General features: G+C 38.3%; 1 protein-coding gene across 3 annotated transcripts; it reads left to right on the top strand.

Moving 5' to 3' along the window:
* The first annotated feature begins 5,610 nt into the window (after nucleotides 1-5,610).
* lmbrd1 (LMBR1 domain containing 1) lies at nucleotides 5,611-57,389 on the top strand. 3 transcript variants are annotated; one of them, XR_009923931.1, is made up of 17 exons: nucleotides 5,611-5,693; nucleotides 7,526-7,702; nucleotides 8,676-8,739; nucleotides 17,583-17,680; nucleotides 18,797-18,864; nucleotides 22,301-22,389; nucleotides 27,102-27,175; nucleotides 35,219-35,344; nucleotides 36,018-36,170; nucleotides 39,452-39,516; nucleotides 39,635-39,737; nucleotides 41,776-41,880; nucleotides 41,966-42,115; nucleotides 43,093-43,168; nucleotides 53,174-53,265; nucleotides 53,620-53,789; nucleotides 57,071-57,389. XR_009923931.1 is itself a non-coding variant. In XM_062401029.1 (16 exons), the coding sequence occupies exons 1-16, from the start codon at nucleotides 5,628-5,630 to the stop codon at nucleotides 53,728-53,730; spliced, it is 1,617 nt and encodes a 538-aa protein (XP_062257013.1). In that variant the 5' UTR covers nucleotides 5,611-5,627; the 3' UTR covers nucleotides 53,731-55,128. The 3 variants fall into 3 exon arrangements, 1 of the variants encoding a protein (XP_062257013.1); XR_009923930.1 differs by lacking the exon at nucleotides 57,071-57,389 and adding an exon at nucleotides 54,946-55,128; XM_062401029.1 differs by lacking the exon at nucleotides 57,071-57,389 and having other exon boundaries at nucleotides 53,620-55,128.
* Nucleotides 57,390-58,041: the final 652 nt, after the last annotated feature.

Raw genomic sequence — 58,041 nt, 5'->3', positions numbered from 1 at the left:
AAAATACAGATATGAGATATCTCTTTCAAGGCATTTCGGCTTTTATAGACAGTTCAGTGAAAAGTCAGATAACAGGGGACACAGGGGTGTGGCAGGCAACAGATGGTCATGCTGATCCTGACCCAAAGACATCACATTTACATGTTTGGCACCCTCGTGACACAACAAGAATAGAATTCCAAGACATAATGGCAGAAATGTATCTTTCATAGATGTTTTTACACTGGTGATTTTTGGTCAGTGCATTTAAGCATCTATGGTTTGTTTTGCTTTTCATGATCTAATTTGATCTAACCGGTGACAAAGACAAATTTGAGGATTTACATCCGTTCTGGATCGTATCAGCAGAATTAAACAGATGTTCTGTCTCTTTTATGTCTACGTGGGGTCTGTCCAGATCCATCTACAATGTTGTGACCCTTAAACATGGCTGCCACAATGAATTGTGGGACGGCATTTTCTCTTGTCCTTTGTGTTTCCTATGCTTAAGGAAATAAGTTAGGAAGCATTAATGGAAGCTCCTTTACTTTTCATTTTGCGAATTTGTACAGCTCTGTTATGACGGTTGTTGAAATACTTCTGGATCCTTTAATTCAGTAATGAAGGCTCCACAGTAAAATGGAATATTTGCACACATCTGATTTTAGGGGAAAGTATCATTTGAATCCACAACTTCACCACAAATATCTTTAATTGGAAGACAGGAAATTACTCAGGGTTAGATATAGGACTCTGGAATCCTACTACCATAGATAGATTTGTGGGTATTCAGTCTTCTAGGATAGGATACCAAGTGATCTATAGGGCACCATTTCTTATTTAACATGGTATTTGTTTAGCAGAAATTGATGGATAATGTGGGCCACCTCTGTTACTTAAACTGTAGATAGGTAAGATGAGTTGCTCTGGAAACAAATCTGTCAATTTCCCAGGGAACTTTCAGTTCTCTTGGAGTAAGGAGAGTGAAACAGAAAAAGCAGGAGAGATAGAACAATTATTACAGAGCCTGCAAAATGTATTATTCTTTACAACGAAAGTAGGTAACCAAGCACAAAACAGTCTGTGAACAAATGTGTTCTATCTATTAGTGTACAATTTATTATAGATTGGACAGGAAGCAGAAGAGAGTGAGGGGGAGAAATTAAGAGTGAAGTGAGGAGAGTGAAGAATTAAGTGGCACGATAAAGAGAAGGACGACAAGATGGTTGGAGAAAAAAAGTTAGGTGTCATTAGTTAAGTCAATCTTTCAACTATAGAGCTTATGAAGAATGACACAGGGAGAGTGAGGACGAGCAGGCGGAGGAGGAGGCTGTAATGGGTCCTTCCCAAAAAAGGAAATGCCATTTTAATAACAGCACATTAAGAGAATTTCCAATTATACTCCCAGGTCAGGACTGTGCATGGTTCACTGAACGCTTTTAAATCCCACTTTTTTCAATTGGCAACTTGGGAAGAACGGCGACGGCCGAAAAGCAGCAGACGGAGAAGCTCAAAGCCTCTCTGATTACTCGCTCCGGTGTGCCCTGCATGTGTCAGCATATTCTGCAGTAAGGTAGATTCTTCTCAAGTAGAACATGGTTTAACTGTGCAAGAAGGTGTCTTTGCACACGTTGTCTATGTTTGCATGGACACCAATATTCAGACTAGTTATTCAGAAGCACATTATTTTGATTATATTATTATAGTTGCTAATATAATATAACATGTATATATATACATTTATCTACTCCTCCATTATGGCTGAGGTTATTCTGTGCATTTTAAAACACTGAACCTAAAATGGTTTAATGACGATGCTACCGTGAACTATCTTGAGTGTTTTATTTCTAATTTTGCAAAAGCTACTACTCATTTTTATTCTTTACTTCTTCTTCTTTCTTGTTTACACCCAGGGAATGTGTCATTAACTGATATGTTGATGCTTTGAACTCCATTGGGAATTTATTTATATATATATGATTAGGAAATATACATTTGGGATACACCTTATTTGGGTTACGGCAATCAGAAAATGCTATTGAAATGGCAGTGTTCTATTCAGACTATTGGCTTATCAGGGTAAATAATAGTGTGAGATACAGGATAGCAGCACATCTGTGGAAACAAAACTGCTGCATTTTTTTGAATTGAAAGGAGAATCAGGAGAATCAGTGTTGGTGGTATTACAAAAAAAAGAACCTGGTTAAGATATTTCTGGTATGAAGGTTCAACATCTCTACTAACACCAGACATACTCTGCAGCAGGAGGTGATTGGTTCGCTTGCCCACTTCATTCAGAACACGGCCAGAACGGCTTTGGCAATGGTTGCTCTTGATGTTGCGGGTCTGATATTGAGATATTTTTACATTTACAGATTCGACAGAGTGAAGCGCTTCTGTGAGATGGTCGACTTTGAAGGGACAGTATATTGATCTGATTGAAAGTGTTCCTAATGACAGTATTAATGAAATGGACATAGTATCAAAAATAAAATGACTTCTCATTGACCGTAGCTGCAGCTCTTCAACTCCCTGGGTTTCAATGTGCCCTGTATTATCTCCATATGATTAATTTATTCAAAAGGTCTCTATGTCACAACACAGAAACAGTATGCAAACCATCACGTTTCCATGTGAAACTATAATGAGCAACATCGTATGGTTTAGCATCTCTGAGAAATCTGTTGAATGTGACACCATCATTTGGTGCATATGCCACAAACATGCAATGATAAACAAGATGATTGTATTTGATCCCCTCTCTCTCACACACAATGAGAAAACTGTATGTTCTTCAAATTCTTCGGTAAACAACGCAGAAACAATTTAAAGTCGAGTAACTCTGTTCTGGTCCCCCTAATCCACTACACGTGCAATCTCATAATGAACATAATGACACCACATCATTGTGGTGTTTGTCCACATGCTTCTGTGCATGTGTTTCTACACGCATGCAGCCCGGTGTTTGCACTGGATAAGTACAAACACAACCTCAATTGTTTCCCCTTGAATGCAAAAAGAGTGATCTCATTACACTCGTCACATCACTATTGTTGAAGGGGTTAAGAGGCCAAAACACCTGTTCATTTTAAAGGATCGTTTGTTCAATCGACATATGGCAAAGAACTATCGACTACGACCGCATACTGTGTGTTACTAATCTGTTTGCAGACATTACCACTGGTGTGTACATTTCATATGCCCGTACAAAACACAAAAGGCATTAAGAAGTCTCATTCATCACCTCTGAGTGCTCACCTGGGCACAAGAGGATCCAGTATCCAGACAGAAACAAAGGGAATTCAACAGATGTGCACTACACCATGTCAGTTCCGCCTCCTGTTATAGTTCTGGAAGGTATTGTTGAAATACTGACAAGCCTATTGAAATTGAATGAAAGGAAATCAGTTGGTTGCAACTCAGCTGGGATAGATGTAAGTTTCCCTTTGACATTCAGTGTTGAACCTACAAGTACAGGGGGGGTCATGAGTATTTTGATATAAAAAGTTAAATTGAAAATCATTGAAAGTGAGTTTGAAGTAATTTAAGTACAAAGTCGACGTTTTTGAGTTCATTTTTTTTCCATAAAAGTATTCATTATCAAACGTATCAACACATTATTAAGCTGCCTCCTGCAGATATTCACAGTTTTGAAAGATTAAATGTATTGAATAGACCAACCTCTGCCCTGCAAGTGAATAATGGATTGTGAACAAATTACTGCAGTAAACTTAAAGTGTTTGAGACACTACAGGCACAACAAATTTTATCATCATTCAATTTTTAAAAAGTATTCTGGTGTTACATGTTTTCTTTCAGAGCAGTTTTGTTTTGTAATCCTCTGAGCCGGAGATCTCCACTTCAGTATCATGTAATTAAACCAAACCTTTCTGGTTTCATATGCTGAAGGACTGATTTAAAGAACGTTGTATGCCTAAAATCATGGCAAAACATTTTCTGATTACACAATAAAACATAATAATTTCGGGTAATTGTTGTAGAGAAAGTAATTGCTGTAATGTTAGCAGCCTTTTCAATGGGGAAGCTGTTTTTTTCTTTTTATCTATTCGATTTATATTTGTTCATGCTCTTCACCTGTAATGTCCTTCCTTCAAATCATGGTTATAAATGAAGGTTGCTATTTGGTTCCAGCGAGTTGAATTCAAAGTGTCCAAATCAATAGTGAGCAAGCAATTAACTGGTACAAAAGGTCCTTACTCCAGTTAGTAATGGACTTACCCCCAGATGTAGTATGTTCATTTTCAAAACTGAAAAGAAACTTTGATTCACAATGTTACCATGTCCAGGCCTTGCAAGGGTAACCACTCAAGTAATAGTTTAAATTGGAAATCGAATTTTCGTCTCAATAACTCGGGACATGGAATAGCAAGACTGCACGCTGAGACCCGTGTTCAGACAATAGACTCCATGAAGGAACAGACTTCTTTCACACAATGCAATTAAGACTGTGAAAATCGAGGTAGAATGAAAAGTCAGCAGATTTGTTATGTTACCATACCATGGGGTCTGTATGCAAAATTAATTTTGATAAGAACTGAAGGGAAAGGTGAGTGCGCCTGGTGTATGAATGGAATCTCACAATGCCCATCGAGATTGGAAAAGTTTATACAGTCCTGTGGCTGCATGAGTTTAGATCCTCTGCTCATGTCACTTGAGAACCATTTTTTCAGAGGGATCTAAGCTGATGCATTTATACGTCAAATAAATACATAGTGTTTTTTAGGGATTGATGGCCCCTCTTGTCACTGAGTAGAAGAGAAAGAAGAAGAAACATCCCATCGGTTTTCCTCAAGTCGCTGCAGACTGACTACTGATTTCTGTTATATCATGAAACTCTCAATGGAAGTTACTCTATGTTAGTGATAATATGATATATAAGAGAAGGCATAGACATAAATATTTCTTTTACATTTTCCTGAGGCCCTTTGAAAAAGAGCAAACACTGGCTACATGAACAGAACTTATGAACTGAATATATGAACAGAACACGTGAACTGAACATATGAAACGAACACATGAACAGAACATGTGAACAGAACACGTGAACTGAACATATGAACTGAACATGTGAACAGAACATGTGAACTGAACATATGAACAGAACACATGAACATAATATGTAAGAACAGAACATATAAACTGAACACATGAACAGAAATATGAACAGAACATATAAACTGACCATATGAACAGAACATGTGAACAGAACACGTGAACAGAACATGTGAACAGAACATATGAACAGAACACGTGAACAGAACACGTGAACAGAACATGTGAACAGAACACATGAACAGAACATGTGAACAGAACTTATAAACATAACATATGAACAGAACATGTGAACAGAACACGTGAACAGAACATGTTAACAGAACATGTGAACAGAACACGTGAACAGAACACATGAACAGAACATGTGAACTGAACATACAAACTGAACACATGAACAGAACATATGAACTGAACATATTAACTGAACACATGAACATAATATGTAAGAACAGGACATATCAACTGAATACATGAACTGAACATATGAACTAAACATGGGGGGGCCTGCTGCTCGCCCTCCACCGCGATGACGTCAGCAGGAACACGTGGGTTTGTTATTGCAGGAAGTGAAGATGGTGGCCCAGTCGCTGCTCTCCGAGTCGGCGCTCGGATGGTCTATTTTCACCTTTATACTCCTGGTAAGCGAGTGTAAACCCGTGTGAACCAGCGTAGTAGCTTCGTGTAGCGGCTGGTTTGGTTTGAGTCATGTTTTGCGGGAGAAGAGGAGGATTAAGTCGGTGTGGTGTATTGCCGTCCATACTGGCTGTGGTGCGAGCTAACATTAGCTGTGACACGTCTAACAGCCTGTTGTCGTCGTGAAGGAATGGAAGAGTGGCGCATTTAATAACTCGACGAAGGAAATGGGGGGGGGGCGTGCATTTTCTTGTACCTAATGTAGGCCACATGACGTGAGCGTATCTGCTGAGAAGGCACGTAGCCAGCTGCGTGTACGGTGGTTTGAAATGCGATTTTCTCTATTCTCAGTCTTCCAAATGAGCAATGAAGTGCGTTTGAGTGAAACAACTGTAAATACACCTTGTCAGCCATCGTGACGTAGCCAGACTTTAACTTCAGCGGTGTTTAAATGGACGCCTGGAGGCCGGTCAGTTAAATAACCTGCTGCCCAATTTACCTGCACGTGATCCGAACTGGCAACTGCTTAGTGACATCAGAAGCCGCCCAGAGGAGACTCAAGCCAATAAGCTGCTCTGCCCCCCCCCCCCCCCCCCCCCCCCATTTTCACAACCCTCTCAGCTGATCTTATTTGGATGCACAGCTCGCGTCGTTACCTGGCAAAACAAGCAGCCGGAGGCTTAAGGCCGTGGGCCTTTTAATTGATCCTGTCTGTGAATGGCAGCCCTTGATCTGAAGGGACCGCTTTTAGCAGTGTCCTCTCTCCTCGCAGCTTGTGTGCCTGGAATATGACCTTGTCATTGTGCGGCCCCCTTGTTTGCCTCTCCGTCTTTAATGAGTTTCCTGACCATTACAATGACAATACCTCTCACCCTTACTTTTTTTCATCTCGTTATTTTTGAAATGTTAAACAGCAACAGAATACACGAGTAGATTCATGAATTTATTCAAATGTTTTCTCCTCGTATAGTTGTCCGTCTAACAGGTGCATTAATTCTTGCTTCGTATCAGAAGTCAACTTTGTATTATTTCCTGTCTGTGTTCACGTTGTGATGACCGAGGATAAACAGAGGAAGTGTGATATAATCAGATCAGCTGTTACATAGCACATGCAGGCTATTATCTGTGTATAAATAAGCCGTTGTTGTGTTAACTTTAGTTTGAGTACTGCTCTTTGGCAATCAGCAATACACACTAGGGCTGGGAAATAAAGCAATATCAATAATTCTCACTTTATGACTTTAATAAATTGTAATATAACAAAAGTGCAATTTATATTGGTTTATTGCATATCTCACATGTAAGAACATTGTGGAGGTATTAATCATTGATTTACCTCGGATTTGTCAAATCTTTTTCTTTTTATCAAGTTTTTATCCTTCGCTGCTCTTACAGAAGAGTTTGAAATCACAACCGTCACTCAGGAGCTGTTTTTAAACTTAAACAATAATTTGACATTCACTGTGTCAATTATCAATTTTGACTGATATGAAAAGTTTTGGCAATATTGCCCAGCCCTAACACATACACCTGCCTAGTGTAAGCACATGATATCATTAGTATTCATACAATATGAAGTTCAACAAAATGTAGCTCTACAAAACTGCTCAATGCTCGACAAATGTGGAATTTGTTGCTGACTTTAGTATCAGTTATTACTTATATTTGCACTGAATTTAGTACTATATATCTTTGTGAGATTACATCTATACAAACCAACACTGTGTCTTTTTTGCTCTATCCCATTTCTTTCTTTATACTCTTCACTTTTGTTGTTTTGTCATTTTGTATTATTCTCAATAAATTTTTTTACTTGATTACTTTTCTTCCTGTTTAGGTGATCCTGGCCTTCTGTTGGGTCTACATTCGCAAATTCCAAAGTCGTCAGGAAAGTGAAGTTGTGTCAACCATCACAGCAATATGTGCACTGGCCATCGCCTTGATAACATCTGCACTTCTACCAGTGGATATATTCCTTGTTTCGTTCATGAAGTATCCCAATGGCACCTACAAGGTTAGTATGGGTTGTGTTAACCGTCAGTTTGAGAAATAGTAATGACTTTTCCAGAGGGAGCCTTTTACTTTACTTGGTAATTTCCTCAGCCACTGTGGACAATGTCTTTGTCTAAACCAAAAGCACAATGCATTTGTTGGCTCTGTCTTATTTGCCAAGTCATTGCATTTGTATCTATCTATTTGAAGATTTAGCAAGGTGTGTAATGATGTCTTCATTAGAACAGCAGGTAATTTGGTGATTTCTCTGGGTTGTGAAATGCCTCGATAGCTTAAGGCAATGTGTTTTTTTTTTATCAGTTAATAATGGCAACCTGACATAGTTTGCACAAGTAAAGTCATCAAGAACACAATCCCTCACTTAATCAGTAATCTTAAACAGAAAGCTGAAAGAAGAATGGTATCTTCTCTTGGGAAAAGGACATTTGAGCTTTTATCAGTGCCCTTAGAATCATAACACTGCAGCAACTGAAATAAATAATGCAACACTTTTTCTTAAGATTTCTTTTCATTCTTGCAGGTTCACAGTTTTTGGTCTAAAATTAAAATATAGAAAATGCTTATGACACACACTTCTGCTACACAAAATAAAAGTAGAGTTAGACAAAGGTCTGACAGTTCTGAGTTACTCCCCCCATAGCCGGAAGGTTTGTGTCATCCTCTGTTTATGCCTGAATTCAGTTTGTGAACCCAGATAAACAAAATTGTCAGAGACGTCACACTTACAAGTTTGGCACGACCTACTCCTCCAGGCAACTGGGTTCATTCCTCATTGTATTGTTTTTGTTTCATGCCTGTTGTGACTGGTTATAATTTTATGGTAAACTGATAAATGATAGAATTATATATTTTTTTTTAATAAGCTTTAATGTAACTGATGTATTTTCTCACTGATTATTATACCTACGTTATTCCCTTAACTGTTTCCCTTAATATAAATTCTCACTATGGACTTCTCCTTTGCTAACATCTAGGATTGGGCAGCAAACAATGAGACAAGAGATCAAATTGAAGACACTGTGCTCTATGGATACTACAGTAAGTGCATTCTCTCAATACTTGCCTATGTTGGTGCACATGAAAAAAATTTATCTTGGTCACAAAACCAACAAATTAGTTTACAACTTTGGAGGAATTAATAGGTTTATCTATTGACCCTTTTGTTTGAATATTTGTATGTTTTTTACCTGTTTTGTGAGCAATCATGGTGTTGCTGCTTCATTCCCCTAGTATATAAACTCAATGTCCTCTTTCAATTTATTCTGGTGCCAGTGAAATCTTTGTGGATTTGCAGTCAGACTTTTGGATTCTCACGGTCTCACAGTATCGTTATCGCACACGTAAACCGTTCTGGAGCAGTTTCATTTAGGCTTTCCTTTACGATTGGGGGCAGTTCGCTGATTTTAGACCATGTTTTTTTCTCAACCATTTTAACTCCCAAATAATTTAAAGAGAAACATGGCTCTATGATGAATGAGACTGTTTGTACAAGGACAGTTTTATGAAATGGTTTTGACTTTTGAAATAAAAGAAAGGGTTATGTTAATACATAAAAGAACAGTGTATTCTAATGATAACACAGTACTGTGTTTGTATTGTGTCAATGTGCATTTATATTCACTGGTTGCATTTGTATTAATTGTTATATTAATCTTGCTGTATTGATATATTAATTTAGCATGTGATTGGCTGTTTTTACAAACTCTTCCTCCTTCAAAACAGTTAGGACAGGACAGTCAAATCCAATCCTTACAGAGCAAATCCTATTTACAAAACTGGTTAGTTATAACCTTCACCAGAGTAGCATTCACTAATTTCACTAGCTGTAATTGTCACAATTAGCTTGCATTCAATGAAATTTTAATATTTCACAGGAACTGACATTTTGTTTTTGGTATGTGGCTTAATGTGACATCATTTTGGCATCATTAGTGCATTTGTCGAGCATTCATTCAGACATCTTGGATTTATTCTGCCTGATTCTCTTGCTAGGAGGGAGGGCAGGCCCGGTCCCCATGGATGGCTCCATAAATCCAGCATTTGCGCCTGGTTGCAATTCATTGGGACAGTATCCAGGCTATTTGGCTGATAAATTCCTAACTCAAAGCTATTAGGGCCTGTGAAATTTCTTCATGATTGTCATATTAAAGGATAACACAAGTTTGTTGTCTTTGACGATGGCAAATTCAGACGTGCCAGAGACACTAGATCACACGTTTTCTAACAGATGCTGGCTTAAAGTGCCTGTCAGCAACACTGTTATGTACCGTCTGTTCCGAAATGCCAAATGCAAGGAAGGCAAGCTGTCTCTTTGCCCAGACAGCCCAATCAAAGACACCCTTTCCACTGCTATAATGACATCAGAGAAGTGCCTTTCACTGAACATGAGCACTGCACATGAATCCAGCAGTCAGGGACTATGTTGTGCCTGGACACACAAATATGATTTCATACACGTGATTGATTTCCATGTTAGTATCCATACTTTGGATTAGACATCTTCCTAAATGGAAACCTTGCTTTATGGAGACTTAAAAAAAATGAATAATTCAGTAGGCTTAGTCTTGAATGCTGGGCCGTGTCCTGTCAGTAATTTAATTCGGTTAATGACCAAACTGCCAGGAAACCATGTTTCTGGTGCACCAGTTATGCTCAAGAAATTTGTTCCACATCAAAAAAAGAGCTCTTATAGTCATACAGGTTTAGTAATTGATTTAAGAAGTATATCTCCGTATGCTGAGAAAGCTTGATTACATTTTAAGTCACAGACTCATTAGTTGTTTGCAGTGTGTGCTCAAGTTGCTGTGCCTCATGCAGCACTCCCTGTCTTAATCTTTATCTTATGATATAATTTTCACTACCAAATAAATGCTTTCACATTGCGTGTTTACTAGGCTTTATTATCTGAATAGGCTTCGTATCATGAGACTGCTTTCTAGCATCAAACTCTCACATCTACGTCTAAGGTAGAGAGAGGTTAAGATGAGGCATGAAGGAGGTTGCTTCTTGCCTAAAGCATGTGCATGTGATCACAGCTCTGGGAGTGTGTGATACTGAATGATCCACACACAAATTTGTTGTGCTTGTAACCTTTGGCCGATGATAAGGAGGGTTGATGGTTGTAAAATCTCTTAAAATACCAAAAAATCTGAGCCTCGCAGTTTTGATTGATATCTAGCTAATTTTGCTAATGCATTCCGCCCTCAGAGGTGCCAAATATTGACCCATAATTTATTTTTGTTATGTTACTTAGTTCATTGCATTTGTTATGATCAAAATTGAAGCGGTTATTCTGTAGTAGAATTAATCTGTTATATTCACATTTTGTCAAAATTTGTGGATTGTGGTAAAGGGTATTTTAAGTTGAATATTTGAATGGTACAGTAATCATTAGACATTGCTCTTCAACTGAATTCTATGTGACTATATTATCAACAGTGAATAGGTGACTGTCTTTGTTGATGGAAGTTGTAACCTAAATATGATAAAAATATGATCACTCACAGTCCATTTTATCACAGTGTTGTTGATGTTTAAATGTGGACCAAGTTTTTTTTTTTAAGGACCATCACTTTCCTATTTGCCAGTAGGTGGAGACCAAGTTCCATGTGTGCTCAATGCACAGCTGCCTCACAAATCTAACCTTTAATGCCGAATGCTGTTTTAAGGCCACATTTGATAGCACTGTCCATTTGTTTCCTCAAAAATGGAATAATTACAGGGCTGACAGAGATTTCCTATTTCCTCCAGTGCAACATTTTTTTCTCTGAGCTCAATTGATTTGCAGTCAGTGGGGAACACAGTAAATAGGCATGTGCATGTCCAGGGATTTTTAAGAACTCAGCAGTATTCACTTGCTTTTGAAATCAATTACAATGGCCTCACACGGCCGTCATTTGGTGAGTTCCTTTCATTTGCTGGTTTACAAAAATGCAAATGTCTCTCGTGTTCATTCAAACCTACAGTTGGCATCGTGAACGTGTCTACAGCAGCTTTGAATCCACTTTTCGGCTGTAAAATTTGTATTTAGAGGTTTTTACGAGCACAGTGTTGTCACAGTTGGGAAATTAAGGTGCAGTAATTATAAAATAGGATTCATTGATTTATTATTGGAGTTATGGATCCACACATTTATACAGAATCAGTGACGTGATATTTAAAGGTGATTATGCACCCTTTTGTTGATTTAATTGCAGGTGTTAAAGGAGTCTGTCGCTGGTGTGAAATCTCACTGTTGCGCATTGTATGTTGCGCATACATTAACAGTACTGCCTTAGTAGGTCAAGTAAATGCATTTCAGCAATGTCACAGCTCAGACAGATACAAGCAAGCGTTTCTGAGTTTTTCATGTTTTTGCATAGGATGAATTCTGAGTCTGAGAAAGATATGGAAATGACAGAATCCGAATGGACTGGAACTAATGCAAAACTTTCAATTTGAAAATACTCTGTCAAACTGTGCGAAACATTATATGTTGTCTGTAGAGGGAATAAATCCTGCAGATGTTCACCAACTCGACGAAGTCACATTGAATAAAAATGTACCTTCAACTTGACAAAGATGGATAAATATCGCAAACAGAAACACCCACTTCCTTTTAGAGCCCAAATAGCGTCTTGGGATCTTTGATGGGCCTCATGTCTGAAAGCCTAGCCATTCATCTCCAGCCTCTGTCCATTTATACAGTTCCTTGGACTGCTCAGCACTTCAAAGCAGTGGTGCATATGAGCCTTAAGCAGCAGGACAAAATACCCCGGGGCCCTTCAAATAAATGATTGGCTTTCTCCTTATGGTTTTTTTGATGCCATTTGCAGAAGAGAAGCATGAGCGGATGCAACCCTCGTGTAAGTACATTGAAAGTGCTCTCATTTTGTCTCTGATTCTTATCCACCTACATGAGCACACAGAAGTTTATTTGAAAGTGTGTAGTGCTTCTTTTAAGAGCATTCAGGATATGAGGGCATATTACAGTTCTATTTTGGAGGGCTACTTTTGTTCAGACAGGCCTTTTAATGATAAGAATATAGTGAAGCATGCTGAGTCATAAAATGTTCTTCATTTCAACCTATGTCTACCCTTTTAATATATAAAACAAGTAATGAGATATTTAGACAAAGGATAACACTTACTTACCCTCAGTTAGATTAACCTGTCTTATTACAATTTCGGTGAAGCCTCTATTCCTAAGGCTACTACAGAGACGCGCACATTAAAACAATGTGGCTCAACGGCAGTATAACAACACATTTGAGAAGGATTACAAAATGGAGATTTTACATTTGAAAACTAAACTATTAATTACTATCCAATGAACTACAGTAAATAAAAATTACCCTCAACATATCTGTGACGTTATTTAATCATTTTAGGTTGACTAATACTATTACTTGCTTAATGAGCTACTAATGGCTGATAATGGGGCTCTGGCTCTTTGGGTACATTATGTGATGTGACGTTTTGTCTCCGGAAGCTTAAGGTTTAAAATAAATGGGGGTGGTCAGGGTTAGGGTCTCACAAACTGTTCACCCAAAACGCATAAAGGTTGACACTGCACTTCCCTTGGACCTCAGAAGTAAACCTGCCAAGCTTGAAGCCCATCACTTGACAGACAGAAAGACAGAGAATTCTCTGTCCAGAGATGATATTGATGATATTGCATAAATGTCATTAGTCTATTATGCATGTCTGTCTTACTGAGTATGGATCCAATAAGACAACATGTTCATCATCTGCTTCAAATGCTGACAGATGTCTTTTTCAATATATCTTACGTTATCCCAGTTCTTTTGTTGCTTTCGATATAATTACTAATCAAAAGACCTCTGTGCTAATTAATATATTCATGATGCCATTGCATCATATTTACATTCTGAAACCGCGACAGCTTTGGAGACTCTCTTCTAAAATCACTCAAAACTCATACCTCTGTTTGTCTTATGACTTCAGTAACTCATGCAACTAACAAATAATACTAATAAGTGACCTAATAATATATAACTTTTTAAATGGTTGGTACTTGCAGATCACTCTATGGACTATGGGGTTTCCAAAAAGTTGCTATATTTGTCACTTGGTTTCTTATCCGGCCAGCTGGGAAACTTACAATAAAGCCAATTTAGGACACTCATCAACCTGACCAGTGGTATGTCTTCAGTAAGTAATGCTGCCAACCTATAATAACTGACTTGAAGGATCACTCACAGCAGTTAGCCTTGGAACTTCAGCTTTTCTCTCCATGTGTCTTTGTCTTGCATGTCGGCAAACATCTGTTTACTCTCACACCGAGCCGAAACAGAGCAACAGAGGCATCAAACTAGAGTCCTTCATGCTGTCAAATTCAAGTCTGATATTCGCTAGTGTTTTATCCCAGGTTTACTCCCCTCCAAGAATGGTTTCCTCCCTTGATGTTTACAGGAAATGAGAGTGCAAGCGCAAGTGTCATACCTTTCAGCGAGTGTCTGCACAGACAGATATTTTCATCAGTCTCTGGAGTCCTTTGTCAAAGACAGTGTTTCTCTGACAAATCTCCCCAGACGTTTAATTTTCACATTGTATACAGTATGTTCTGCGTGTCTACAAGGGACAAGTGTCTAGGTGCCAATGTCCCTTGGGAGGGCCTCAATGAGATGATGACAAGGGTCAAGTGTTTCTCATTGATGGGAGGTAAATAACTAGCACCTCTCTAAATGGTATTTGATACAAGAAGAAGTTTGTATTGCCAGGTCATAACACTTTGGGCTTTCATAGTCACTTCTACCAATACTCTAAAATACATTTCCTTAATTTCCATCAATTTGCTTCTCCCATCAGTAAAATTGAGTATATACTATAAACAGTATGAACACAAGAGATATGTTTAGGGTTAAGGCAGAACATTTCATTATTCACTCCTCTCCTCTCCTCCAGGGGGATAAATGTGCTAAACTTGTATCCCTGGTCAGGTATTCTTTCCAGTGGAAGATCTGTTTAGAGAGTAATGGATGATACATGCTAATGCAGTATGACCTATTCTCTCAGTATGTTTATATTCATGGTGTTATGATTAATTTTACCCATTGATTTAACCCACAACTATGTTCCAGCGGCTGCATACCGTGCATAGCTTCTATTTATTGGCTCCTGGCATCATCCTAAACTTAGTTTGTCTAGCTGTAAATGAGTGTAAATTGATACCTTAGTGCAGCAATGAGCCTGTGTTTATTGAAAGTAATGTGCTGTCACAATCACAGCTGGCAGAAAAAGCAAGCCACTACAACAGTGACATTCATTTGTCTGCAGCCGAGAGAGTTTTTTTGAAATATAGTCCATTTCACTGGGGGAGCATGTTTGTATACTTGCTTTAGGCCATGCATTCTTGACTGATAGGGAGGAGTTGTTTTCCACATGTGCACTGAAGCTGAAGTGTTGCACTAATGTTGTTGATTCAATGGTTATTTGTAGCCAGGGTTAAATTAATTTTTTTATTTACGTTCTTTACTCAACAATCATATTTACAGTTTATCATGCTATTGACTCACTGCTTAGGACTTATATCTAGTTTCTTATGTGTATCTTTTTTCTATGAATAGTTTAAACTCTTATTGTTTTTTCATTTTGTTTGAAGTGATTTTAAATCAAAGCAAAACTCATAAATCAAAAGTATGATAGAATTGTGAAACTACTTTTTAACACTATTCGACACTTGAAAGAGGTATTGAGTTCTACCGACCATATTGCTGAGCACATACTCCTGACACACTTTTTCTTTGGGATATTTTGGGGTCGTCTGGGCTGTCTTCACCAACATCCATTTGCTGCAGAAAGAAAGCCCCTGGCTTGAAATAGCATCGCTCCATTTATGTGTTTTTGCCTCACCGCCACTCTATGAATTCCTAATGTATTTAGTGTTGGTCTATTCTCTAAAAAAGCTGTGCACAGAGAAGATCCAAACAAACATCAAGCAGCCTAGATGAGAGCAGAGCAAGTTCTTTCACTAAGGATCGGTGTATAGGATCCATTTCACATATAAGGTCAACAGATCTTGTGAATCACGAAAATTTTCATTTCGTGATGCAAAGGGATTCGCCTTTCGTTAAGGGAAACATTAGAATGGAACCGATGACTACTGTGTAAAATTTGCCTTTTAATCCAACTTACATATTGTGTGGTTTTAGTGCACATAAGGCCCCATGATGATGTACATAAAAGTGAACCTATCATGGTTTAAAACCTGTCCTTTAAAACCACCTGCTTGATCCAAGTGTCTATTTCAGATTTCCTACCTGTAAAAGACCCCCTTGAACCTTTTATAGGAAGCATATCTCTAATACATGATCTAAAGTTACTTCCACCCACAAAACTGCAGCAGGCTTTTCTAACAAAAATTATTGCCTGGAAATGATTAGAAACACTGCTCCTTCAAATCATGACCCTGAGGCCAGATTTGAGTTATTTGGATCACTATGCTCAGGAAACAGGTACAGGAGAAGAATATGAGGAGAAAAAAGGGCAAAGATCTCAGAACAACTCAGAAAGGAACCAAAGGAGAACTTTCGCCAACGGAGACGATGTTGTCATCACTCCACTGTGCATTGTTCTACCACCACCAAACTTCTGTCTCATGATAAGTGTCCAAGCCTGAACAGCTCTATGTGTTAATATTTCCTCAGTCATTCTTTTTTTTTTTTTTCAGGCAAAACGCATGCAAGGCTTCCAAATGCATGTGCTCGAGCCTGCCCACTGCTGCTTTGCAGTCCTAGAACCTTTTGAAATTTTATTTTATAGTTGGTACTTTCCAGAGTTGAGCAATTCTGGTTGTATATGATTCCCTAAGAAATTGGAAAAAATGTGGAAAAAAACCTTGTTTGTTCATGTCTTTTTTTAATTTGATCATCCAATTCTTTTCTTTTTTCAACTAATGGGAATTGCAACAACAGCCAATTTTGTAGTTGCAATTTATTGGAAGCTGTATGTTTTTTTTTCCTTATAAAGTAGCAAGATATGGTTGCCTCAAAGTATTTTCTTAATACAGGTAAAATATTATTTAACATAATTAATAATGGTGAGGAATTATTTATTCATTTGCATAGTCAATTCCTGGTGCACCGTTATATGCCCAAAGGGTCAAACATGTGATGCCTATTGAACACAGCCCTAAAAAACAAACAACCATTGCTATGCATTTTGTTGATAGGTGATACCAATTAGAAACAATTCTGGTAAAAATTGTTATACATTGTAGTTTGAACGGAGGGAAATGATTAATTTTGGTGTATTTGTATTTACCAAGCCAGAGTGTAAGTCTCTTAGTTACTGTTTACTGTAGAATTAGTGTTTCTTGATAATTTATCTTTATGTCTTAGAAACATCTTGGATTTTTACAAAACAGAGTCTATAGATGTGACTCTGTTATCTTGAAATGTCATTACGAAATCCAACAACTCTGTGGCATATTTGATTTTCACAAGTTCCATTGTTTTAAATAAGTGAATGTTGTGCCTTAAAAAGAAAACTGCGTTAGTTTGTGCCCGTGGAAAGCATAAATAAAGCATATTCTTCACAGGAGTCAGCTTTGATGTCTTCTCCACATTGCCTTTAGCCTGTCAGAGGAAATTCAACATCATTTCAAGTGAATGAACTGAGAACATCCTGCAGTAATATCAAACTTGCATGAGAGGAATGTCTGATGACTCTGATTAACTGTACAGGAAATTAAAACCCAATGCAAATTTCAATCTAAAACATTATATTTTAATACACTAATAAAGATAAAACATTAAAGTTTCTGAATATATATCAGACAAACTTTAATGATGTATAGCAGGTGGCAACACAGCATGCTATTTGGCTTCCAATGATATTTGACTCATGCTTGTATTTCAACGTTTTTTCTGTCCTTGCAGCACTTTACTCCATCATACTGTTCTGTGTCTTCCTGTGGATCCCCTTTGTTTACTTCTACTACGAAGAAAGAGATGACGAAAATGTGAACAAATGCTCGGTGAGAACGCCCTTTTTTTCTACAAATAAATCCGTAGCCTGCATAAAAGCGGCACTGAGGAATTCACATTTCATTCAGGTGATTCATTGTGGCTGACCAATATGCTAATGCAAAAAATGTCCTGAAGTTATTTCAGTTGAATTTCCCAGGAAACGTAAGAAAATATGAATCCATTTGCTTGCACACACAGTTTTACACAACAAACAATGAAAGCAAATATCCAAGTCTCCAATCCCCCATTTCCATCCCGGGTTCTCCAGCCTGATGCATGATTATATATTTCTTTGGTTGATGTTATGATGTTTGTAATATTTGAATTATTTTGTTCCCTGGTTCTAAAGAAATTACATCTCATTCACCTACAGTTTTGTTGATAAAATAATAAATTACATACAATTCAATTTTGTTAAATACATATCATTATCCTTAATATTATTAAATGCCCTTTGGCCATTCAAATAAACCTGTTAATTTAATCTGGTAAATTATACTCACTAACTAAAAAATGGTGGGGTTCAAAACAATAAAAAAGGCATGGCAATTAGAAAATTGGAAAAAGCCCTAATCTTTCTTGAGAGGCTTTTCAGATACAGAAGGCTCTTCCATAGCGTTTGTGTTAATACAATATCTAATGCAAGGAAAGACTTCAAACATAAATTAATATATTATTGTATGGCTGTAAAAATAGTCACACTGTCAAACCACTGCATTCATAATTTAACATATAGGGTCCCAGATTGTCACTTGAAAAGTTGAAAAAAAATAATCTTTAGAAGTCTTTTTATTGATGGATGTACCAAACAGCAGCTATCTCCCGCTGCCTTTTCTCCCTTCTATGTGTCAATTTTGAGCTGACAGAGGCACTTTCTCTCACAGACAGGGAGGTCTTTTGTATTATTACTTTAAAAGCACCTTGAATAGAACTGGGAGTGACGTGTTATCTCTGCCAGGTCAAACTGCATCCACACTAACTCTCTATAGCTCTCACCCACCAGGGCCCTTTGCTTATTAGAGTTTGCCCCCCCCCCCCAATCCATCCCTCACTCACAATGAATAATAATCTCTCACTTCATGGCCGTGATTGACCAGTTACATTTTTTTTCTCTCTCATTGCAGCAAGTGAAAAACGCTCTGAAGTACACAGTTGGATTCGCCATTGTCTGTGTGGTTCTTCTTTTAATTGGGTAAGTTGGAGACATGTAAGGCATCTTCTGCTTCACTCCACGATATGAGGGCGGGAGGGGGGGTGCACATATCATTGTGTTCGGTTAATAAGCGGCAGACCACTTCAAACAGCTGCACTGCCATATTTGTGCCCATGTGAAGCCATTTATGGAAAAAAACTATATATCCTTCACTAGATATAGGTATAGTATCTTTTTTTTTCAATAAACTAGATAAAATAAACTGTATAAACTAGATTCCTTGCATTAGCTCTATAACATACACTAATTTAGGTTTTTTGTGACTTTCTATATTGTGTCTGCAAATTTATTCTGTTGCACATTATCATCCAAGTCACATTTATCCACAGGTTTTTTTATTGTTTTTGTGCAGGAGCACCTGCTCAATGTAATGTAATGATTTTCTTTTGTAACAGTGAAAGCAACATGCCTGGAGTTCAACCTATACAACTATACATTTAATGTGTTCTCTCAACCATTAAACTGGAGGAAGGCTCACCTGGTTGGGGAATAACAGTACATGACTTTCTTATAGCTTGAAGTTTGGAAGTTTGGACTTTTTATACACAGAAGCAATTTAGTTGTTTTTTCTTCATGGACTGGGACCCTTGCTGTTTTTGTTTTGGCACCTGTTACTTTGGTGCTTTGATTTTTAACAACACAAGAGCTTTTAATCAGGGCTGCTTTTCTGTTACCAAGAAACGTAATGGCTCTGCTTGGTGACCATTCACTCCGAAGTTCTGGACTCGACTTCACAAGGCTTTTGCTTGTTGCCTTTAAACGGACATGGTGTGTGTTAAACGTCCCCTGATCGGTCACTGCTAGCGTTTTTTCGTTTCCAAACGCATCTGCAAATAACTTTTCTTAACAACAAATTTTTAAACGTTTTCAGACATGTACTACAGACAGAAGTGTGGCGTCTATGGGAGAGTGCAGGAGTCATGTTTTTGTTTACAGCACATCTTCTTCATTGTCTTCGGCGTGTATGACAGCTATTATTCTTGCAAAGATCATTTTATGTTATGTTTTTTCACTTTAGCATCAATCACATGCTAGAAACATAAACAACATGGCCAATCGCCTGCGATGAAATCTCCAACCATGCTCTTGTGCTATTCTAACATAAGTTCATTCGGACCTTCTTCTGTTTTTTTTCTGGGGGGCTGGTAGGAAAAACTCTTGAGAAAGTTCAGCCAATCTAGATAATTCCAGGAGAGTGCAGTGCATGTCTTTAAGGGGTTGTAGTCTCATATTCTGCCCTTAAGAAGTATCTTTTATCTTATTCTGCAGAATATTAATTAATACTTTAAAAAAAGTCTGGATGGCAGCAGTAGGTTCCTTTAAAGAAAATGACCTAAATAACTGTGGTTTTAATTTGAGTTCCAGGTAAAGCAAGTTGAGCTCTCTGTTATTTTGCTAAGAAGATGACTTACAGAATTTCAAAATATTAGATTTTTTATTTCCTATATTTTATTTAGTCCGAGCTGTGATGTGGAACTTTCAGCTTGTTTTTGAAGCTCGGGTGCAGTTCTACCAACTGTGGCCAGGCTTCTGAGGACAAACAAACAAAGCTCAAGCCTTATTCGGGATGTTTCGACAAACGTGTGGATAGCTTAATATTTTATCATCACTTAAGTTAAGCTGGACAGAGCTGTATCCTAACAGCCGAGAAGATTTGGGTTGAGGTCACTTTGATGAGTCGCTTTTTTTCTTAAAATGAATAATTACACATACCATGACCGAAGGGAAGTACATGCACTTGAGAAAGATTAACTGCAACTGTGGACTCAAGGGGATATCAACATGATGCCGGGGCAGATGAGGTCCATTGAACCCTGAATTTGGTATTTTGCACTTAAGATGCTGAGCTAATGTCCTTCACGTCCCCCTGTATTTTTCTTTTACTTTTAATATGGAAAACCATTTTTTTTATCTTCCTAAAAGAATCACAGCATAAGCAGCATATTTCATTAGACTTGTAGAGCAAGATACTAAGAGGGTTACTGGCCTATTTCACTGTTGTCTGTGAAAAGGGATTAATGATCACTGGAAAAGGATTTCATGATCAGTGGATTTAAAATCTGCACTGAAATCGAGCATCAATACTGCTGACCCATATTTCCGTGCATAAAGATATAGTGGCGTCTGAAAGAGGCTCTTTCTGTAGAGCTGACAATAAATATGTTTTTTTATTTTTCACCACAACATTGAAGAGCTCTTAAGGTACAACCTTTATATCTATGTCTTACATTGTGCTGGTCTGGTTATTTGTTCCTTTCCAATGTAAACTGAAAAGGATAAGAGGGGGTATAGAGTTTAATAGACTGTCCATTGTGTTATGAGTAGCAATTAATCCAGTTTTCAAGGGTGCGTCCAAGGTGAATAAGCAAAAGGTCAATGAAATGGTTTGCAAGATCCTTTTTTAAATGATTGGTATAGGCTCTTCACAGTTTATAACTACAAGTCATGCTTTTTTTGTAATATTGTAATTTCTCAGTGTAATCTGACGCATTTTAAGGATAATTTAAAAGATTTTAAAAATTAATTATTAAAATGAATCTTAATTGAATCTAAATGACTCATTCAGCAGATGACCACATTTTAAGTATTCTTTGAATATTGGAAACCAAATTTTTCTTAACAAACTGTGTGTCATCTTGTTTGTGGAAGTTGGAGGTTAGTTTGATTTCACCTCCTGTCCAGTTCATCACAAACCCACTCGATGGGGTTTAAGTCTGGAGACTGTGTTGGTCTTCCATTGGTCCTTATCTTGCTGTAGGAGGAACCCCTGACCAACCAGTCGGTCTCCCTCTGTGACTTACCCTTCTCGCACCGCTCTGATACCAATACACTGAATACCGCCTGCAGTACAGTGTTGTCCTCATAATTCATCAGAGGGTAACACAGTTTTTTCCGATACTGCTTTTGCACAGACAGAGCGTTTGTAAGTCAACAAAAAGTTAGCGCACCTATAGGAATTGTTTGTTACTTCCAAAGGCTTAATTTATCATGTTGCTGCAGGAAAAGTGCAAGTTTCCAGACTTGGTTTAAGGCGTGATTCAAAGAAGAGGAAAAGCACAGGTCAACCTACACAGCATGTTGTTTCTCCAGTGGATAGCACACTGTGAAAACCTCCTTAAGCCATACAGGCCGTAAACAACTGAAGTACAGTTCTATAAGATCCATACCAAACAAAAACAGTATTCTGTCTGTAATTCTCTGACTCACTCACAGCAATGTACCTGCTTCTTAGGTCCATCTTTGATTAAATTATTAAATAGCTGGATTTATTTTTCTTTAATTTTCTTAATGTGCAGACTCTATGTGTGGCACATATAGAAAATGCACCATATTCTGAAACCATCAATTCCGGGACAAAGAATAAACTAAAGCATATAATACAGCAGCACTTTACTGTTCGTTTTGTCTCTTTCAGAGCTTTTGTTCCACTACAAGCCCCACCTAGCCAGAATTCCACTCAATGGGAGAAAGTGCAATACCTTTTTGAAGAGCTTGGGAGCACTCGTAAGTATAGTCTCTTCAGAAAATACTTCTGACTTTCTTTCTATAATTTTCTTTCTATTGTCTTAAATTGATGATGTAAGATCTAAAGGTTTGTTAAAGTAGATTAGGGAGTACATTTTAAACATATAGGTTTCCTTGATTTTTGAAACTGCATTTATGCATTTTCTTTCTGCATCCATTTTTCTAATAGGTCCTTGCTAAATATTTCAAAAACAGTAACTTTATAGCCTAAATGTAAGTGTAGCATGCAATTTTAAATCATATTTCTTGTTAAAGAGAGCATTGCCCCTGTTCTGCTGATGCAAATGCAAGATCGTTGCCAAATATGTTCTCCTAAGGGTCCTCTGACCCTTTGTCACTTGGGGATCAAAGAGGAATTTGAACCATCTGGCTCTCTTCACAATAGTGGACCCCTACATGCTTTCCCTAGGCTTCCTTCTTGGCACAGGAGGAAATTGCTCACTGCTAAGGAGGAAATGTTAGGATCATCCCTTTTCTAATCCCCATCTCTTCTCTCTCCAGATGGGAGGTTAATTGCATAAAGGAAAGGCACTTTTGCCATATAACCCTGCTGACTGCTTTTCAGTGACTCTTCATTAAGCCCACTACATCTTTAATGGGTCCATCATACCTTTGTTGCAACTAATGCAGTGCCCGTTCAAAATGGGTCTGTCGGCATGGGCTGATTGCTTGGCATCGTGTTAATCCAGTTTGTAGTTTTCTTGAAAACATCATCAAAACTCACATCATGCAAATTACCCATTGTAGAAACATACCAAATGTATGGAGGTACCAAAGCCCCCTCGGGCCGGTGGGGGGAAATAATAGAGTTACATGACAATGAGTAGACCTAGAGTTTAGAAATCTCTGTGCATGGTTATAAGCTGTGCTGTTTGATTCCTAATTTGTGGCTTCTGATTTGGAAATTGTTCCCTTAGATATAGGCACTCAAACAACTTGGTTAACAAATGAAAAGCACAGCCAATGCAACATTATATAATGAAAAGGGTGAAACGTTTGTTTTTTTTTATAACCGATATGTGTAAAAAATAGAGGGTCTTTTTTTTAAGGTATTTGAGGCTTCAGTTGACAGACTTATGGAGGGGGAGTTGGAGGAATGCTGTTGATCTAATCTCGATTGAACTTTCGACATTTTCCGCTGTCTCTCAATTTTACAATCGTGCTCTATCTGTATTGACGTGGTTTCCCTTAACTGTGGGATTATACGTCCAAAATATCTCCTTAAACACAAACTGTTATCTAACCCCGTTTCCCAATTTATTTTATTTTGTCAGGTTTACCCACAAAAAGAGGGGAAAAACAGCCATGATGGTCTGATAAGCTTCCCAACTTTGCTATAAGGCTCTATATGTTGCTAGAAAGAGGTTGTACACTTAATGAGATCCAATTCCTTGAACATATAGCTTCTTCCTCCTTGCTTTTGATGATCGTGTCATTACACAGAAGCAGGGCGCTCCGGCTAAAGCAGCTCCTTAGTAAACTCCTCTCTGTACAAGTCTCATGCATGCACGCAAGCCTGAAGGGTTATATGCGGGTTGAGATAAGAGCTACCTCATTCCATTGCTGGTGGAATCAAAGCTGTACAGATGTGGCAGCAGCACCGATAATAGACAATATTCTCCTCTGTTTAATCCGTGGAAAATGTGCTCAGGAAACCAAGAAGAGTGGCAGCAAACATCTATCCGTCACTTTGTGTAGAGTTCATGTACAGAATGTTCTCCATGCAGAACATGGAGCTATTGTCTATTTTACCAAGCTCACCACTAAACAAAGTCAGCATAATCGCAACGAAACACTCAGGAATAGTAAACACGTATTCAAATGTTAATTTTCCACCCAAATGTAAGACTTCAACGTTTTTTCTTTTTGCCTGCGATACAATAGGGAGCAGGTAGATAATTTATCTCCATTTTCTACTTCTTTGTCCTGCTGCATATGAAATACATCATGAAGAAAGTGATAAATGTTATAAACGGAACAAATCACCCATGTCCTGAATACTGATGGTGTATTGCCAATCAAATGACAGTGTCAAGAAGAAAGGCACGCTGAGAGCCACCTATGCCTGTGCTGACAGGTGGGCCGGCCGCTATGGACTGGATGCTGTGAGGATGTGGGATATCTATAAAGGGACAACTGTGTCTCTATTTACGTGGAGCCCAATGACAGGTGGGATCCTGACAGGGGAGAGAGGCAATAAGTCTCTTTATCAATCCCTGTCTTTTGACTCCAGCTCTGACAGCTGGTGTGACACCTACTGTTGCCCTTGCATGATGGGTGGTCCCCTCTCTGCCTCAATCAGAGGTGACGCGCACCAACTCAATCTACATACACCGAAACATCCAGCTGTTTAAACACTGATTGTGATCGGTATGACAGTGAATACGAAACATGGTGACCAGATGCGTCTCCAGAGTAAGGCTTTCCCACCGCGTGTTCATTAAAAGCAAGTATTGAATCCAAGAGTACCAGCAGACCAACATGGTGCCGTGTCCTTGTGAGGAATGTTCTTCCCAATTACTTTCAAGGGAATTGAAACCTGAGCTGTTCCTTTAAGCACATTAGCCTGGATAACTAAAAATAATGCCACTTACCTTCATGATGTTTAGCCGTGTGTTATCATCAGTGTCTTTGTGATATTTGCTTCCATATTAAATAGCATTGCAAGGTCGCAGGACTTGAAAGGTAGATTTAAAAAAAGAGAAATCAATTTGAAAGCAGCCGATATCAACATGCTCTGACTTTGAGTGCTTTGAAAAATGATTCCATGTACGAAGATTCTTGTTCCTACGATTTTCATATGGCTCCAAAAGCATGTTAACCCAAGGGTAAAGGCCCTCGTCTTTTAAAATCTATCACTTGTTTGTTACGCGGGGTATCTATTAAAGATTTGTTGTCTCAAATGGGATTAAGATGATATCCTTGGTCTTGACGATCAGCAGAAGAAATTGTACTGACCTGATTTGTACAATTAATGGAGTGCTCCCTCAAAACTCACTCATGATTCTTCTTTTCAAAAACAATGCCTCAGTCACTGGTGTAATTTAAAGCTTCCATTAGATTAATTTTTTTCTTTCTAGTGTGTAGCATAAACGGGTAAAATGTTTTTGCACATCAAACATCATTTGGTAAAACCCATTATTCCCCATCCCAAATGTAAGCTGGCTCAGGAATGATAATTGACATTAGCTTTTTAGTTTGTATTGTGTATCCCTGCCTGTGCACTAGCTTCAGTTTTGTAAGAGTAAAATTGTCTCTGTAAATTACACAAATTTCTGTCTCAATGGAAACTCAGCACTCCTGTTGCTCTAGAAATAAATGCACAGCACAGACATAGTTTCCCACAGAATCGGCCTCTATTGTAGCAGCTGATAATGGGGGTCGGGTGGGGGTTTCTCAATTGCTACATTTTGTGTGCCAATTAATAACTGATTGACGTATAGAGCTCGATAATCTCCCTTCATGAAGGTTTAAACAAATTAGAAAATATATTTTTTCACTAATCTCACTTATTGCCTCTGCCCTAGCTGCCTCTGGCACAGCAGCATGCTGCGTGATATCCTCCTACATCTCTCTCTCTTCATTAGCTACAGCTATTCCTTCCAGACCCTGACTTGCTGCTTCTGCTGCCATAGCATCTCCGCTTAAAGCCTGAAAATATTCAAAAACAAATTGATTGGGTAAATAATCACATAGGTCAGATGGTTCCGATTACCCGTGTGTTTTCTTAAATTTCTATTTGCTCTGTTTTGCTTTTACCTCTAGTCAAGGCCATCTTTGCTCTTCCTTAGAACGACACCTTTTGAGTCAGAAAAATATGTGATATTCATTTGTATTCATTCAGTATCATTCAGCGTTTAACAATTCATATTATTGATATCCAAATGCATGGGCAGTTGATACTGACTAGCAGCTATGCCGGCCATCCTCTGTGCAGGGGAGAGTCAAACACAAACCTCCTTACTGCACATGCAGTTTTTTTTTGCTTGATTCAGTGTGTTCAGACAGACTGGTCAGTTTTCAAAGTGGTAGGTCCCATTCATTCTCTAGCCAGCCATATTCTAATTTGACCAGCCACAGTTTCACAACAAATTATTTTTAAAAAGAACTGAACAAGATATTTCTGACTTTGTATTTTGCTCCAAGCTGCAGTTTGGCAGGTATCCACAAGTGGCATGCGATGCAGTTCTCTCTCACACACAAGAACTTGAAAACAATGTTCATGCACATGAACCCTCACTGCTACCATTGCTTGAACAAATTATGTTGGAAAAGCTTCACACAAAGTGAAAATAAATCCTTGATGAACCAATTTATGGAGATCCACAAATTTATTGGGATTTAAAGATTTGAACCCTGGCTGTTAGAATTTAAAGTAAACTACCTTAACAGGTTTTATGAAAATGTCTCATTGCATCTTTTACAGGACTCGAGTAATGACATTTTGGAGCTTTTGTAACTTGTATCTTTACTGAGTCCATGTAGCTGCTTCAATGTTGTTTGAAATCTGGCAGCATTTTATCCGTCAAAGAGTATAAGGAGCGAAAAAGCCAACTGAAATACCACCAAAGTGCACTTAAGAAAGTCTTGAAAGCTCTTGCTAGTTTGTACCAGTGTCAAAGAGTCTATTGATGTTTCTTTCATGGGCCAAGGTTAAATCTCTAATGGCTTTCCTCTCCCTCCACCTCCAGATGGTCTACCAGCTCTGTCTTTCTCCATCAGCACCTTGACCTTGATTGGCATGTTGGCAGTCATCACTTACACGGTGAGTAGGGACCGAGACAAGTGGATGATGTTGTTTCATGTGTTCCGCTAACTAATTCATCCTGTGAGATGATTTCCACACCTTACCAACCCTGTAATTGTTGAAACCTCTGATATAGAACATGATTTGGGGTATGGGAAAATAACTCTCAATGCATGTTAAAGTAAAACTCGTTCAGATGCAGTGCAGTTTCTTTAAAATACACATAGTTGTCTGCCTTTGAACTTTACCTTTTGATGGTGCCCCCTTTCAGAGTTTAGACCCCTGACATTCAATTGCTCAAATACCTTGACTGCTGTCTTTCACCTAAGCACCAGATACTTTTGCATGATATATGTGCATCCCTCTCCGGCTTATCAACCACTTATCAGCTGTCTATTTATATATATAGATCTACCGCGGGGTCCATTAATATATGCCTATATTTTGACTCCCTCAGCATTCTGCAGTTTTCTCCATTTTTTCTTAGATCAGGAAAATTGACCATGCTGTAACACTTGTTAATGCTGTCCATTTGTCATAGTTGTTATCTTGGTAACTAGACTGTGAATATTCCCTGGAGGTGGTGCTGGTGTCAGGGTGAGAGTAACACAGAGTAGTGGCCTCTGGGGAATAAAAAACAGAAAAAAACTCCCTATCAACCCAGGGATTGAGAGCAAAAGTGACAGCCAACCCCAATCTATCCAGTTTCTTTTGGGCTCAAAGAATCCTATTTGAGAAATTGCACAACAATTGAATGTGGGGCTCTAATGAATAATACACAACCTAGTCAAGTAAGTTGTAGAACTAATCTCCCTTTAGGACATATAATCCATCTCATCTGAGACTCAATCCACTGTTCTTTCACTTTGCTTCTCACAGGTCTCTATAGAGTGGATAATTACCTCGTACATTTTGCGAATGGAAGTGTGCTCACATTTGCGCTGACCCCCTGTTTCTATGTAAATGCCTTGTGGAGATAGAAACTCCCACCCTGTCTTTGTTTTTGACGTTTCTTATTTGGATAAAGTCAACAAATCAGGCCTTTGGGCATGAGCAGCAGCTGCCCCTCCCTCTTTGACTCTCACAGACACATATAGAGATCCTCTCTTTTTTTTATCTCACTTTTTTATCCCCTCATTTACTTTATTTACTCTGTTGTATCTGCAATCAGCAAAACACGTCTTGGTAGGAATCTACCCATATGGGCAAACAGCTCTGTGATTACTACTGAGCCTGATTAACTTAATGAAATATGAGTGTAGCGTACATAAGCAGTGGAAATGTTGTCCATGACTTCTGTGCTAATTTATCACCTCTGACGATTAGTCATATACTTTTAATACATAGATCTCGATGATGTAAACAATATCTACAGTGCAACTGCAGACCAGTGCACTTTAAGTTTATATAAAGTAAAGAAGGTTATAGCTTTTACTTCTGTTTTGGTCTTTTGACCAGTTTAAACAGATGTATATTATAAAGAGGGATCCCATTTACAGTTTTTTCTTCTATTTTGAATTGTCTACAACTTTCTGCTAAACTAAACCAATCCTTATAACAGTTTATATGTAAGACGTTTATATTAAGCTGCAGATGTTATCTATAAAGGTGCTCTTGTTACAGTCCTGTAGTACATCAAATAGAACACAACCTAAAATGGGATTATACTAAAAGACGGTGTTCACGTCTAGTTTAACATCCATGCTGGGTAAAAACATAATTTGGTGCTAAGGAACATAAATTACGTACTTGATTATTTGAACATAGAGCGGGTATGAGAGCTCCGATCCAAGGAAGCACTTGAATGCCAGGTGTAAACAAGGTCTAAGTAAAATTTAAATTATATTGTTTGCATTACAAACCTATATTACTAAGATACTCTAGGTGTACTATATCACCCAGTCATCTAATTAAATGTTATCTTTGTTAACTAAGTAATGCATAAGTGATTAAAGTTACTTTGAAATCAAATTTTGTTTGTATATCATCTGATGTGTATCGGGGTGTCCGGGCTATACCTTTTTCCTGTCTAGTCAAAATACAACTTTGTACCTTTAAGAACACTTCAGGCAGTTAATTTTGAATAACTAGACCATTTTTGCATTTGAATTTGAGATGAAAGTCGCTTAATATTTATGCAAATCCATAATTATGGTGAATATCCTCCACATTACTTGGAATGTTTGCACATGCATATTCCCTCTATATATTATCTCCCATTGTGTTTGATTGTACCCAGCAGTGATGACATGCGAGCGATCAGGCTGATCTCAAAGCTCATACATCATGCGGAGTACTTTGGTTTCATTTAAAAGCTTGGCCAGCTTATTGACTTATGACTCTCATGGCTCTGTCTCCAGTGGACCAACCATTCTCTTGCTCTTAAATTGTCAGCCATAAGGTGCTGACGCCAAGCTAAAGTTGGGAAGATAAATAGCAGCTGATCTAATCACAGGCCCTGAGATTGACCTGAGGAGATGGGGACTTTAAATTATATTTTTGATTTACCCATATACTTTTGACCAATGTTTACAGTTTAGAACTCTATTTTATGACACAAGTTATTTAAGATTCACTGTCCTAGAACTGTTTAGTCTGTAGTTATTCTAATACCAGATCTACGTAAAGCTTACATTATCCGGGCAGTAACTCTTTCTATGGTGATTACAGGCCTGAAAATCGGCATGAGAAATGAAAAGATTATTCTACCACTTTCCTGGCATTGTCCTTTAACCTCACAGACCGCTTAATACAATTACTGCAAAACCTTGAAGATTGCTCTGAAGCAGGCAGCCTGGGAAGCAGGTTAGTCATCCATGGCATTTTTTTATTTTTTTCAAAACTGGACTGCCAGTTGAATTTCTTTTTGTAGATAATTGGATAAAATTGCTGTCCATTCAAAGGAACTTTTAAGTTTTCATTCACACTCAACCTCCTGTGAAAATAAATGTCATAAGGCAGTAGTTAGACAGACCCCGAGTCCAGATAAAAATCATTTTATTTATAGAAAAGTAATATGGTGCCAGGATCAACATAGGGCATGACGGAGTGGAAAGTGCTTTTCATTGGCCACTGACACATTCTTTAACAGTTTCCATACATTAAGGGTCTCCGCATACATACTATTTAAAGCCAACTTTTTTTATTCATTGACTTTACACCATACGCTACTGTCTTGGAAATTCTTCAAGGCCCATGACAGTTTTCAAGATAGAACAGCTCCTTGATAAATCCAAACACAGAGGACGCTGAAGTTTGTTGCTGTGGGAAGGAGGACATAACTAGGTTGGATGCTGAGTCATACAACTTCAAATTATCTGTTGAAGCTCTTGATGCGCAACACTATACAAATAATATTGCTGCAGTATAGGAGGCCTTTATCATAAAGTAGTCATACTTATCATGAATCAGTGCTCTCCTTATATTCCAGTTGGCAATGCACTGGGGACCGTTTTGTGTAATAGTGATCAATACACTGCAAACATGCTGTAACATGAGAACTATGGATTTAATAACCTCTAGCTGATTTAATTTATTCATAACAGCCTGATGTCATCAGAATAAATGGATATTTATTCTGATGCAGATAACCTGTCTTGCCCTTTGTTGACAGAGGGGGACACCTACGGTAACCTTTCTTTGGTGAGACTGGTTGCACTGCAGCTGTGTAAAACTTAAAGCCTCACTGTGGAGTAATTAGCATAGAGAGATTCCCGATGTCCCTCGGTTTAAGGATTTCCTCTAAACTATTAAAAGCCTTCTCAGACTGGAACAAGTAACAGTGTTTTATTTAAACTCCATGCAGACAGAATGAGGTCCAGCAATTTCTGATCGACATTGCATTAGTTATATTCCTAAAACAAAGGCTTTTCATAACAGACATTTTGAATCATCAAAGCAAGAAATGCACAGGCAGGGTTAATAACATTAATGATGGCTGCACGCCATCTGGTATTACTGTGGATGTTCAGTCTTAAACTGGGAATCATACAGGAATTGAGACACCATCAAGGTTATTCGTTTTCATCTACTTTTTACTATTTCAAAAGTCAGAAGGTCTATTGGTTTACAAAAAATTACCTTTTTTTGTAAACCAACAATGACATGCTAGAAGCTGTCGTAGTATCAGGAATAAAACCAGACACAATAGATGCAGGCAAAAGTTGATCAGGGAACAGGTGGTAGGTCTTGAAAAGATTTCTAAAAGTTAGTGGTCAGGCTTTTTAACAATGGCTACAAATTGATTTCAGGCAGCAACAAAGCCATCTAGAGAGGCTGGGTTATTATATTCCTGCTTACAGTGTATAACATTTACTTTTTCTCATGCACACACAGCTTTTCCACAGCCCCTCAGCGAGAGCATATAGAGTCAGCTGACTGAGCCCTGCACTGTGTCTGTGCCACTACGTCCCTCTTGTGGTTTTCCCACACGGAATATTTAAATGTATTTAAAGATACTTAAATATTTTAATACGAGTGTGGCACCTCAGAGTGGCCCCTTAATCACCACTTTGTCAATCCTGACCTCCATTATAATAATAGAGTTAAGGTAGCAACCCTTCTACTCCTGGTGGAAAAGGGGGATAAAACACCTCACTAATCTAATCGTTTTCAATTTTAAACACCCCTCACCCTTTTTTGGGGTCAGACTCTTAAATATAATCTTGATGTTTTTGACTAAATTAAATGATTAACTATAGTAATGTTGTGATACAAAGAACTTAATGTCTATCTATCATAATTGTCCAAAATAATTCTAAGAGAATAAATCTTAGAATAAAAAAAAAAAAAGACACTTTAAAACCCCAAAAAGGAGACAGTGATTTTTTAGTTTGACATAAGTAAAGTATCATTCATCTTCAATCTGTCTTAAAATCTTGAATAAAAGAGAAAACAACAAGGACTCAACCAATTGACAGAAACTCATTCTGACTTGTTTATTAAGACACCTGGTATCTGATGGAATAAAGAGCAGCTGTTTGCATCACAGAGTAAATCATTTGGATGTCAAATCAACTGCCAATCAACTCCGGAATCAACAAAGGATCCATCTTTGTTGATGGTCTGTGGGCTGTTTTCCCACAGGATGTGTTGCTTGACCTCAATGTGATGGACTTTTACAATCTTGGGTGGACTGCTGTGAAGGTTTTTCGTGTTTCCACTTGGGACCTCAAAGCCATGTGCTTGTGGTCGAAACAAAAGGAGGACTTCAACAAACAAGCAGTCACAGCTGGCCCTTTATAAATCCATAGACATTTCAAGCTTTCTTACATTTTTGACTTGCTTTTTTTTGTTTTATCTAGCCCCTCACACTCAAACATGTTCTCGAGATGTTTGAGTGAGGTTCCGATCTCTGTGAGACACGCACCAAATTAATTCATATTAAACTGGAGGGTGCTCACGGAACAATGTGTCTAATTCACCAAAGATTCAACGACGTCAACCATGGAGGAGAAGGATAGTTTACAATGCCATTGCTATTTTGAGATGGCTGAGATTCCATCGTGCACTTGTCACTGCTGATTAAATAAACTGAACATAATCAAGTAGAAGTATGGCTAAGGCTCATTAATATCACATTCATCATGTTTTTCCGCCTAGTTATTTTTCTGCCTCTTGAAATGTGACTTGACCGTGTAAAAATAAATAACCAGAACGAGACAAGTGGTGGCATATGCTGCTTGGGGAACCGCTCAAATGTGCAAATCTACCAACATTCAGAAATGTGCTGGAGGATGACGAGCTTAGGCTACGTTCTATTACATTTTTAGTTCTGCGTGTGAAATGCATATTTAGGAAATTACTGGTGAAATACCAGAGTAGACTGATATGCATTTTCAATTAATTGAACATTTTATTCCCTGCCTGAAAAGTTGCATTAAAATTGGCAGGGCCAGAAGGTGGCATCATCTCATCAATTGTAATATCGTGGATGGTCAATCATGGTGACCCTATTTAATACTTCAGATTTAATTTAAATAATGGAAGTTCTAAAAGTGAAGAAAACTTGTATACAGTATTTAGAGAAATACATATTTCATGGCCCTTTAGACCTCTAATCACACAGAAATACAAACTATCAAGACTGTTCCACATGAGGTTTGGGGACCTTTTCTTGTTTAATTGTATTGTTATATCACGTTGGTGTAGTTGACTACACTATCTTAGTCACACTTTGTACCTGATCCTGGATTAGGGACCGATACAGTACACTGTAACTGGTGCATGCGCAGTCAGCCTGGTCACAAATCTTGGGTTACATGCAGACGTTCAAGGACTGTGGCTGACCCCAGTAGACAGATGCAGTGACTATGAATCTGCCTTTGTCCTCTTTTTTTTAAATCTCTCTTAAGACACATTTGTGTAAAGGTGATTTCCCCAGACTGAGAATTCACCTTCATCTTGTTATTTACTTTTAATCCACCTCTGATCATGGTGACTGTGTCATTTTATAATTTTTTTTAAATGTATTTTCTTTTCTCATCAGTACCATTTATATTCTTAGATTTGTGCTCTTATTTGATCAGATGCTGTATTTCCTTTAATTGTTCTCAATTGGTTGCCCTCGATTCTTCAGTTTTCTTCAGTAAATCAGTTGGGGGATACATCATCTTCCTCCTGCCTTTAAGCTCCACCATCACGAGTAGGAAGAGAAACAAAGACGAGGCTTGTGTAGGAGACCTGTGTCCAACTCGTTCTCCCTATCCCACTAAGAAGTAACATGACTCTGAATGATTTCGACCAAGAACACCTCCTTCAACCAACACACACACACTAACACACACATCACACACTCCCTTTTACTCTGCTCTAAGCTATTTCTGGTTATTACCTTCCACAGTGGGTTTTAAAACAACTTTAATGAGCATGCATTAAGATGTGTGAGCTAAAAATATACATTCCGGCTGAGGGTCACCTGTGTGTTTTTATTTTATTTTCATTTTTCTCCCATGTAGTTGCACATTTGAGAGGAAAATGTGTTTCTCTTGGGATCTGGGGCAGGTTCTCCTTTTATGAGTGTTTGATATTCGGAACATGCTCCGGCCTTAAGAGCTCCATGATTCATTGCAGGAGGCGACATTCACCCGTAACAGAGATCCACAGCATAGACTAATAATAGTCGGGCCGGACTTAGTATCCCATGTGACATTCTTAATACTACCTTACACTCAGAAACTAGTAAAAGTTGTTTTAGAAAAATATAGGCCCTGACGTTTCCTCCTCTTGACAAATTGAAGAAAGAGGGCAGCATCTTTTGACTAGGCTGAGAGTGTCTTTGCACAGAGGGGCTCTTTGTTTTATTATGAACCCATAAAATGGCACTCATCCAATCCGGTAAATGCGAGACGGCACAGGGACGGCGAGAAAGCATTGGCCTGTTGCTGTTATTTTCATTTGTATTGATTGGTCGGTTTCCTCGTATCAGAGTTATCCCCTTGTTTTTAATTATAGTTCAAACATTCCTTCCGGAGATTGAATCCCACTGATAGTTGAAAGTGCCTTTGAATTATATTTTTCTGCACTTATTCTCTCTCTTCTGTCACAGCATGTCAGTGTATAATTGTATGTAGAAAAGGAAAGTTGTCGTGCCTTTCATTGAAATTCACCTCACTCGACACTGAGGACATTCTGATGCCCCCTCCTCTAACCCAGATTTTTTTCTCCCTAAATTTCTCCTTGAAAAAATCTCACCAGATCCTGGATGGAGGATGGTGCGACACATGGGGGCACTGTTAAGCTGTAAATTGCATCAGGATGATATAGGGCAGTGATAGCCACACAAAATGGTTGCAGCAAACTCACCAATAAACCTCAGCACAATTATAGATTCCACCAATTTAATCTTTTTTTTTTCCTGTCTCAGAAATGACACAGCCGGGAACCATTTGCGTTGCTGTATGTGTGTTTGCTTACCCTCATTTGACTGTTGATGTGTTTCACATTGGGAAGTTGTTGTCATCAGACTGGTGGGTGTGTGTGGGTGGAAGCATGTGTCGCGTGTGCCATCCCACTCCCGACAACGACGTGTGATTTTAATGGTGCTCTTCCACTGTCTTTCAGGCGTACGGTATGTCTGTGCTGCCTTTGAATCTGATAAAAGGCACCCGGAGTGTGGTGTACGAACGCCTGGAGAACACAGAGGACATTGATGATGTTGAGCATCAGATAGAGAAGCTGAAATCCAAGGTTGGTCTCAACTGATCATGCAAAGTGCCGGCACAACACGACATAAACACAGTGCACGTTATCTACAAGTCATGGAAGAAATTAGAGACATGAAAAACTATAGATAATTAGATTACCAACAATTATAACTATACAAATGTTGCCTGTTCTTATTATATGCTTCAGTGCACACTGCAGTGAGTGTATAATCACACGTTCGGTGAAAAGGTACGCATGCATCGCCCCCAGCTGATCAGTCCCCCTTCCTCCTTATCGCTCTGCCTAGCCGCTCTGTCGTTGCATGCAATTATGAATTTGGGTAGCATTGTCCTTATCAGCGAACTCCTTAAATACAGGCAGGCACAAACAAGTAAAACAGAAGTGAAGGCATCTATAAGTTGCTATTTGTTGCCGGTGAAAATGTGAGGTTGAACAAGAACAACCCATTCATTCATCATTTCTCTCTTCTGTCCCTTGCACATAGATATTTACACAGTCGTACCTGGTTTTCAGAGATTACCGACCAGTTATTGTTAAGGAAAACTAAAGTGCAATTTAGAGTGTGCTTTAATAGTTGAATGGCTAAAGTTTATTGATAAATAAGTGTATTGTTATGAGATTGAAGGAAAGACATAGCACATTTCAGATTAAAGCATGCAATACTGTAAATGATTTGGTTTTGTCTTGTCGTCAGTGTGCAGATGGACGTCCCCTTTCCTCAAGGGACAGGCAAAACCTGCAGGAGCTGGAGAGCAAGCTGCAGGTTCTCCAGCGCAGGGGGAGACACCTGGAAATTGCAGAGAGGAACTGCTGCACAAAAGTGGGCAGTGCTCTCAGACCTTTCAAGGTGAGGCTGCATTATGAAATTGGCTTTCATACATAGAGGTAAATCATTCGTTTCGATGTGGACAGCACTGCATACAAACGCAATTTCCTAAACATCTGTATGAGTTTTATTGTATTATTCAGCTAAGGCAGATTTGAGCTGCGCAAAGTCCCACATTTCCTTTTCTGTTTTCTCTCTTAATCATTGTGTAATTTGAAAGATTCTTATTTGGCCGAGCATCATGGCTTCCTCCCAAACAGTTTCTTTGCGCTCATGTTCTTATCTGGACTGCTCTAAATGTACTTTTTGTTCTTCTTCACACAACCGCACATTTACAGGACTCCCACGGGTTGTCTCTTCACCTAATTTAGTCTGAAGTCTCTGGGGCAGACTCACATTTCTCAGGAAGGATCTCATGGTTCCCCAGAGATAAACCAAAGCAACCACAAACTTTTCTTTGAATCTACCTTTTTCAGGTTGGGCAACTAATACCTGGACGCTATTAAATATGACATTTTAATGTCATTGTTTTGTCATATTCAAATTTGTCCAAAGGGTTTGCGAAAGAAGGGGATATAACATCATTTGTTTAAGACCTAAAACCAATTCAACCTCTGGGCCACCCGGTTCCAACACCTGCCAATATCTTGAGATGATGCACCTCTGATTCATAATTAGTACCTTGAATGCATATTTTACAACCAGCAGGAGTACAAAGCCGTACAAATATGTTTACCAGTAGTTTGCAAAGCTTAAACTATTGATTGTGTAGGAATGAGGCATCCTGATAATTCATTTGATGTGCATATATTTCACACACGCTCCATGAACAAATTATCACATCCAAAATCCCTTAAGGCTGCCCATGACTGCAGCTTCCTCTATCCTTATCCAAAACCCCCCAGTTACAGTGAAACATCTGCCATCATGTGTTGTTGTTGTTGTCAGTTTGGCATCATCAGCATTGTCGGTAATGAGGATTATGACTATCATTATGGCTGACATTATTGTCAAAACTGAAACAATCAGATTTAGTAGCCTTTTTGTGTTAATACAATAACCAGAGTGTCTCTGAAATTGAAACTCTACTTAAAAAGGCACTCGATCCGCCTTTGGCAACATTCTCCATTTGTTGTATCTTATTTTTGCATCTTACCTCCTTGCACCTTGCAGTCTGCTATTATTTTTCCCCTCATACATTTCATGCCTTAGCCGTTGAATGGAGCTGAGAAGAGAGATGGGACTGACCAACCGGCTGCAATAATCCCCACACTCCTATTCATACTTTTAACCTAATCGTTGTGCACATCTGAGTTCTTTGTGGTTTGTTCGTTGGGTGTAGCATTGTGCTTATGTGGACATAAAAGCACGCCTGAGTCTCATCTCATCAGTCATGTGGAAAAGATGATTATCTCTCAGTTGAGATAAGCTCAATGCCATATTTTTTGGGGTTTCCATCGTCATTAACCTGAATGAAGTGTCATTTAACAGCTTTAATCTTGGCTATCCCTAAATGCACTGGCAATACAATTAAAAGATGTGCTTACACCTCAACTCCAAATGCAGCTACACGCAGCACATTAACAGAAATACATGGTTTGTTGATTTCAAATGCAACTTTACAGGCACCACTTATATTTTACTGCATAATATGAAATACATTTGTGAAAAAAATTACACTCCACCTGCATGAATCTCAAGAGCATTTTGCATTTTTCAATACCTGCAGAATAATTTATTTGTTTCAAGGGACCAGAGCTGAGAGCAATTCCATAATGACAAGAACAGCTCTCCACACCCTGCTATTCACATTTTATTTCAGCTTATATCTTTTACATTGAATGTACGCTGTGCTGATGTGAATCTAATGCGACTGATAGGTTCTTACTTTCCTCTCCTACGCAGCATGCCATAGGCGATTCACAGTAAAATAGGTCTCACTGTTTCTAATCATGTTTTCCATGTTGACAGGACAAGTCCCAACGTCACTCTCTTAGTTCATGTTTTCACACTGCTATTCATTTTCCAGCGTTTTACTGCACCGCAGAGATGCACAAACATTTTAAGTCAATGTCAGTAACAGTTTGTCTTTAACCAAGGGGGTTAGCACTAATGGCAGTCCCCAGACTCAAATTTAAACCGTAATGAGTTTGGAGATTTATATACCCTATACACCTGTTGCAATGTTGTCGAGTGATAAGCCAGATGATTGTGACTTCTCCAGAGCGGTCACACCACAGTGTCTCAAAACATATTCTGTCCTTTTTTTATATCAAGCTTGCCGTAGGGAGAAGATTAGTCACTGAGCAAGAGAGGAAGGAGCATATACAACTAAGAAAAGTGCTTGGACCTCACAAAATGGTTCATGTATTTTGATTGTATCATTCAAAACAATCATATGAAAATAGATCCGTTTTGTTAACGTTTTAAAAGCTGTGTTAAGTGTGTCCCTGCAAAACACGTGATGAAGACATAAGGCCAGTTTAATAAGAGAATTTAGATGATTGTATTTTTCCTACTTCAAATTGTTGTTCAGAATTAAGAAGAAAAATGCATGTTGATCATCATTGTAATTCATGCTTTACTACAATCATTGAGAAATTAATTCAAGGGAAGTTTATATCAAATATAGTTGGTTTACAAAGCACCCATTTTCTCAGTGCTTTATTGATAAGGATGTTTCAAAAGTCAAAGCTTGCAGGAGTGAGGAAATAAATGGGCTCTTTTGTTGATTTTTCATTTTCAGTTTTTTTGGTATCACTCTTTAATCCTGATACGTGCTCAGTTGTGTGATTAGCTTGTTGATTAACTGTCAGGGTCCAAACACACTTTTCATCATTTCTTTGAAGCCATTTAACAAAAAATCACAGCAATGTAATTCATTTTAATTGCAGTAAGATGACATGTTCACCTGCTTTTTACTCTGCAATTGCTGATAGCAGCTATTTTAGGTTTAAATGCCTCCTTGAAAACGAGCAAATTATGGCCTTTTTTTTTTGTTGCCGTTTTGGCTGCCATCAACCTTTTTCCTCCCTGGTTGCAGCCTCCCCACTCCGTCTGGGCTGTACCATTGCTTCCCCCCGTCACCTTCGGCAAAAGAGCCAAACTGAGGCTGGCCAGGCCATATGGTCCCCCCTTGAAAAAAAGAGACAAGGCAGAAAGGTTATATTGGATGACCAAGTGGATGCATTTGAAAATATACCCTGTAATGTTGCTGGGTTTCATTCACCATAGGTGTATTTCCTGGTTGTGGTACACTGATTTTTTTATTATAATGTATTTGTTTTGTTGTAATTTTGCAGATAATGTTGGGCATTTTCTTTATCCTGGTTGCACTGCTGTTCACCATTGCCCTATTCATTTCAAAGTAAGTCATGACACATCCTATAACACACAATACCACTTACAAATCTACATCTCTTAAGGCAGACAGTGTAATTTTAAGAATACGTACAGGTAATGATTTTTCCCTCAAATTGTTTCAGTTTGGACAAAGCTCTCCACTCTGCTGGCATGAGCTCAGGGTTCGTCATCTTTGGCACCAACCTAACCAATCCTCTGAATGAACTTCTACTCACCCTACAACCTGTGAGTATACCCTCATCTCTCATGTCCAAAAGATGATTATCTTCAATTAAGATATGCTTAGAGCCCTATTTTCTTTTTTTCCGTGATCATTAACCTAAATGTAGCTTCAATTAAAAACATTATTCTTGGCCATTCTTAAACGCAGCAGTGCATGTGCTTCAGTTCAGTGCCGGTGAACTGTGAAATAACTAAGTCTCAACTACAAAAACAGCTACTCTTATTGTCTTAAATGTCACTTAATGGTTTCTCACTTAAATACAGCCCTATAGGCTCCGCTTCTATTTAACAAAATGCCATGTGTTAACACTTTTGCCAAAGGGGAAATTATACCTTCATGAATCCATGCTCAAAGTTTCATTTCTCAAGAAGTGCAGAATAATTTAATGATCCAAGGGTGTAGAGCTGAGAGCGAGTCCAACACGATAAGCTCTGTAAGCACACATCTGAGTCAGAGCTCAGTACAGGTGAAATGTTTTGTGAAATCTACAAATAATGACGTCAAAAAAATTCACACAGAACTAAAACCACATTGATTCTCACACAAGTACAACAAATTTGCATCATATAGCAGGTTCATCTTTTCCTGAATAATGATCCAAAGCCGATTTAAAATCACAGACATGGGTATGACAAATAAACATAAGATTAGAAAAAAATTGGAAAACCCCACAATCTTCATTTGTAAATTATGATTATTATATGACGTCCTTAAAACAACTGTATCTTTTTAGCACACAGCTAAATCCATAGACCTATCATTGAGGCAAAATTACTTCAAATGTCACACAGTTGTGGTTAGAGATGAACAATAAGTGGGACACTTGTAGGCACTTAACATTATATCAACAATGCCTAGAAATATCTTGACCAATCAGAATGATCTGGACACTTCTAGGCACTAATCATTGAGGTAAAATGGCTACAAATGTCACTCTCTTGGTGTTAGGGAAGCACAATACGTGGGAAACTACTATTTGATTGATATTTCAGAATTCTTCCACATTCTTACAATCAATGAACCTCCATCATTGATTGCTCTGTGAACCACATTTGGCAAAACATTAAGTATAAGGTTTAAAGGTGTAGTGCACCTGCGAAATTTCATCAAATTCTGAGTATTTGCTGTAGGATTTCACACCTTTTTCAGATCGTTAAGCCCTGTGAGTCAAATTGATATGACTGAATGTGGACTATACTAATAAAATGCAATTTATTGATGAATTGTTCTGGTAATAAAATAAAAAGAAATAATGCAGCCACTTCTCAAGCCTTTGTTTATCAGTCTCTATCTTTTAATATTAACATATCTAAAAAGTAATCAGTAATAAGTCATACAAATGACCTTAAACATTTCCAAGCATTTGATTATTTTGTGCAACCTCATGGATTTGAGAAACTGGCATAAGCAGTGGTGTCAAACGACTCAAGCCTTATTTTAATTGTCTATTCCGATTGACGTCACGACCATTACTCCTTTCCTCCAGGTCGTTGCGGCAGGTCTGGACACAGAACAGAACATCCTCTTTAAAACTTGGTATTCTGCAGGAACGTTATAGTGGAAGAAATGACTGACAGCTCAGACCATTAAAGAATTGCTCCATAGATAGTGGCATTGATTAAATGTCTAAGGCCAGTGTTAAAAGTATGACCTTGGTATTTAAGGAATCAAGTGCACCATACCACAAATATAGGATGCTATATAGGTGGGAGGTTGAATAAGAATGTTTGACTTATAGAACATAATCAATAAATATTTATATGTTGCACGCGCTGTGCTGGTATATCTGGAGAAGCATCTGTAAATAGTTTTCTTTACAAATTAAGAGGAAAAGGTTAGGATATGCCGTTTTTTGTGTTAAACAGTCTTGACAGTGTCAGAGTTCAGTGCATGGTGTCCAGCTCAGACGTGCTCCAGGTTAATTGGCCTTGACCGAGTGGTGCTGATGACACTTGCTCATTAGCAGCTCAAAGCTTACTCTATAGCATTAGCTTTTATACATGTGAGACATGTAGCTGACCTCTGTCCCCGTTTTCACAGGTTTTCCCGCTGGATTACATCCTGATCACCGTCATCACCATGTACTTTGTTCTCACATCCATGGCTGGCATTCGCAACATGGGCATCTGGTTCTTCTGGATAAGGGTAAGCAAATACCACACTCGCATGGAACTACAAACACACCATCAACATTGACATTATTAACCTGAACCTTTTTTCTTATTTCCAGCTTTACAAAATAAGACCAAAGAAAACCCGTCCTCAGGCTCTTCTCTTCCTCTGCATGATTCTCCTCTTGATCGTCCTTCACACCAGCTACATGATCTACAGCTTAGCCCCGCAATACGTCATGTACGGCAGCCAGAAATATCTTGTACAGGTGAGGAAAACGTTTTTTGTTTGTATTTGTGTGGCTATAGCTCTGACTGTGGGGCTCTAACAATGGCAGTGGTCAGTCATGGTAGGTTCAATCCACTTTGGTCCAGCAGGGTGTAGGCAGCGCCGGCGGTCTCTAAGGGCCAGTAGCAGCTGCTTTTAGTCCTTTGTTCTTCATGGATTCTGTCTGTCCGTATTAGACTGTGTGTCTATTACTGTGTGGATCTGCTGTTTTGACAGTCCAAGCCCTGTGTGATCTGATGTTTCTCTGCTCCCTCTCTGTGTGTGGGTGTGTGCATGTGGTTTAGACGCACCCTTGTGTCTGTGCTTCGTCTAAAAAATCCTACAAACAACATAATTAAAATGAAGCGCAATGTTGTGGCTCAAACATCCTCTTTTTAAATGAAAGAAAAAATGAGCTTTTTTTTAAACCATTGTATGATATACGGGGTAAGAACATTGTTCTCACAGGGTAGTGACTTTATTCCTATGAGCTGCTGCTTTTTCACCCACAGTATCTGAATATATTGTCTCTCAGTTCCTTTTATGCCAGCCAAGCATATCCAGTGTACCCTGGATAGTAGAGAATATTAAATACCTTAAATTTAAGGTTCCCTTAAATTTAAGGTATTTATCGACTTTAAATACCTTTTTATCGACTTTAGTTTAAAGTTCCTGTAGGTGAAGCAGCTCTTTAAATGACTTTCAATTATATCATACTTACATGTGGCTATGTTGGAAACCCTTTATATTATTCTGTATAATCTTAATTATGTTGTTTTATTCTATTTATCTAAGGAAAAACTTATTCTGTCCTGCAGATGTTTCCATTACTTTGTCAAAGTTGCGGTCTTTTTTATAATTTATGAGTAAAAGAATTGTTGTGGTACTACAGATTTTCAGAGATGTGTATGTTACTTCATCTCAAGGCTAAATCTGTTTATTACTTTGCTTGACAGATATGTGCCTCTTGTGTTTCAGACGCCCTCAGCAGGTCCCACATCTGGGAACACTACTATTGCCACCACGAGGATCTGTGATGCCGAAGCGCCTAAGGGTAAGTCTGTCATCTCCGCTCGCTCACCGATGTAGCACCAGTCTAATAGCAAGATGTTGGAAGAACCTACAACACATCATCAAAGATTCATCCCTCACAAGTGGAGTCTATCCCGGAAGAAAGGAAAGGACATAGTTCAACTCGGCCATTTCGTGTAGAACATATACTTAAGCAATCTTTATCACCATTAATCACCATTCGTTATTTATTAGAGAGAATAATGCCGAGGACAAACATTTGCTAATGCGGACCATACCTTCCTGCTGTCTCCATGCCAACGCTTATTACAGTGAATCAGCCATGAAAACGAACGTGTGAATGTACATCATGCTAGCGAAGCGTATCATACTAATTTATTTATTTGCCTTATGCTCAACCCAGGCTCTTGTGGTGCTGTAGGGAATGTGATGGAATTGTTATATCTGGTTTTAAAACCAGAGATAGTTTAATGAAATAATGGATATTGTATATGGATATGTGGATATGTGCACATATACATTCTTACTGCTTTGTGGTCTCAATAAAATCTATTACAAACAGTAGAGCATATACTATCGTCCAGCGCCAAGGCCCAGCAGTCTTTAGATTCAAATCAAGAAACAACAGATTGCACAGCTCCTTCAATATACCTTTTCCATCAAGATCCATGCATTATTCCCTGGGATATTGTTGAAAATAGGCAGCTGTGGCTCAGGAGGAAAAGCGATTTTGTCCACGAACCGGACGTCGTTGGTTTGATTTGGTCTATTGTGCATGTTTGTATTTAAACGGAAGTTGGTTAGTGATGTGGATAATCATTAATTTATGTAATTGAACAGAGTTGGGGAATACGCTCTCCCAGAAAAAGCACTTAATGAGCGTTGTTTGGTTTCAATGTCAAGTATGTAATATAAAATTGGGTGAAGTTCACGTGAACACACTTAAAGTTTGAGTGTTAATTATTGTAGTCAATTAAGTATATGTTCTGCTTTTATATATTCCCTGGTAATATATTTACTGTGCCAGTTTTCAATGATGATCATATTTATAGATATTAATGGTTAGGAGTGCAACAAGACAGTTAGATAATTGGAAAACTATTTTTAATTTTTTGTTTTGGTCTGTTTGACTTCAGTTTATTTTTTATTATTAGTTGTGTTTTTTTTTGTTTGTCCTGAATAACTCACACTAAATGAAAAAAAGATGCCGTCTTTAATCTTAAATTAATGGTTCGAATAAAATAAAATACAAACTAAACTTCCTAGCTAAGCATGTAGTGCTTTTATGTGGCAGGCTAAATGCAACATGGGTCGAAACCCTCTGAAAACTGCAAACTAACATCTTTTATTTGGTGAAAATAAAAACCCTTTTAGTAAATGTGTCTTTAGTTTTATGAATATCCACAGCAACATTGATATATTATATTGCTATAGCATTTTTAGATGCTATATTGAGAGCAGGTTTTAGGAGCTTCCCTTTACTTGTTGGCAGGCTAAACTGTTTTTTACACTTTGCAGACTAAATACTTTGACCAGATTAATTAGCTGATAGCTGTTTAAAGAACCTATAATGTTGACGTTGACTGTAGACTTTATCAATGGCGCTGCTGCTTGGTATTTTATGTGTTATATTGCGGTGATTGTTAAGGAAGAGGTAGCACAGTGTTGGCAGGAGATGTGTAGATGATATCGTAGCATTTTTCACAATTTATTCAAGATTAAAACTGTGTCAATATTTAATTTTCTATCCATCCATCCATCCATTTGGGGCCGGGTTAGTGTCACTGGGACTGAAAATGGCCTTATAGAGTTACAGATTTGTAAATGTATCAGTATTTAGATAGAGGCATCTTATCTGAACTGAAATGGGAATCTTTGTTGTTAAGTACCATAACTAGATTCTGTCTCGCCAGTGAAATGACATCTTTGGGATAACTTGAGAGTAATTTCCTCACTACAAGCTGAAGGACGAAAGAATAAGAAGTGATTAACATGTATTTGTTTAGGCTTTGAGCCGTGGATATTGTCTCTGATTGCTGACCGTATCAGGGTTACACAGCAAGGAGAGGTGCTATTAGACTAATGCCTCTGATTTAAAATAATTTCCCGTGAATCAGTGGCATCTTGCACTGAAGTCAATCAGCAGTTGAGATGAAAAAAGGTACAATCAGGCAGAATACAGTTGTCAATCAAATCAGCTCCTCTGACAACAGATGTAAAATAAGTGGTCTTTTTGTTTACAATATTGTGATAGAGATGAGCATCCAGCGCTGCTTCTCCCAGGAGGAAAGGCAACTCACCAAAATACTTGATCTTGTAAAAATGTGCATTCCACCATACTGTAAAGATGCAGCTGAAGATTATTGATACATTATTATTAGGAAATTATTAGTATTAGGAAATCGTCTCTCTATTTTGTCTATTGTAAAATGAGGAGCATTTTCTTTGGAAACCACCTGAAATCAGAGGTTCAGCAAAGATTTAGAAATAATAAATCTGATAATATATTTCCGTTGCCGAAAAAGGTTCCATTCATTTCTTCCAACTCCTGCTCTGTATTGACAATACTGCCAATGCTGTCAATATACAATAATTACATGAACTCCCAATCCCCATAATACTCTTGTTTACATGACTATACAGACAGAATTGGTTTTTCTGTGTTTGGTTGTTTGTTTTTATCAAACAAATAACGTGTTTTCTGTCCCATGACTGTCACAATTAATCCAAAATGATCCGCCCAGGATTCTGCACCACTTTGTGATTTTGTGTATTGTAGCCTTGAGATTGTCATGATTTTGTTTATCTGACGAGAGAAGGCATAGATAGCTCTTGAAGTTAAGCTATATTAACTAAGGCCCCCTTAGTGAGAACAAAATTGTCCACATTCTCCCGTGTAGCATTCAATATTCACTATCAACATTTTCCTAACTTAAATGTATAAAGACTACTGAACATCTATTTTATATATTTCTGAATCATAGTTTTCTTTCATGTACAATACATGAACTATAGTAACATAAAAGATTCTGTACTATAAACATGCATATGGCTAATGAAAACATTCACATACTATTCACATTATTTAATTCTGACCCTTAACCATAAATTATCACAAAAGAAAATTGTAATCAGACATAAAATTGTCAATATTTTAGTTTTCAATTGTTGATTTCCGTCACATTCAAATAAGTATCACACTGTACTCTTTTCTTTGTAAACATAGAAAATATTGCTCTTCATGCACGGGCCCTTGGGAGGAGAAAAAAAAGCATCACCATAGTATGAGATTCACAAGCTTGGATATAAATTGACACTTCACTTATAGTCTCTAACCTCATGCTCCTCTCTGTGGATGTGGAAAACAAGAATGGCAATATACTGTGGTAGAAAACATATCAACCCTAGAACAGTCTCTCGGAGGACATCCCTTAAAAATAATCTTTAGTGTGACACTGGATCAAAAGGCAGCTGAGGCAAAATAGGAAAGGAGGCAGGCTGGTGACTGATTGGCCGGTTGGTCACAGTGGTGTAATGTGAGCAGGTGCTCAGTACCAAGCTCTCATCTACTCCGAGGTCATTACCACGCCATTACTCATTTACGCAGCATAATGGAAAAGGAATCTACAGAAATGAGTGGCAGGGGCCACAGACAACCTGAACCCCACTTCAGTGTGTGATGTAACGCAGGTTTAAAATAAGAAAAAGAAGAATCTGAGTCCTGAAAGTTGCACTGTTTGGATGTCTGTACTGTGAAGATCCTGTTTTCCTCTTTCCCTCTGCAGCTGAAAGGGCAAAAATCGTACTCCATTTAATTTTATACCCGTAGTCTCTCAAGCCATTGGCACAAACTTGAATCCTCCCGGGTACTAAATCTCTCGAGGTTTGGTTTTAGTATATTGAATAACTTAATAACTCAATAAGTAATTTTATTAATGAATTTAATTTAATCTTGAATGGCTTTGTGAAGCTTGTGTGAAACCTGAGTAATCACCAGCACGAGACAAGGCTGCCAATAAAATCATGCTTATCACCAGGATGCGCACGTTGTTACTCCTTGTGGGGGAGTTGATTTGAAAATGTACAAAATGTATTTTTATTTTATGTTAATGTAGCTGCATGCACATCCCTCTTTGATAATACGCTCTCGAGAATGTGATACTCTTTTACTAAATGACAGTGCACTCCTTGTGTCAGATCGAAATGTAAATATGCACTCAGTGCTATTTACATATGTCACCATATGATTTAATAGTTCATTTCATTTTATTTCATAATAATTATCTCATCAAAGATTTATCTGTCTTCTTGATTACTCCCCCACTTAAGGCATTAACTGATTAAAACTCGGTTTTACGGTTTATTGCCGTAATGTTAACGCCTCCATCGTAACATTAGTAACCTTCAGTATTGCTTTCATTAGTTCCCTTTACTGTCTAACCAATGATTTTAATGGTATTTGTACACTAGTGGTAAAATGTGAGGTTTAGAGCTCAGCCTTCAACGCTGTCAGAAGTAAGCCCTTCAGTTCAGACACAAACTTGATAATTAAGATTATTAAGAGAATAATTATTAAATATATGAGATTACAAACAAAAACAAATGATTCTCAAATCAAGTCTGTGTCAGACTGCCAATTGTGTAACGGCCTGTTACAATATTAATTTATTTTGAAAAACAACACAATTTGATACAGAACGGTTGCTTGAAAACATATTAAAACACAATTTTTTTTGCCAACAAAATGCCAAATGCCTGCTGTTAAATTGCCAGTAAACATCCTCTTGTTAGGTTTTTATTTGGAGGATTTGTATCACCAGCAACGTTGATGCTGTCAGAGACTCAGAGAAATTATAAAAACATGAAGGTATGAGACCCCTCAAGCCTTCACCATGCTGTAAAAATGTCTTGCTGGGAGTTTAGGATGATGAGTGGATGTCCAGCTCCTTCATTGAAAGACAAATTAAATGACTGATTATGTTTAGTTTGACTTCCAGTGTTGAAACTTCTGGTGAAGCAGAGTGTTCTCACACCGCTGTCTGTTCCCTAGCAACTTGCTGGTTTCACAGCATTGTTTAAAAGGTGGGGGGGGGTGTCAGGTGCCTGAGCAATTTTCAACAAGAGACTCTGCCACCCCCATCGCAAATTAATAGTAATTTTCTTTGCATCAAGGGGATCATCGTCAATTTGCATTACAATTGAATATGTCAGTCAAAAGAATTTTTTTGGAAAGGAAAACGTCCATCTTTTGATCCACTGACACCAGCTACCTATTCCTGTATTAAGCTTAATTGTGCGATGTTCAGAGTTTGTGCAGTGAACCATATCTGACCTTTACTTTGTAATGTTTTACATATTTCAAAATCACATCACACTTTACATATTCCATATTTACTTCACCCAGCACATACATCATTCATGATATTTATTCTCTAGGCATGATTGATTATTGTTCTATGCACCAGTAAGTCATATACAACATACACTGATTACAAATCTGTACATTACTCTGTCTTGTGCGGAATACTCCACATGCATTAATCTACATAAGTATCCTAATTTCTTCTTTGTCAATATCTTCTTGAATGCATGACTGAAGCTTTCTTATAAAGGGCTTCAACTGAGTGCTGTCATCACATCTGTGTGATTGACTCTTCCTGCACAAGAAGAATCCACCAAAGAATTCAGTCTTTCATTGTGTCAAAATATCTTCACACAGAAGTTGGTGAGGACCAAAATTGAGCTATAAAGAGAGTTAATACTGAATGCAGCCTTTACGGTCTAGTCCAAGTCTCAGGACACTTCCCTTTAGTACTTTATGATTGGAACTGTACTTTTTATTTGTCAGGACCCTGAAACTAAACTCCAACTAATGCAAATGTTGTTTACAAGTTGTGTGATTACATTACATTACATTACATATCATTTAGCTGACGCTTTTGTCCAAAGCGACTTACAATTAGTACACTCAACATTCAACATTCATGAGGGGCCATTTAGGGGTTCAGTGCCAAGGACACCTCGGCATGCAGATGGGAGATAGTGGGGTTTGAACCGGCTTGTTGGAGAACCACCACTCTAACCACTAGGCCACACCGCCTATGTATTGTGTTAGTACTTCTAATGGACCTTAGATCTCAAACTTGATATGGTTGTGTAAAGTAATTTAATCATAGCCACTTATGATAAAAAAAACAAGACGATTGTCTGTGCTGCTTCCTGCTAGTGGTCAAATGAGGTTGCTTCTTCATATCTGGTCTTGTGTGTCTGCATCTGGATGTTTTGAGCTCTGCTCAAATGAATTTTCTTTGAAAGTAAAAAACAGAAAATATTGGCCGGTGAAAATGACGCTTTTAGTGAACTTTTATCGACACCAATATGAGAACCCAGAGATTTGAAAGCAGTTCTGCTAGAGGAACATCAGCATCCTCAAAGGACATTGAATAAAGTGCTCCTTTGCTTTCCGATGGAAAAGAAAGTAAAAGCACAAGTGTAGGTACTCGAGTGCTTGCTGATAGAGAGGCTTTCACAAAGTGTGTGTGTGTGTGTGTTTGTGTGTGTGTGTGTGTGTGTGTGTGTGTGTGTGCACACACAGTGTTGTATGCATGTATTTGTGTTTGAATACTGAGACAAAACTTATACATAATGCATCACGCTACACGGGCAGCACTCACCCGGGTATCACGAGTCAAGGTGAAATTACCTGCACTCCCACACTGCCCCATGCTCTTATCAGAGAACAGTAATGATTTCAAGGTGAAGCAGGTCAGCGGTGTACATGATAATATATTTAGGCAGACCACTGCTGTGAACCATCTGTAGGTCCCACTTGGAGCCCTGCAGTTCAGGAGAGCAGCTGGAGAGCTACAGATGGCGGAGGTAGTGAAGGAAAGGACCGGGGTCATGGGGATGGTGCAAAGACTTGCCTCTTCTTCAATTATCTGTTGATCCTGGAGAAGCAAGGCTGAGTGTTGGTACACTCCCAAGGGTCCTCTCAATCAAATGTTTATTAGAGGTGAAGCGGTACAGATCTGGACATTTCCTCCGTCTTCTCTCTTTTTTTATTTTTAGTTAGCATTCAAAAGAGGAAAGCTTTTGAAAATACTGAGTGTGATGAATATATTCCAAACCACAATGAATTATTGCTGTGGACCTTGATGTCATGTAGCTTGCTATGAGTCTGATTGCACTGTTCACGGGGTTAGAGTCGGTGTGTGGAGTGCTGGAAGAAGCAGTGTGATAGGAGCAGCTCAGCAGGGTTAGTGTTAATGCTCCAGATGGCTCTCTAACATAGCCAGACAGTGCATTGTGTCCTCACTTGGACTCTGTGGACTTTCTCTCTTTCCTTATTCCTGTTGTGTTGACACAATATAAGTCGGACTGGGATTGTGTTGAAATATATTTTCCTTTTATTGCTTCAGTATGCATGGTTATGCTTATTAACATAAAGAATGAGAGCAGAATCACTTCGTTCTTTACATTTCTTTCCTTTGTTTTTACACGGAAAGAATTGACGCACTGAGAAGAGACCTGAACACTTGGTGCATTTCAATTAGCCCGTGTCACATTTGACGTCATCAGCATTTCCTTTGCCTGCTGATAATCACTCATGCACATAAAGAGGAATGACTCGGCTTAAGAGAATATATATTATTCCTGCCAAAGAGGCTAGGCAGCTCAATCAGCCGTATCAGTTCTGTCAAAAAATACAGAGTTAAGACTCAAAGGTGATGTCACCGCCGTACAGCGCAGAGCAGCACCCCAGACAAAGAAAATAACAAAGCAATAAATGTGTCCCTTTCCTAAACTTTTTACTTTTGATGTTTATATTAATGGCCATGGTTTGTATTGATTGAGCTGTCCTTGGTCTGAGCAACTAAATGTCATTTGAGGAAAAAAGCCACAGGATAAGTTAGGAAATGGGCTTTGTGATAATTGCAAACAATAGAAGTCACCGTCAGGTTCAAATCAGTTACTTTTAGAACTTATTGCTTTTTACCCGTTTCACATTTCTTTTTTTTTATAATTGATGTGCACTCCGTCTCATTATACCTCCTCAGAGAATGTGGGTTACATGGATAACCTTTCCTTCAAGGAGACATCAGTTTACTTCTTGTAGTGTCTTGTTTAGTTTTTTTTGTCTATTTAAAAGATGTGTAAAGTTAAAACCCCAAAGTCTCTGGTACACGGGGAGGAGAACTGCTCTTGGAGCTCCTGAAACAGTCGTCAGGCCAATACCTCCAGGGAATTTGCATAATTCATGCCTAGCAGCTGGTCTGACACACCCTCTAACAAACCAAGGTAAAGATAGGAGGCACATTTCCTACACAAACTGGAAGCAGTTGACCATCACAGCAGAGAGGGCCAGCCGGCCAATCAGAGCAGACTCAGCCTTTTATAAGTATTTTAGACAGAGGCTGACAAGAGGAGATGTAGCAATGGATTGTGGTTTGTGAGTGAATTGTTTTCCGAACAGTAGAGCATCTAATAACCAAAATTAAAATGGTGAACCTGTATATGACCATTATATGTCTCGTTCAACCCCTGGTTCACCTTCATCTCTATTTGTTTCTTCATGCGTGTCCTTGCTTGTGACTTTAGCCTTTTCCACAAGTAATGTTGGATGTGTTTGATGCAAGCCTCCATTAGATTTGACATCGTTCCATTGTTATTCATTGGTTGAGCCCCATCCACATTGACAGTGACATGGCTTTCCTCTTTTCATAAGTCTGGTTGTCCTTTTTAGTCAGAGTGACAAAACTGCTGGAGGCAATTCTCCATGCAGTAATAGACTATTTTTTTGTACACACCCCTTTGAAACAGATGTATAACAAGTTCTATACTGTTGCCATTATAACCACAGTCACTATAAAGGTGTGACATTTTATTCGACTAGTGCTATTTCACAGGATGAAACTTCACACCACAGGAAAGTTACTGTTACATATTTCTCCTTCGACCATGATTCTTCTGGGTATCTGTCTTATTCTATTCCTCCACTCCTCTTTCACCTCTCCCCGATCACTCTTCTCTCTCTCCATCATCCGCCACCCTCTCTTTTTTCTTACTTTATACGATGATTGCTTTCCTTCTTCAAGCGTTTCTGTACCAGTTCATCAAAACACTGGAAAACCTTTCAGTGGGGGGATGATTTAGGATGATGTGATGTCGTAACTTTTTTGTTAACACATTTACACGCATATTGCCGTGCTTCTTGAATCAGTCATTGGCTGAAATATTTTTTGAATCATAGCAATTTCTCACAAATCTGCAGTAGATATAAATGTTTATACTGTATATACCAAGGAAAATACTTCCTGTGTTTGAAAAAGGCAAAGTTTTCACACTTTTGGTCTCCCTGGTTTTAGAGCTAAACCCAATTTTGTGCATGTTCAGTGTGTTTTTTTTTTTTGTTTAAATCCTTAAAAAAATACAGATATTTCTGTTTTTGAAGAATTCATATTATGAATAAAAAATGATTGAAAGCTGAACTTGGCTACCCACAGTAGAAACTCTTAAGTGTTGTCCACCTCCTCGGTAGAGTAGAAAGTAAAACATGAACGTTGTCCCCAATGTCAAGAATATACCAAGGTTAATAATTTAAAATACTGCTGAGATGAAATCCATAACTATTTCATTGCTCTCCAAGACCACTTTGATGGTCTTTGTGTTATTCAAGATATGTTTTTCTGTTTTATTGGTGTAATGCAGAAACCTTGTACCTGAGAAATACTAGAGTGGAAACAAATATTTGTTCCACTTGGTCTCCGAATGGGGAAATATATTCTCAAAGGCAGGACAAATAAAAATGCCAACATTTCACTTTAACATTGAAACAGATACCTAGTGGAAAAGTACCAGGCTGGATTTCAAATATGTGAAACAATCAACCACCTTGTGTTAAATATATTAGTATTTGTGAATTTGTTACTTTTGAACAATATCTTTTTGACATGTTTATTCTAGTTGTTTTGTTCAAACAGTAGGGTTTAAGCAAGCATTCTTGTCTTCTCTCTGTCCTTTTCAGATCAGTGCACAGTGACAAGATCCTATCTTTTCCTGCACAAGTTCTGGTTCTTCAGCACCATCTACTACTTTGGTAACTGGGCCTTTATCGGGGTAAGTACAGGGACATGAATACAATATCCTAATGTTGACTTTAAGTGGAGGGACAGCTGCTCCAACCGGTTGGATTATTCTCATTTTATGGCAAAAGTGTTTTACAACAGTGCGTTCAGCAATAGTATTTTGTGCTTTAGGAACAATTAAACATTTCATTTAGTCCAAATCCAAGTTATTTACTTAAAGGACGCTAGTCATTTAATTTATTTCCAGTAGAGGGTTTCTAGAAAAGGCTTCTCTGACACCAAAGACAGCTTCATCTCTTCAGTGAGAATATTGAATCACCTCTTCACTTGTTTTTTCCCGGTGTATTCTAACAAATTATCCGTCCGCTTTGCTTATTATTTGTAGGCGTTCCTCGTCGGCCTGGTGGTGTCCTGCTGCAGAGGGAAAAAGTCTGTGATTGAAGGAGAGGTGGAGGCTGACGACTCAGACATAAGTGACGATGAATATGTCCACTGAAAAACCGAGTATTCACTTGGTTTAAAGATATGATCACCTCAACTTAAAGGGACAAGAAGGTACATAAACAAATGAGTGTAACTAAGTATTTTGGTCTTAAGGTGTGGTTGCAGTGGTGTTTTTTGTGTATTCCAGCCTCGCTTTGAGTTGACGCGTCACTCCCCCTTAATGAGAGCGCGCAGACTGATTGTTGTGTCTTTCTCTGTCGATATTATTGATGACTCTGGGATTCAGGGAGGCTCCTCCAACTCAATCCTACCTTGAGAATTCACTTCTGAACAGCTTGAAGCTGACACAAATTGGTCATTTTTCTACTGGTAGAGACACATTATTACGGCAGCAGAGACACAGTCATGGGCTGCCTCCAAACCTCTGAGCTTTATTTGGAGACAGAGCTTAGCCTCCGAATAAATTCAGTTTTTCTTCTTTCTCTAAGCACTTTCTGGACACTTTAAAATGATTAATTTATGAAAATATCTATGCTTAGCTCCAGTTTACCTTTAAGATAAAACACCGAAAACAATTGTGTCTACATGGACTGCTGTGCTTGCTTGTTTTCTCAAAACCTAATTGGTATAACAAATAACGATAAGTGTTGACAGCGGTAACATTGACAGACACTATTTTGCTTTTTCTTATCTGAGGATGAATATATTTCTGGTGGATTCGCTGCTTTTTTTCCACCGGTCTTTAGTTTTCTTGCAGTTTCAAACCCTTATTTATTCAGATGTTACTGAACTTGCGTAACTGCACTGTGTATGACGTTTAAAGGACCAATTGTTGCTGTTATGTTTTCAAGGTTTCAGTTATTTTGGATTTTAAATCAAATTGGTTCAACAGCTTTTTGCTGATAGACATGGCTGTAATTTTCTTCTAATTAAGAATATTACTTGTGTTTTGGGCTCAGCCCTCTAGTGTTTATCAGCAGCTGGCTTGTGACATAGAACTGTTAATGGCTTTTATCTAGAACACGTATATGTAACTTCATGCCAATATATTTAACAGTCTGTGTCAAAGTCAATATGTTAAATATCAATTTACAAACTCACAGAAAATATCAATGTGAATGATTTAATTTTTAATTTGGAAAGAAAACATTAGTGCCTCATGAATGTGCAGTAGCATGATGGGCACACACTCCAATGCATGTTACCCTAAATTAAGTCTCAGTGAGTTTTTCTTCTTTTCTCTTTTTTTTCTGATTTGCGATGTTAGTCTGAGTTTCCCTTTTTGAAGAAGGGCTTGGATTGAGCCATCAGCTGGGAATGTGCCAGACGCTGCATCACGAGCTGTCACCGCCTGCGACTGGCTGAAACGTTTGCTGATGTGAACTTGTGTCAATACTGAATGAAAATCTGTATTTAAAGAAATAAAACAATTTTAAACCCGTTAAAAGAATCACAACATGATTGTGTCCCTTACACAAACTCTTAAGTCTGAATGGTTCAACATTCAAACATGAGTGTCACAGTTGTTTGGAACCGAGGGACCCCCCCCCCCCCCCCCCCCAAACACATTCCTCATATTGCTATCTATAGAACGTATTGCTCTGTGTGGTTTCTGCTGAGTCATTAAATACCTGTCTCTACTGCAAAGTGTGTGATTAAGCTGAAATCATTTCAAATCCCCTTTAATTGTGTAACATTTACTTTAATGGAATTGCTCCACAATGTGGTCAGTTCTTACAAAAAAAATCTATTAAGGAGCTTTAACACTTATAACCACAATCAAAAAAATGCTGTTAATGACAGAGTGAGCCCTGGTGCTCAGAGCAGAGGCTTCTCCTCTTAAACAAGTGTGAGCGCAATAAGGACGTTTATCCAATGACACTGACATGGATTAGTGTGTAACTACCCTGCGCTTGTTTCAGATTGGATTTGCATAACATTTTGCGCGCGTGTTCAATTACAGTTAGCGTTATGCCTAGTTTGTCATAACTGTGGTGAGAGCCCGCCTCGACTTTAAGCCATTATGCGACATGCCACCCACACGTGCGCTAATAAAGCAAATAAGCCTTGAGCCAAAAACATGGCGCCCCGGAGCCCGAGCAGAGAGGAGTGTGTGATCAAAGTGTCAGATCAGAGGATTTGTGCCATTCGGGGTGCAACTTCTCTCGTCACCCCTGTTATTCAACCACCAAGCTTTTGCCTCATCTTCTCCCTCCCTCCCTCCCTCCTGCATCCTGTCTATCTTTTCCTTCTTCCATCACGCTGCTATGCAAGTTTGCTTTGGAACAGTGAGCACATTTTAATGAATAAATTAATGAGTTTGTTGAGGGGAAATTATTTTGCAGGGCGATAGAAGGTTTAAAAGATCTGCCTGAGGACCAGTATCGACATATTCATCTGATTTTGTTTGATTTTGAACAAAGTTGACCAATTTGACCCAATATTTGTTGTTTTTGAAAATACATCATTGCTGTAATCTGAGCTATTTTTCCCGATAAGTCAGCTGTTAAATTTGCAGGGACGCACCCCACTGAGGTGTTTTTGCTTCAAATCATTTTGAATCAAAGAAGAAGACAAAGTGGGGTCTCAGACTCAGATTCATTGCCGTTGATGATTCTGTGGAGTATTGTAGATACCTGAAAAACTACACCTCAGGGCAGCCTTTGTCAGGAGCCTGATCTGAAGCCATCGTCTCTCCACTGCTCCACGGGATGACAGAGCGAAATGCATTATACAGTGCATGGGAAGTACCTGCTGTGTCTTTCAAAGCTTCATTTCTGTCAAAACTTTCTCCTCACATGAAGTACATGTATCCTGGAGAGTACAAGTTTCAAAGTTTTGACTAATTGGACTTTTTTACACACATGTATGCTAGAGTAACTTTGTCGACAGACAAAGTTCAGGCAGAAAACTAATCCTGAACCTTGTCTCCCAAACCGGACAATATACTATTGATTTCATGTCACGCTATAAATCTTCTTCTTTAGTTGTGTTACATATTTGGAGCAGTTCATCACCAAATAAAACCACAAACAGTCCATTACTCATACAAAATAACAAGATCAATGATCAGTTCAATGTTGAAACCAAGTGGCTGGAGTGAGTGTATGTTTATGTGTCTGTGTGTGTGTGTGTGTGTGTATTCTGATCTTGTGTAAGTTTGGAAACAACTATTTTGTTTAATTTAAGATTTGGATCTTAATTTATAGATTGTGTTCATGTACAATGAACATAATTCTACTTGCAGCAACTTCAAAAGTAGCCCATATGCACAACAACAACATTTAGGAGAAATGGCCTAAATGTGATTGCTTTGTGAAACATCACTTTTCCTATTTCATTATTAAATTATTTCATTTGCTGGAATGATTTCTGTGATTTTTTTTTTTTAGGTGTTGCCCTGGAGTCCTTCCTCCGGGCTTTCACTGTTCCGACAGGCCCCTTACAGACCAACAGTTTGTATTCCCCCTGAGACGCGCCTCCAGGGAGGAAAACTGACGCAGGACCAGTGTAATTATGTTGATTCAGTGTTTGCAGCCCCTAAGCAGGTTAACCTCTTTGCTCTTAAGGGCCTGTGGGACCTGCCACTCACGACCAGATGAAGACCTGTCCAGCAACCTTGTAAACAGATCCCTAAGCTTTTCAGTTTCAGACCCACAACTTGAAAACACACATTTTGCATGCACACTCCACTGAAATTAAAACGTAAATAATCATAATAACGTAATTGTCATGGCAAGCCAAGTGTGAAACATAATTCCATCGCAAGCTTTTGGAATTATGATCATAGCCATATGAGACATTCATTGATCTCCAATGTTCAAGCAGGACCTCTGTGAAGTATTCCCACATTGCATAGTGTTTTTTTTCCTGCATTTGAACTGGAGCTTCTAGTAGGTGGTACAAAGAGACTATGATGAAATAGCTATAGTTATTTTTAGGAAACTCATTTGCATGTAGTGCCTGTTAAGACTAAGGGTCTCTTAAAATAAAGATGGTGGCGTGTTTCGCCCAATTTGATGGGCAACTCTGTTAAAGAGCAGTAATAGTGTGTTGGTAATGGGGGAAACAAGGAACCAATCTGTGTTACGTCTTAGTACCTTGTTCATTTAAGCCCTTGAATCCTCATCTTTGACATTTTCTTCAACTTGTTTCCTAAACTCAATATTATCACAAATGACATCTGTGACAAACAGCAACATAAAGTGTCTTTTCCTGTTATTTATTGGTGTGGTCGTGTCTGTCATGCTCAGCAGCTGGGGGGGGTTATGGCACATTTAGTTGACACAGTACCTTGTCACTTCCTGCTTCTCATTTGAATAGCATTAGTTCATATAAAAATATAAATTGTCTCTGGAGTCAC

Source organism: Platichthys flesus, chromosome 12 (assembly GCF_949316205.1).
Source record: "Platichthys flesus chromosome 12, fPlaFle2.1, whole genome shotgun sequence".
NCBI classification, from domain to species: Eukaryota; Metazoa; Chordata; class Actinopteri; order Pleuronectiformes; family Pleuronectidae; genus Platichthys; species Platichthys flesus.
The sequence above is the reverse complement of the archived record's forward strand: the minus strand, read 5'-3'. Positions and strand labels throughout refer to the sequence as shown.

Coding starts and splice junctions, on each gene's coding strand:
- lmbrd1 (XM_062401029.1), top strand. CDS start 5,628: ATGGTGGCCCAGTCGCTGCTCTCCGAGTCGGCGCTCGGATGGTCTATT. Junction 8,740..17,582: donor TGTGCTCTATGGATACTACA/GTAAGTGCATTC, acceptor CTGTCCTTGCAG/CACTTTACTCCATCATACTG. Junction 36,171..39,451: donor GTGCTCTCAGACCTTTCAAG/GTGAGGCTGCAT, acceptor GTAATTTTGCAG/ATAATGTTGGGCATTTTCTT.